Below are 70937 nucleotides of genomic sequence, written 5' to 3' on the forward strand. Positions count from 1 at the left end.
ATGGATCACTAACCAACCTATACTAAGCAGTTTAGGATAAGCAAGTAAGGTACAACAGCAGATACAAAAGCAGGCTATGCATCAGAATAGGAGCAAACAATAACAGTAGCAAAATCTAATGCAAGCATGACAGAATGGAATGGGCGATATCAGGATGATCAAAGGGGGGGCTTGCCTGGTTTCTCTGGCAAGGAGGGCTCATCGTCGACGTAGTCGATCATAGGGGCAGCATCGGTCTCGGGGTCTACCGGAGAGAAGAGGGGGAAGAAACAGTAAATATAAAGCAAACATAGCATCACAAAGCATAACATGGCAATATGCCGTGTCGGGTGTGACCTAACGTATGGCTACACGATATAGGTGAAGGGGGAATTCAACCGGGAAGGTATTCCCGGTTCCGGACTGGTGTCAGACAGATGACCGGAGGGGGAATGTTCCATGTTCAGATAGTTAGAGGCATCTGACAGGTAAACAGGCCGCGTTTTCGGATTCGTCTCGTCGTTCTGAGCAACTTTCATGTACAAAGTTTCTTCATCTGAGTTACAGATTATTTTATATGAGTTCCAAGGTTTTAATGTTTTCCAGAATTTATTATTATTTCAAAATAAATAGTTAAATTGGTAAGTGCACACAGTATATGTACACAACAAAGTGTATTAGAGGCTGAGAGGTGGGACAGTTGACCTGGTCAACCGCCCAGACAGCAGTCAACCATGACTGTTGACCGGTCCACTGACAAGTGGGGCCAACCTGTCATAGACAGAAACTTTCATTGAAATTAACTAATATTGTTTTAAGTTCACTAATGAGTCAGCGGGTCCCACATGTCATTGGTGGTAGTATTAAACAGATTTTTAATTTAGCAACGTTTAATTAGCGCGGTGGGGTTCGATTTCAGTGGGAGTTAGTGGCTGGATTAGTGCTTAACTAAACAATTAATGACCCAGGCCCGCGCGTCATAAGACAATGGCCGGGTTCTAACGCGTGTGCGTGCTGGTGCACGTCGGCGACCAGCAGAGGCAACAGCGGCCCACCGGAGACGCACTCCGGCGACCGAACGGGCGGTGGCCGCCACCACTAGTGCGAGCGGCTGGAGACGGGGGTGGTCGGAACAACGTCTCGGCGAGCGGAGGCAGTGGCAGTGCTGAGAGCCGGCCCAGGCGGCGGGCACAGAGGGGCGAGGAACGCCCTGGGCGCGCGCGGGTGTGCAGGAGCCGCGACGGGGCGCGGCCACGCAGAGGCGGGCGCGACGACGGGACGGCGTGCGGTGCAGCGTTCGGAGGGGGGATACTAATGGGGCCCGACGGGGAGCTCACCCCCGTTGACGAGAAGAGGGCGGCGAGGCGCGGGGAGGACCGGCGAAGGAGAGGCGGGGACGGGGTTGAGGAGGCAGTCCGGCGGGGTCCGACGACGGCGCGAGGCGGCGGCGACCTTTACGCCGTCTGGCCACGAGGGAGAGGGGACGGGGCCGCGAGGAGGACGGCGACGTCGGGGCGAATCGCCGGCGCACAGCGGCGGGGGCGAAGGGGTCGGGGCGACAAGCGGCTTCAGGTCAGGCGGCACCGCGCGCGAGGAGAGGGGGCGCAGGGTCGAGGTGGTGGCGAGGGGCAACGGTGATGGGTCGGGGCGGTTCGCCCGATCCCGATCCAGATTGGGTCAGGTTGGGGAGAGGGGCGAGGGGGGTCGAGGGGAGGGGAAGTGGGGTGGTAGCGGTTAGGGTTTGTGGTGTGAGGGGATTATACAGGGGCACCGGGTGGGCCGGCCTGAATGGTTTCGGCCAGCTGGGCCGAGGCCCAGTGGGGAAAGGGGGCTCTCTTTTTTTTGCCTTGTTTTTTTCTTTTTATTTTATTTTTATTCTGTTTGCGGGATCTGTTTGCAATATTTTCAGCTGCCAATTGAAAAAATGTGGAACTTGGCAACATAAATACATTACAATATTTGGCACTACCACAAAAAGTTTGGGAGGAGTTCGAATTGATTCAGGTTTTTCACAAATGGAAAAGTATAAGAAAAAGCTGATTTGGAACTGTTTTAATTTCCAAGGGAAATTAAATATCTCAAATGATGTTGAATCATTCATGACAATTAGTTAGCGAATATTTTCAACCGTCGGACATTTTTGCTTGACAATTGGAAGAAATAAGAATTTGACTTGTGTTTGAAACAAGTGAGGTTTAGCAAGAGTAACAGTGGTGACATGGCATCATTAACAAAGGATTACTGTAGCTAAATTATCCGGGCGTCATAGATGTTTACATTGCTTGTTGGTTTGTGCGGTGCAAAACAGAAACTTTGGTTGTAGTGCGCGTTTTACATTTTTTACTGGAACGTCAAACGGTTCTGAAACTATTTGCACTGTCTTTCTATACAAATTGTTTATTTTTCGTAATTTTTTCAGAATTTGTGGAGTACCAGAAGTATGATGAATGTTCAGATTACTAGACTGTACTGTTTAAGACAGATTCTGTTTTTGATGCATAGTTTGCTTGTTTTGATGAAACTATCGATTTCTATCAGTGGATTAAGCCATGTAAAATTTATATTACAGTAGCTACAATGCAAAATCAAAATATGAATTGGTTTGCAACAGTACTTAGAGTAGTGATTTGCTTTATTATACTAACGGATCTTACCGAACTTTCTGTTGAGTTTTGTGTGGATGAAGTGTTCGAAGACCGAGGATGTCTCGATATGAGGATAAGGAGGAGACGCAAGAGCTCAAGCTTGGGGATGCCCAAGGCACCCCAAGTAAATATTCAAGGAGACTCAAGCGTCTAATCTTGGGGATGCCCCGGAAGCCATCCTATCTTTCTTCAACAAGTATCGGTATGTTTTCGGATTCGTTTCATTCATGTGATATGTGCAAATCTTGGAGCGTCTTTTGCATTTAGTTTTCACTTTTCTTTTATGCACCATGCTGGTATGAGATAGTCCATGGTTGATTTATAGAATGCTCTTTGCACTTCACTTATATCTTTTGAGTATGGCTTTATAGAATGCTTCATGTGCTTCACTTATATCATTTGAAGTTTGGATTGCCTGTTTCTCTTCGCATAGAAAACCGCCATTTGTAGAATGATCTTTTGCTTAACTTATATTTGTTAGAGCGTGGGAATATCTTTTTTAGAAAGAATTAAACTCTCTTGCTTCACTTATATCTATTTAAAGAGTTGACAGGAATTGGTCATTCACATGGTTAGTCATAAAATCCTACATAAAACTTGTAGATCACTGAATATGATATGTTTGATTCCTTGCAATAGTTTTGCGATATAAAGATGGTGATATTAGAGTCATGCTAGTGGGTAGTTGTGGATTGTAGAAATACTTGTGTTGAAGTTTGTGATTCCCGTAGCATGCACGTATGGTGAACCGTTATGTAACGAAGTTGGAGCATGAGTATTTATTGATTGTCTTCCTTATGAGTGGCGGTCGGGGACGAGCGATGGTCTTTTCCTACCAATCTATCCCCTAAGAGCATGCGCGTTGTACTTTGTTTCGATGACTAATAGATTTTTGCAATAAGTATGTGAGTTCTTTACGACTAATGTTGAGTCCATAGATTATACGCACTCTCACCCTTCCATCATTGCTAGCCTCTTCGGTACCGTGCATTTCTCTTCCTCACCTCGAGAGTTGGTGCAAACTTCGCCGGTGCATACAAACCCCATGATACGATACGCTCTATCACACATAAGCTCCTTATATCTTCCTCAAAACAGCCACCATACCTACCTATTATGGCATTTCCATAGCCATTCCGAGATATATTGCCATGCAACTTCCATCACCATCATATACATGACTTGAGCATTTATTGTCATATTGCTTTGCATCATCGTAAGATAGCTAGCATGATGTTTTCATGGCTTGTCCGTTTTTTCATGTCATTGCTACGCTAGATCATTGCACATCCCGGTACACCGCCGGAGGCATTCATATAGAGTCATATCTTTGTTCTAGTATCGAGTTGTAATATTGAGTTGTAAGTAAATAAAAGTGTGATGATCATCCTTATTAGAACATTGTCCCATGTGAGGTTATCAAAATAAAAGTGGCCAAAGAAGCCCCCAAAAAAAGAGGCCAAAGAAGCCTAAAAAAAGAGGAGAAAAAAATAAAAAATGAGAGAAAAGAGAGAAGGGACAATGTTAGTATCCTTTTACCACACTTGTGCTTCAGAGTATTACCATGTTCTTCATATAGAGAGTCTCTTGAGTTATCACTTTCATATACTAGTGAGAATTTTCATTATAGAACTTGGCTTGTATATTCCAACGATGGGCTTCCTCAAATGCCCTAGGTCTTCATGAGCAAGCAAGTTGGATGCACATCCACTTAGTTTCAGTTTGAGCTTTCATACACTTATAGCTCTAGTGCATCTGTTGCATGGCAATCCCTACTCCTCGCATTGACATCAATTGATGGGCATCTCCATAGCCCGTTGATTAGCCATGTCGATGTGAGACTTTCTCCCTTTTTTGTCTTCTCCACACAACCACCATCATCGTATTCTATTCGACCTATAGTGCTATATCCATGGCTCACGCTCATGTATTGCGTGAAAGTTGAAATGGTTTGAGAACATCAAAAGTATGAAACAATTGCTTGGCTTGTCATCGGGGTTGTGCATGATTTGAATATTTTGTGTGGTGAAGATGGAGCATAGCCAGACCATATGATTTTGTAGGGATAACTTTCTTTGGCCATGTTATTTTGAAAAGACATGATTGCTTTATTAGTATGCTTGAAGTATTATTGTCTTAATGTCAAATGATAGACTATTGCTTTGAATCACTCGTGTCTTAATATTCATGCCATGATTAGATTACATGATCAAGATTATCCTAGGTAGCATTCCACATCAAAAATTATCTTTTTTATCATTTACCTACTCGAGGACGAGCAGGAATTAAGCTTGGGGATGCTGATACGTCTCCGTCGTATCTATAATTTTTTATTGTTCCATGCCAATATTCTATAACTTTTACATACTTTTGGCAACTTTTTATACTATTTTTGGGACTAACATATTGATCCAGTGCCCAGTTCCTGTTTGTTGCATGTTTCTTGTTTCGCAGAAAATCCATATCAAACGCAGTCCAAATGGGATAAAAACTGACGGAGATTGTTTTTGGAATATATGTGAATTTTGGAAAGTGGAATCAATGCGAGATGATGCCTGAGGGGCCCACGAGGGTGAGGGGCGCGCCCTAGGGGGTCAGGCACGCCCTGGGCCCTCGTGGCCACTCCATAAGGCGGTTGGTGCCCTTCTTTCGCCGCAAGAAAGCCAATATCTGGATAAAACTCGTGTCCAAATTTCAGCCCAATCGGAGTTACGGATCTCCGGGAATATAAGAAACGGTGAAAGGGTAGAATCAGGGAACGCAGAAACAGAGAGAGACAGAGTGACAGATCTAATCTCGGAGGGGCTCTCGCCCCTCCCATGCCATGGAAGCCAAGGACCAGAGGGGAAACCCTTCTCCCATCTAGGGAGAAGGTCAAGGAAGAAGAAGAAGAAGAAGAAGAAGAAGAAGAAGGGGGGCCCTCTCCCCCTCTCTTCCGGTGGCGCCGGAACGCCGCCGGGGCCATCATCATCACCGCAATCTACATCAACACCTCCGTCATCTTCACCAACATCTCCATCACCTTACCCCATCTATCTATAGCGGTCCACTCTCCCGCAACCCGCTGTACCCTCTACTTGAACATGGTGCTTTATGCTTCATATTATTATCCAATGATGTGTTGCCATCCTATGATGTCTGAGTAGATTTTCGTTGTCCTATCGGTAATTGGTGAATTGCTGTGATTGGTTTAATTTGCTTGTGATTATGTTGATGTCCTTTGGTGCCCATCATATGAGCGTGCGCGTGGATCACACCATAGGGTTAGTTGTATGTTTGATAGGACTATGTATTGGAGGGCAAGAGTGACAGAAGCTTCAACCTAGCATAGAAATTGATGCATACGGGATTAAAGGGGGACCAATATATCTTAATGCTATGGTTGGGTTTTACCTTAATGAACGTTAGTAGTTGCGGATGCTTGCTAATGGTTCCAATCATAAGTGCATAGAGTTCCAAGTCAGGGATGACATGCTAGCAGTGGCCTCTCCCACATAAAACTTGCTATCGGTCTAGTAAAGTAGTCAATTGCTTAGGGATAATTTCGCAACTCCTACCACCACTTTTCCACACTCGCTATACTAACTTTATTGCATCTTTACCTAAAACAGCCCTTAGTTTTTATTTACGTGCTCTTTATATTCTTGCAAACCTATCCCGTTACACCTACAAAGTACTTCTAGTTTCATACTTGTTCTAGGTAAAGCGAACGTCAAGCGTGCGTAGAGTTGTATCGGTGGTCGATAGAACTTGAGGGAATATTTGTTCTACCTTTAGCTCCTCGTCGGGTTCGACACTCTTACTTATCGAAAGAGGCTACAATTGATCCCCTATACTTGTGGGTTATCAGTGAGTCATGAACTACGATGCGGTTAACAGATGGAATCTGGTGGTGCAACAGCCCAATCTTCGTAGGCTGACACAGGTCTTCAGTTTCAATTACCAGCCCCTCGTCTGGTACGACACCATCAGTAAGCACACCAGTGGCGGAGCTTCACTAGAGCCTTAGGGGCTATGGCTCCCTACCCTAGAGAAATTATGTGAAATATCATTATTATCACCATCAGTAAGCACACCAGTGGCTGAGCTTCACTAGAGCCTAGGGGGGCTATGCCCCCCTACCCTAGAGAAATTATGTGAAATATCATTAGTTATTAAACTAAAATTTTAACAATTATCATGGTTTAAGCATAATTTGTCCTTTTGGCCCCCCTTAACCAACTAACTCTGCTTTGCCCCCTCAACAATCTCTGTCAAGCTCTGCCACTGAAGCACACAATCTTCGACAGGGTTAACTAGTAGTATAATACTATGAAGCAAGAGTGGGTAAGAATTGTGTGGTTTGTAGATGACTCAGGAATGTTCTGGGGGATCAAGAACTACAACGAGATACTACTAGAGGATGGGAACATGAAGACAGAGATGATACTGGAGAAAGACCCGGGCAATTTCACCTCCTTGGGTGGCTGGGCGTTCCTGAGGAGGGTCTACTTCGACGGGCACAAGTGCGTCATGCCACTGTCAGATCAGCCCTTCGCTGCCCAACGCGTACTGGGGTGTGTGTGTCTCGACCGTGCAAGTCTGGCTGGTCATCGGCTCTCGCCTGATATCGCTATATGTGCTCCTTCTCGTGTAAAGGATAATTGACTAACCCTGAGTAGATGGGGTTTGAGTCTCGGTTTAATTCTCTCCCTGTAGTACAACTATAACTCTTCTTTAAGCGGCAGTAGATTAACCATTGCTCAGCAACACATGGTCCTAGCAAAGGAAATCATAGAAAACTTCATATTAGGGAAGAATGTCTTCTTCCCAGCAATTACATTGTCCTTCAATGCTAGCACGAAGTGTAAGCTCGGAGATGGCTTCTTTGTTGTGGGATCATTGGTACGACAATCAAATATTCAAAGATGCTATCCTTGCTCTGTTTGACTTTGTGCTGGACAACTTCTACTCAGCCTAATCTCAATTCAGTCAAGCAATTGGTCGCTAGCACCAAAACATGTCCTACATGTAGCTGCATCGGCTGAACTGGTCAACCACCTCGACCTCCTATCAAGTTGTTAGCCACACAGTGAAGATGACTCTAGAGTAAGCTATGTGTCGGGTAAACCTACATGCTACTCAGCTTCGGAGGGGCCAATTGGATTGTTGCACCTTAAATATGACAGCCTAGCATTCCTAGAGCATCTCTGACAGATGAGAAAATAAAAGGACCTTAGCGATGAACCAACCATGGGGTTTTACAAACATAAACATTCAGCTTATGATCGTAAAATAGGATCGGATACCATCAACATCAAGACAACAGAAGAATGGAAAAAAGAAAAGCAACCAGGTGCAGTATGCTATAGTCAGTCGGTCCAAAACAACCTTTCCTCCAAGCCGTCACATACTAAGATAACACGACAAACATCTAATCCAGGCATCCAGCCAATCCTCCATGAAATGTCTAAGATCTCCTTGTACTCGCAACACTTCACTACTCTGAAGGCGTGCATACAAACCTCATGTAAGAGGGGAGCTAGATCAAATTCCATCCACATGATGTCGTGAACGTCCATATCCTTCTGATACGCCTTGAGGCGCGCCAGAGCCATCCGATCCCTCTCGCGTGCAGCCGATCGCTGTCGGCGAATCATGTAATCACAAAAGTTGTTGAGCCCGACGCAAAGGTAAAAGATACCCTCCTCAGGCTCAATCATCCCTCTATTGCTAGAAGGTATTAGCATTGCCATATGTTCGTACGCTAGCGCTACGAGTCTTACCAACCAGCTAACACGATCACCTGTACTGACGACGCGATCTACGTCAACGCTTTTGGCAAACAAGACCCTAGGGGCAGAGCGTGTTGTAGCGTTGGATTGCTAAAAATACGACAAAGCCTGCCTCCTTATCCAAGCATGGCAAGTAAACTAGAATCAAGTGACCGAAACAAGCAGTTAAATTATTTACTGATCCATGTAACTTAAGAAATACATTCACGTGCTATACGAGTGCATAAGTTAACTTGAAAATTTTATAACTAATGCATACATTTAATTTTACAGCGAACTATCAGTCATTCAAGTCTGCCAAAAATTTATGTAGTATATCTATAAATCAATTAAAGTTTCAGAAATTAAGTTCGTAATGTAATTATATTCCTGTATGTAATAATCATGTTAAATTTACTAAAAAAATCGCAAACTCAATTTTACATGCATATCTAAGTACATCTATTTTTATTTTCAATGTAATAATCCATATTCAATTTTTGTTGTTGTACAAATATTGAATAACCGCGTGATCCGCATTCTTCTAGAACTGCTCCCTCCCGCTAGGGTTTCCGACGCCGCCGGCCGCCGGCGCGCGCGCCCCGGCCCATCCCGCCCCTTCTTCCCCCTCCCCCCTCCCGTTCTCGCCCCTGCGTCGCCTCCCCAGGAGGTGGCCGGGGCGGCGCGCCCCCTCCCCTTCCTCTCGGCCTCTACCTCCGTTGGATCTCCCCCGCCGCCGCCGGCGGGTGCCCCCGGCGCTGGCCCGGGTGGTGCCGGCGGCGGCGGACCCTTCTGTCCCCGCGCGCTCGTCCCCTTCCCTGGCCAGGTGACGGCGGCGGACCCTTCTGTCCCCGCGCGCTCGTCCCCTTCCCTGGGCAGGTGACGGCGGCGGTGCTGCTCAGCTGGGCGGCGGCCCGGCGACCCGGCGGCGGTCACCGGCGGTGGGCGAGGTGGCGGTGCTGCCCTTGGCGGCAGGGCGGCGTGGTTACGTGCGGTGGCCGGTGGCGCGCCCCCGGCCCAGATCTGGGTCCTAGCGGGCTGGCCATTGGCGTGGCTTCGACGTCCTCTGCGTGGCGCGGAGGAGGAGCGGCTCGGACTCGAGGTGGTGGCGCCGATGGCATGCCTTCTGCAGCGTAAAGGCGGGAGCTTTACGGGCATCTGCGGACCCGGCCGGACTTGTGGGCCCATGGGACCGGTATGCTCCTGCTGTCACGTCCGGTCGGTTACCGTCGTTGACGGTGGAGCTTGGGCCCTCCCGCGTGCCAACGATGCTGCTGTCCCGAGTCCTGGCTCCTCTTCTTCGTTGAGCAGGCCCCTTTCGCGGTGCCGTGGTGAGACGGCGCGGAAGCTTCAAGACCGTTTTGGCGCAGAGTGGTGGTTTGTTTGGTGGCGTGCTCCGGATCGCCCGAGGTGAAGGTTGGGATGGGAGAAATCCCTGTCGGCCGAGCCGACTCCGATGCGGTGGTGCCTGAGGGTGCCACCGAACCTTCCTGGAGGGCGTCGGGGGTACCCTTCCTCTCCCCTCGTCGCGTATCGGGGGAAACCCTTGGCAGCATCGTTTTCATCGTCGCGTCCCTTCTTGAAGGTGTTGATTGGTACCGGCGCTCCAGAGTATAGGAGCTTAGTGGAGGATCCCGGTGGGCGCGGCGGTCGCGAAGCTTCTTCGTTTTTGTTGATCTGCCGGTGTCGGCATTTGTTTCTTTTCTTTTTCTCTTTTGTTTCTTTTGGGCGTGCCTGTGCTGCTTCCGCCCCAGCACCTATCTAGTTGTATCGGTGATGTTTGCTTTGTAATACAAAGCGGGGGGAAACCCTATTTCGTCATCCACATTCTTCTAAGGGCACCAGAGTATACATGTGCTGTAAGTTTCACTTTCTGTAATTATAACATAATATCCTAAGTTTCAGTGTCTGTAACTAACATACTTGCCCCAAAGTTTCTAAGTTTTAATTTTCGGTACTTACAATCACATCCTAGGTTTGTAAACTACATATGTACATCAGTATTTGTGTTCGAAGATCCGAGCCCAAAATTTTCCTTACTAACAAGATTCGATAAGCCAAAGATCCGAGTTTCTGAAATAGGAGAAACTAGTAGTAGAAGCACCTAAAAGAAAAAAAGATTGAATACCAGCAACCATATTCATAACTTGTGCGAAGACGAAACCCACAGAACATCAAAGATAGTAAGATACAACATCGACTAACCAGTTTAAGATAAGCTTCTGGAATACGTCTAGCATCTGCTCCGGGCCCGGATGGCCTCTCGGTCAAGTTCTTCCAGACCTTCTGGAATGTCATCAAACCGGAGGTGATGGCGCTTTTTGAGGAATTCTGCGTCGGCGCGATTTATCTGGCTCGGTTGAACTACGGGATCATCACTCTTATCCCTAAGGTGGCTGGGGCCTCGGACATTCACCAGTTCCGCCCTATAACAGTGATCAATGTGATCTTTCGTATCCTGGCTATGGGGATACGCCAATAGGGTGACCCAGTTAGTAGACCACATCACCCATCCGAACCAATCGGCCTTTGTCCAAGGTCGATACATTCTGGATGGGGTGTTCGTTCTTCATGAACTCCTTCATGAGGTTCTCGCTAGACATCAGAAGGCGGTCTTCCTAAAGATTGACTTCCATAAGGCCTATGACACTGTCCACTGGTCCTTCCTTCGGGAGGTCCTCCTCTGTAAGGGATTCGACAATAGATGGGTCACTCACGTGATGTAGATGGTGTCTTGCAGACGTACCGTGGTGAAAAATGGTGAGATCGGCCCCTTCTTCCCCATCCTATGTGGGGTGAGACAGGGCGATCCCTTCTCCCCATTCCTGTTTAACATGGTTGTCGATGCTCTTGTCGCCATCCTCGACAAGGCTAAGGCAGCGAGGCACATACACGGCCTTGTGCCTCACCTAGTTGGAGGGGGAGGGGTTTCCCTCATGCAGTACGCTGATGACACCATTATCATGGTGTCCCGGCTCCGCAGAGGACATCGCAAACTTGAAATTCCTCCTGCTGTGTTTCCAACAGATGTCGGGTCTCTCGATCAACTTTGACAAGACTGCAGTGATGGTGATGGGATACTTGCCTGCCGAGGCCCAGGATATTGCCGATCGACTCAATTGCCAATTGGGGTACCTTCCCCACGTCCTATTTGGGGATCCCCATTAGTGACTCGCACCTCTCTGTCGCCGACCTCCGCTTGACGGTGAGCAAGCTGTAAAGGCACGTCGAAGCCTGGCAGGGCCGGTGGCTGTCTAAGGCGGCGAGGACGATGCTCATTAACTCCTCCCTCTCTAGCCGCTCATGTTCATCATGAGCTTCTACAGCCTCCGCGAGACCCTCCATCATGAGATTGCCAAATATAAGGCGAGCTTCTACTGGACTGGGGAAGGAGATAAGCAGAAAAATTATATGGTGAGCTGGGCCGGCATTTGCAAGCCTAGAGACCAGGGCGGACTTGGGATCATGTTCTCCAAACGCATGAACATCGCCCTCCTGACCTGCAGGCTATGGCGAATTGCAAATGGGGAGGGCGGCCTATGGCTCGACATCATCCGGAACAAATATCTCCGCGGACAGCCGCATGCCTTTTGTCAGTGGTCTGGTGGCTCACAGGTCACGGTTATGGCAATCCATCATTCAGCTACTCCCATTCCTTCACATCGGGACCTCCATTACGATGGGGTCGGGCTCCTCGACCCTGTTCTGGTTCAACAGGTGGACAATGGATCACCCCTTCGCCGCCCGGTTCTCAGGGTTGTTCTCCATAGCAGTGTTCCTAATGTGTCCGTCCAGACGGCCCTTATTGACTTAGGACATCTTGCGTTCAGAAGGCTATTTGGTCCAACAGAGTTAGCCGAGTGGCAGGACCTTCTGGATTGCATCCCTCTCCACCCCCCGGAGGTGGATCAACCCCCCGACCATATCTCTTGGCGCTTAGATCCCTCCGGATGGTTCCCCACCAAGTCTGTTTATCAGGCCATTGCGCCCTCACCAGCACCCGCGGTCTTTACCCAGGTTTGGGAGAATATATTCTCCCTGTAAATTCAGATATTCCTGTGGCAGTGGATCTAGGGTCGTATTCCCTCTGGCGCGGAGGCAAGCGCAATGGCCCTGGAGACGGCTTATGCCCCCTATGTGGGACAGTCGAGGACTCGAATCACATCTTCTTCTTGTGTGTGTCGACTCAATTCCTGTGGAGCTACTTCCGCGATGTCGTGGGTGGGCATTGGTGCAACACCAACTTCCTCGACCTCCTCGAGGAAATCGAGGCAACTCCCCACCGCGCTCGCCACATTAGGTGGCTGGGCATCGGGGTCCTCTTGTGGACGCTCTGGACCGTCTGCAGTCATCTAGTCATCCAGCGTGTTCCCCTCTGTTGTGCCACTGACGCGATTTTCAAATTATGTGGTTACTTGCAGCTTTGAAGGCCGCTTATCCGCCCCAAGACCGAGACGCCATCAACATCATCATTGCAGATCTCCACGCGATGGCTCTTCACTTGGTGCCACCGCTTCCTCCACCACTCCCAGAGCCGGATTAGCCATTATTCGAGGCTTTGGCCACCACACTTGTTTCTTCTTCTTTAGGGCTTGTTGATTTGTTGTGCTTGAGCAGAACCCTCTTGTACTATGTGTTTGTGTGTCTGTACTGTGGTTGCGTGTGTGTGCGCGTGCGGTTTGAACATCGGTTGGACCTTGTGGGTGTGGTGGTTTCCTTTATTATCTATAAAGCGGGGTGAAAGCCTTTTTCGGTAATACGTCTTGTATTGTTATTCTGTCGTTGTCGTCTCTGAGTGACTCACAACAGAATAGCTTGGATCCTTCTTGTCTAGAACACTGCTAAGAAGAGAAGCAGATGGTACTTCAAGAGTTCTAAGAAGAGGAGCAGATGGTACTTCAAGAGTTTTAAGAAGAGATGCAGAAGGTACAACAAGAATAGACGGAGAGAAGAACACATTGAACGGTTTTAACACAAGGCTACCGTTTTACTAGACACTTGTTAAGTACATTCGAAAACGGTCCCACAGAAACAGGTATACTACTTTTAGTTTCAATTTACAATGCGAATACAGATATGTACGTACTAATATAGAAAGGCAAATACACGAAAACATACGGACAAAATTACAAATCATATATAGCGTAGATCAACGGCCCACAATCTGCGTGCCCCCGCACCCGCGTGCCACAAATCCCATCCCATACGATGAGACTTTCCTTTGTAGCCAATATCTCCGTTTCCAGCACATCATCCTTGAAAAACAAGTGCTGACATGAACTGAATATGATGCCCCCATCATGATCTCCAAGAACCATACCTGCTTCGGCTGAAACAAGTACTCCATCCGTTCACAAATACTGTAGAAGTTGTTCTTGTCAACAGAGGGAGTAGGATTTAACAAAGACAAGCTGGAAGAATATGTTGCTCTTTTTGCCAGGAGAATCGTGCGCCCTGCCGACTTCGCGAGCACGACAGATCACACACACAGCACGCGTAGTTCCAAGCTGGCAAATCATGGGGCCCAGCGAGCAGCCACCGAGCGGTGCAGTGAAGACGTGGCGCGCTTTTCTCCCCACCTCTTTATCACCACTCTCAACGAGCGCGCGCACACTGGAATCCACGGGCGAAACCAGCAGAGTGGAGAAGGTTCTTCCATCCCATGGCTTCCGCGGCCCTCGCGAGCGTGTGCCCCATCGCGTCCGTCTCCGGGCGCTCGTCGCCGGCGAGCTACCGGGCCGTGAGGTGCTGGAGCGCGAGGAGGGGGAGGCGGCGGAGGTCGGCGGGGCTGAGGGCGAGGTGCGCGGGCGGCCAGCCCTCCGCCGTGAAGCCCGGCCCGGAGAGCCCCGCGGACGACGGGTCGGTCGGGGACGAGGAGCAGCCGCACCCGCAGTTCGACCTCAACCTCGCCGTCGTGCTCGCCGGCTTCGCGTTCGAGGCCTACAGCACCCCACCCGTGAGCCCCTTGTCTCCCCTTCTACCCATCATCCTTCAACTGCACTAATCCTGTGTGTGTTCCCGGGAGCTGATGGAGGCAAGCGTTCTGTTCGTCCTGTTTGGCAGGCAGATGCGGGCTGGCGCGAGACGGACGCGGCCGAGTGTCAGACGGTGTTCCTGTCCGAGTAAGTTGTGGCCGTATCCTTCCCCCACGGAGACCGAATCATAATGTTTGGTTCCGAGTTTCGGACCAACTAGGGCAATGCAATTCTGAAAGCTGTCGTCACTCTAAATGCTGTGAATGGTGGGTGGATATTGCAGTGTGTTTCTCCGTGAAGTATACGATGGCCAACTAGTTGTGAGGCTCAAGAAAGGCAACAGTCTTCCTGCAATGGACCCATGGGTATGGTGATGAATATGCTAGTGAGTAGTCACTGTTTGTTTTTTCAGTAATATATATGCTGCATATGTATTTGTTCATGGCCCTTCAGTTATTTCATTGCAGAGAATATTGAATAATTGATGGGTATAGTAAAAATATACTGTCAGTTGCTGAACCTAGTTATCCAAGATATCTGGAACAATCTATGGATACTATTCTCAGTTTTAATATAAGTGGCCCAAGAAGTTTGAGAGCTTCCATATTTACTGAATGAATAAGTAGTTTACACATTTTAACTACCATTACATGAAGCTACATGAAGCTCTTTTCTTCTACTTCATCAACAACTTCCTTCTCCTTCCATTTCAGGGTACAAGTGATCCTTATGTAGTTCTACAACTTAACGGTCAAACTGCAAAGAGCCAAATTAAATGGGGGTGAGTAACTCTTTCTTTTTGAGTTGTAAATTTCCTCTTTATATTATGAAAATAATGTATGCGATATATATCACGCCTAATGGGAGTGGTTTCTTGATAAAATATTTGATACACTTGAGATCGCTATTTTTTTTCCATCGTCACTGGAGTTTCTGATTCCAGCAGTTGATTAATGTAGGACGAAGGAGCCAACCTGGAATCAAGATTTCACATTTAACATTAGGACTTCTCTAGAAAATCTACTCCAGGTATGAAGAAGTAATGTGAGCTCATAGTGATATTGGACTCACTTTAAGCTGTGTACTAGACAATATCTTTGTTGTTGTATAGTTCTGCATCTTGGAAGTCAGCGAATACTGTTCAGGTCTACGATAATCCCGAATCTGGTTCTTTAGAGTGAACCAGTGAGGTTTCCATGGTTGCTAAGTTTAATAACACACTAAAATACAAATCTCAGCTCTCTGTTGTGGGGTTAACTCAGAATCAGAGGTATCAGATGACTGGAGTACATGGTGCAAATTCGAAATTTCTTCTATTTAATCAACAAGTAGATGAGCAAACTATACATTACATTTTAGCAAGTGACATAGCCATATCAACCAATTGTATGCATCTTGTAATTTTCCTTCTAATCACCTACTTCATTATATTCTGGTATCACCGCAGATAATATTTGTGCCTTTCTTTTTTTGCATCTGGTGCCATTTTTTTCAATAGGTTGAGGCTTGGGATGCAAACCTTATCACCCCACACAAACGAATGGGAAATGCTGGGTTGTATCTTGAAACACTTTGTGATGGTAACTCTCTGTATTGACCCAAAAAATGACAGTTTGTTCTTTGATACTTCTTTTCGTGATTATAAGGTATTTCAATATGGGGCCATGGATGCTGTTTTACTCATTCTGAGTGGAACTTGTGTCGTGTGTACAGACCCCAATCCAAAATCGATACAGGAATTGAGCTGACCAATTTCCAATCTATGAAGAAATTTGAGACATACACAGTTTCCATCTGTTGTGTGTGTGTGTGCTTATGGAGTATTGACTCTTAATCGGATAGAAAAATGCTACATTTTGGAACCAGACCAACTTGGGTGCAGATTTTAGTAAACCTGTCTCAGTTGAAAAATCAGAGTAACTTACTAATTCCACCCATTTGAAAACGTCCAAGATGCAATCTACCAACTGTGTTAGAACTCCTTGTATCAGATACAGTTACTGTTATTGGACCTGTGGTGACGACTGCACATGTTGCTCAATTGCATTCAGTGTTGCTGATCTATACCACTGTATGGTTGTATGCAACTCCTAGAGGAACCATGTCACTCTAACTACTTTATCAGTTATAGCAGTTTGACCAAATGAAAATATGTATAGCTCTAGCATGGTAACTTCTTGCCGTGCTAGTTCATTTTTCACAGTGCAAGTGCATGTGATAACATTGCTTTTAGTGCAATCAGAGATTATGTTCTCCAATAATATTTAATATGATTATATGAATTCATTTGGAGACTTTTGGATAACCTTGTTCTTTTTAGGAAATAAACATGACATCACTGTCGAATTAGAAGGCCTTGGTGCTGATGGTGGTGGAACTATTGATTTGGAGGTAAGAATAAGATCTCTACAAGAAAAAAATTAGTCTGGTCGTCGCTGTACTCCCTTGGAATGTGTATGCCAGAGTGAACTGATCCTTGTTTCCCAGAGGGATACAAAGTACCTTCCTAAAGAAAAATCTCCCTTTTTTTCTTTTCATCCTTATAAAAGCAAAACCAGCAGAATGATTTTCACAGTTGGCTACTCATTGGTAAAATGGTCTTTCTAATGACGTATAGTCATATACCGAGGAGTACATAGGCAAAATTCGCTGGTAGTTTACTGCATTTTATATTTATCAGGGATCCCCATCTATTATGCATTGCTGCTGTTCTCCTAGCACAAACAGGTAAGATGGTATACGGACAGCCTACACGTTATCTTCTGTATATCAATAGTTCAGTCCTTAAACAATGCCATAGACTTGATTTCAGGTTTATCTTAATTCTTATTATTAACACATTAGGTCAAATACAAGAGTTATGATGACATTGAGCGTGATAAACAATGGTGGAGAACACCTTTTGTGTCTGACTTTCTCGAAAAGAGCAGCCTAGGATCTGCTCTTAGGACGGTCCTTGGATCTGAAACTGTAAATGCAAGCCAGTTCGTCCAATCTGCATTTGGGCAACTGAGTTCTTTAACTGACACAAACCTTCTAAAGCCATCGTCTTCTGATAGTGAAGCTGAGATTTCTGAAAGGCCTGAAGAATCCGTGGATAACTCTATTGGATCAGATGAACTGCAACAGCAGAAGATTGATTCGATAGCTTTTGGAGAAAACGCAGATTCCCAGAGTCAACCTGCAGACACTGCTGCCGTTGTTAATAGTGAGGGGAAAACATCAACCGATATGAAGGAACCTGATGAGTATTTCTGGAGTGCTTTCACCAAAACACTCAACCAAAATGTTCTTAAGAACTTTGGATATTCTCTTCCAGAGGCTAAGCAATTGGATGGATTTGACCTGTTAAGTTCACTTGGTTCGAAATCACGTGAAATGGCTGAACAGGTATATTTAGAATCTGGACTGGCGACAGCAGATTCATCAACCAGTGATGGCAGCGAAACAATTCCTGAAGTCAGTGTTGACAATGAAGATAGCAGAATGCCAACTAAAGAGGCAGTGCAGGCTTCCTTTCCAAATATTAATGAAATATCTCGGGATGTATTGTCTCAAACAGAGAATGTACTAGGAGCTTTAGTGATTCTTTCTAAGAACTTCTCATCTCAAGGCAAAGATTCAGTAACGATCAATGAAGCAAACCAGAAAGATAATTCAAATGGAGAAGAACAAGATGCTGCAGATTCTGTTGATAAGGATGGTGCTGCTGTTTCAACCACAGAAGTGTCCATAAATACACAGAAAACAGATGATACACGTCAACTGTTTGCAAGTGCCGAGACTGCTGTGGAGGCATGGGCTATGCTTGCCACTTCAATGGGGCGTTCCAGTTTTATAAAATCAGACTTTGAGAAGATATGTTTTCTGGATAATGTTTCAACGGACACACAGGTGAGTAACGTTAGCCATTGTGGTATCAGTGAGTTTTGCTGTCTCCTTGCCTTTGTGTTGTGTTGCATAAGTTAACAAACCAATGCAGGTTGCCATTTGGCGTGATTCTTCACGAAGAAGACTGGTTGTTGCCTTTCGAGGAACTGAGCAAGTATGCAATAATAACATGAAGCACCCACTTGTGTTCTCTGAATAAAATATGTACTAATTAATTTTTTCATCCACCATCTTATTTACTTTGGTTTCTGTATGTTCTCTCAGACAAGGTGGAAGGATTTGGTAACTGACTTAATGCTTGTCCCTGCTGGGTAAGAGTTAACACATCACAATTTTTTCCCCTCCATTAGTGTCTGCTTTTTCATTTTAAGAATTACTAGTATTAAAATGTGTTTTACTTTTTTGTATGTTTGCTTAACACAGCATATTTTGAAGTTGATTGCAGACTAAACCCTGAGAGGTTGGGTGGTGACTTCAAACAAGAAGTTCAAGTTAGTAATATATTCTCTGCATTCACTTGTTTATCTGTTTGCTGTCAGTGTAAGCTTACCAGCTTCATGTCATATTATGTTTTAGGTTCACAGTGGATTCTTAAGCGCGTATGACTCTGTTAGGAATAGGATCATGGCTCTTGTCAGACACGCCATCGGATATATGTGGGTATTTTGTAACAAAATAAGCATCTCTTCTACTGTAAACTAATGTAGCAGTTAGTCCAACATGATGCAGCAGGAAAAACTCAAGTTGTACCTTTTGTGCATATTCATATTATTCTCCTTATAGAAATGTTGGCTGCTATCATGCAAGAGAAACTATTGCGAGAAACAATTGTCCAGGCTGGAAGCTTAAATACTTGTGCCTTCGGTGTATATCAATCCCTTTTTTCAATTAGTTCTCGCTAACCTTATTCATGGAGCATCTCATTTCTCCACTGTAGGGATGAAGAAGATGCAGAAACCATACCTAGGTGGCACGTCTACGTAACTGGACATAGTTTAGGTGGAGCACTGGCAACCCTTCTCGCTCTTGAACTTTCATCAAGTCAAATGGCCAAGTAAGCTTGACTTGATCTTGATCCATAACCTTGTTGTTTCATATAGGCAATATGATACCATCCAGTCCAGGGTTTATGTGAAAAGAAGTGTCAGTCAAACATCTAACACATGAGATAATCTTAGTTAAGTGATAGCAGATACTTAGTTAAAATGCTTTGACGAAGTTTTAACTGTCCTTTCCTAGCACTATTAGCCCATGTAACAAAGAAAGAGAGCATCGTCAGGATGCTCTTTCATTTTGTTTTAAGTTTTGCTAAATGCGTAGTGCTTAATAGAATTGACAGTCACACAGTGCACAACTAACACTTGGCTCCAACTTATTTTTGCTTGTGTTATAAAGGTGTCAACATAGTACACCAAATATATGTATGTATGCTAGTTACCTCTTGTCCGGCAGTTTCCAAAATTTATATTCGGTGGATGCTCATATTTTTTTCATGTCGCCTTGTATAGGAATGGTGTTATATTCGTGACTGTGTACAATTTTGGCTCTCCTAGAGTCGGAAATAGAAGGTTTGCTGATGTCTACAATGCGGTAACTGAATTTCAACACACAAGAACTCTCAAACTCTATTCATAGACTATTTACTAAATAGAAACAGGCTAAAATTCAACTGTTAATCATATGTAAATGTACCATTATATGAATTAAGTTGGCAATGCAGATTGTGATCACAGCCTGTTTTTGAATTTGAACTTCTTTTGGATAATATATGCAGAAAGTAAAAGATAGCTGGAGAGTTGTCAATCACCGAGATATCATTCCAACAGTGCCACGACTTATGGGCTATTGCCATGTGGAAACACCAGTTTATCTTAAATGTGGAGATCTAACAGATGCATTGGTAAAAATTGTTTTGTATAACTTTTTAGTTCCAATCCTCTTTTGTTCTGATAGTATAGTCGGTTAAGTATTGTCAACATTCCCTGCTTTTATCCTTCAGATCTTTAAGTTCTCACACGAACTTAGAACTGCATCTGTATTCTGACACAGGCGAAGGAAATTTTGGATGAAGACCAAGGTGATGAGATAGGCGAGTACACTCCTGACGTGCTTGTTAGTGAATTTGTGAGTCTTCTTCTCCTCACCATAGTGACATTGCTTGCAGATTACCGACTACAAGTTGATATGTTTACCTGTATAGGAAATGCCACAAGAAGAATCGAATTCTAGTTTTTAGCAATATTATAAAGAGTCATGTTATTTTAAGCATGAAACATTGGGAAAGGAAAAAAAATGCATAGCTAAACGAAATTGATGTTGCTCAAATTGTATTTGACTAGTTGGGCACATTAAACTCTTTCCAGATGAAAGGAGAGACGCAGCTTGTGGAAAAACTACTCCAGACGGAGATAAATCTACTCCGCTCAATCAGGGATGGCTCAGCCCTTATGCAGCACATGGAAGACTTTTACTACGTCACACTTCTAGAGGTTTCTTGCATCGTTTAGTTTGCCTTCTGCTTAAGAACTATTTCTGCTATTTTTACTCCACAACTTATGCCAAAAGCTTCTCCAAGAGAACATAATAACAAAAACAATTGAATTGATGCAGACTGTGAGATCAAGGTACCAATTGGTTGATGATGCAAGCCAAGAATAGCTCCAAATTGACCGTGTTATCTTAAAGTTGTGTGCTGGAACTTCCCAGACCTGATTCGCACAGGAAGGAACAGGATATTAAGGTACCCTTGAATCAAAGCATGCACATATTGCACATTTTCGAGTGCATGTATTGCGCTTTAATCATTCATATTCAGACTAGTCTTCGGTTTTTTGTTCCCTTCATTTTCCCCGCAACAAAAATGTATTTGTTCTCACTATGTTGTCTGATCCTGCACTTGTGCTTGCAGGGTTACTAAGTGTTCAGCTTCGTTCGACGGCTATGTTTATTTTTAATGCAGCATTCGCAACCAAAGGTAATCTGATCTGGAAGACAAAATCTGGTCGGCATATTGTTGCCTGCCTAATCCATGTCAACATATTTCTGGCTGGTGAGTGTAACCAATTGGGGATGTCTGCTCTGAAGACGTGCATTCGCCATTTACAAGGCACAAGGTGCATCTATAACAAAGCCTCGACTAAGCTGGACAGCTATCAGATGGATCTGGTCTACATATTATGAATGTGAATGTGCTTGGCCAATCCTTATCGGCGTTCATGCTTCTCAGCTGTGATTTGTCTGCTCGAACATTCATGTGAAAAGCCATGTAAATAATGCCCTTTTGCTCCCAAGTGCTTTGAATCATGACAATAGAAGCTCAAAATTCTCGGTTAAGGGACCCCCGATGTATCTTTCAGAAGTACTCCCTCCGTTCGGAATTACTCGTCCAAGAAATGGATGTATCTAGATGTATTTTTGTTGTAGATACATTCATTTTTTTGACAAGTAATTCCGAACGGAGGGAGTAGTTATGATGAAAACCGGTCGGATAACAGACCTCTAGTATCCTGACTGAATTGTTTATCTTGGATATGAAGTTGGGATACAAATATGGATGTGCGGTAAATACTAACTTCAGAGTATCCAGAACACGAGCAAGAGAAGAATACTGATAAGATACACCCTTTTGCGTGCAATACAAGTGAAGCTACGTGGCATAGAGGCTCAAAAAAGGACCCTGATAAGCCAAACACTAACAGTCTCTGGGACGCTTAAGCAATGTAACTAGCGCCTAGATCGCAGCAGCAAACTCCCACAGCTATATTAACTAGAGCTGCCTCACACTACCATTTTGTCACGTGAAACTAAATTCATGCGACCAATATGCTTTGCTGCTTCAGGTAAGAAAATATGCTTCACTTGTTATCTGGGAGGCACAGTCCTAGGCCCTGGATTCAAGATCCAACGATCTGATGTTCTTTCATGTACCTACTTAAGGGTCGAGCGGGAAATCCATCATCTCTGCAGACCCAGTATTTGCCCATGAGATTCAACAGACCGGTACAGCATGCTGCGAAATACTCCCTCCGTCCACTAGTGTCAAAAAACGTCTTACATTATTGGGACGGAGGGAGTATTTAACAAAGATTCAAGCAGGATGAAACAGAAAAAACCCGAAGGTGTAGACCATTCTGGGAAGACTATCTTTCACGATAAAACGAGTGATGACGCTTCCCACCAAGTCACCAACTCAACGTGTGTTGTTGCCTTCTAGCCTTTCCAGTACTGGGTGTGAAAATGTGTACTCAGGTGATAAAAGAAAGAACTGGAGGAGAATACAGAAACATCTCCAACAGACCTAAAAGGCAAATCATAGGACCTAAAACGATGAGTATTCTGGTAGCAAGTTGGAGCCTCGACCAGAATTAACCTTGTTTAGTTTCAAGGACATGTTGAAGCCTCCGACTAATCCTGAGACCAAAATATATTTATGTCTCTGTTTCAACCCTAAAAACCAAAATTTGCAGTTGTGATCATCAGAGAGTTTAAATTAGTCAATGAATATCAACGTACAAAAAAAAAACTGCTGTCTTCGTTCCCATGGTTGTAAGGAAAGTCAAACTACAACAAACAAATGGACAAAAATATACATTCCCACGTACATCAACAGTTCAGATAGTATTATGGTATTGTCTACAACCACTGCTGATTGCATAATTGCTGCTACACCAAATAGGATAGATGGTGTGTAAGGGTGCAGAACCTCAAACTCAGGTAGCAAATCATGCTTCACGATTTATCTGGGAGAAACTAGAGAGGATGGCTGATCTTGCATTTGCTAACTCCACAATTAGTTCAAGTGCTACATAAACAAAAATATCAGTTAGATCAACATAAAGATTAAAGCATAGTTTGTTCTTTGTTAGAAACAGAACCTGTTTCAAAAGAAACTTGGGCCGTTCGTAGTTTTGGAGACACCAATGCTCCAAAGACTGATAATGCTTTTGATCTCGCCTTTTGAACCTTAGGTACAAAGCAGAAGAAGAATCAATAGAAGTTCAGAATTTAGGAATGTAGCTGTGTTGTGCGGCTCAGTTTCTGGTGCCTGACTGAATCTGTTGTTTTTCATCGTTTCAGATACGTGCCAAATTCTAAGTTTACTAGCACAAATGTCAAATTTAGGTAGAGTTCTCACAAGCCAACGTTCGTACCCCTTTGACCCCAACTAACGCGCCCTGATCGGTGGGAGACCCAAACCAATGTGGTGTAGGTCCCCTGATGGCCAGGGCCATATATATAGGGGTGACAGCCGGCCACGCACGATCTAACCTGTTCACGTTCGGGGGAGCATTGTGCGACATTAAGACCTCCAACATCTGCTCCGGAATCAGGGCAATGTCGCTGGCGCATGGAGGGATGCCGCTATCCGCTGCGATCGACTACACCGAGCCTGCATTATGCCTACATCAAGCAGGCACGGGACATCGCATTGTCAACATCAATGGCTGCTCCCATTGGTGGTACGATCCTAGGCTTACGATCCTATAATGCATGCCTAATGGATTATATCCAACAATGGTGTCAGAGCTACTTATGCCTAGATTAGATCCCTAATGATGGTATTTAATGTTAATAATCATGACAAAATATTAATGATTATTGTTCAAGTCTAATGGTTAATGCCTATTGATTAACGCCCTATGTTAAAGTAACAGACCAATTCTGGCCATGGGCTGAGAACCAGGTTGTGTTGACCCGGCAGGATTGTTTTTTTCTTTTAAGAATTTTCCTGCTGGGCCGAATATATAATGGGCAATAATGGGTTATTGGTCCTAAATTGATGTTCCATGCGATTTTCTCTTTATTTATTAATTTTGTATTATGATTTTTCTCAAAATGTTTTTGCACTGTCATAAATTGAAAATAGCCAGAAAATATGTCGTAAACTATGATTTAGTATTCTCAATAGAATGGAACCAAAAAGAATATGCAATTAATGTCTATGTCAATGTTTATCAGGTCTCTTGTAATATCAAAAAATGATGTATTAATAATGTGGAAAATTGATATTAGACTTGAGATTAATGTGATCATCACTGTAATTCCGACCGACATTGTTTTGCAATTTTGAATCACCCTCCATTAATTTCTGCCCAACAGTGATATAATTGGATTTAATTTTGAATACAAATTGATCAAAGCAACATAGGGTTAATTTCGTGCAATTTTATTCAATTAAGTTATTTTCCTTTACTTATGAATATTTTGAAATTATGAAAACTTCTGATCCTTGCAGTTTCAAGAACATCGAGCCACTTACTGGAAACAATTTCCAGACATGGAAAGACTCTCTGTTGTTGCACTTCGGCTGGCATGAAGTGGACCTCGCTTTGAGGGAAAGTAAACCATGGGAACATAAAAAGGACGCCACTGGGTATGTTGACCTTCAAAAGGCTTGTGATATTGAAGTTGAGAAATGGGACTCCTCGTTATGAATTATTTTCCCTCAAGGAGTCCATTTCTCAACTTAACATCATAAGCCTTTTGAAGGTCAGCATACCCAGTGGCATCCTTTTTAGTTCCCATTGTTTACTTTCCCTCAAAGTGAGGTCCACTTCATGCTAGCCGAAGTGCAACAACAGTGAGTCTTTCCATGTCTGGACATTGTTTCTAGTAAGTGGCTCGATGTTCTTGAAACCATGAGGTTCGGAAGTTGTCATAATTTCAAAATATTCATAAGTAAAGGTAAAAACATAACAGAATAAAATTGCACGAAAATTAACCCTACGTTGGTTTGATCATGCATGCAAAATTAATTCCAATATATCACCGTTGAGCAGAAATAAGTAAGGAATTAATGGAGGGTGATTCAAAATTGCAAAACAACGTTGGTCGGAATTACAATGATGATCACATTAATCTCAAGTGCAATATCAATTTTTCAACATTATTAACACATCATTTATTGATATTACCAAGAGACATCACAATTATGCCATAAAATGACAGACATTGATGGCATAAATTTGTTTGAAAATGGAACTATATTGCACACTATTCAATGCCTGGTGAACCTCAGCAAAATAGAGTAGCCGAGCATCGCAACCGCACCCTTATGCATATGGTGCGGAGCATGCTTATTAATGCAAGTTTTCCAGTAAGTCTATGGATGGAGGCATTGAAAACAGCTGCACATCTTGAATCTTGCTCCAACCAAGTCAGCACCGAGCACACCTTATGAGAGGTGGGCGGGAAAGAAACCGAGCTTAGATTACTAATATGTGGGGGACTGCCCTGCTGAAGTTGAAGTATTCAATCCACAAATTAAGTTGGACCCAAAGAGAGTTAATTATTTTTCATTGGGTACCCTCATAGAGGAAAAGGATACCGTCTTTATTGCCTAGGTCATACCACCAAGTTTGTGGAGACCAGACAAGCGGTGTTTTTTTTAGGGTAATGAAGTCACTGACGTTAGGGGAATTGATCTTGCGGACAAACAGGTGTATGTTCCAGCCATCATCATCGTCGTCATCATCATCATTATTATTATTATTTACTTTTAGATTTGGATAGTTTCTGCAACTATTATATCTACTGCACAAATACCTCGACACTTTCCAATCGTTAATACATAAAGCCCGATAAGCATGTCTTGGGTTGGTACGCAAATATGATCCCCAATAGCGTGAGATAATATGCATGAGACACCTACCTGATGTGGATCCTCGGCATAATGAGGATTCTCAATCTAATGACGATCCACAACCCGGTGTTAATCCTTGCCCTTCCCGTGCAAGAAGAATTGTACAAATTAATGAGCATGTGAGAAGATCACACAATGGGAAAGAAAAGGAACCATCCCGAGCGACTTTGTCGCTTACATGAGTGAGGATGTAAGCGACATGGGGAAGGTAGAAGATCCGACCTCATATAGGGAAGCCACTAAAAGTGGAAAATCATCCAGATGGCTGCCCGCCATGGAAGACGAATGGAAGTCCATGAGCTCAATGATGTTTCGGACTTAGTAGAAGTTCCTGATGGAGCCAAAAGGGTAGGTTGCAAGTGGGTCTAAAAGTGGGTTTACAAAACCAAATATGGTTCCAAAGAGAACGTCGAAAGGTTCGGGCGAGACTTGTAGTAAAAGGTTTCACACAGAGGGAAGGGGTCAATTATAATGGGACCTTGTCTGTGTCGACAAAGCATTCTTTCAGAATCATCATGGCTCTAGTAGCTCATTATGATTTAGAGCTACATCAAATTGACGTTAAGATGACATTCTTGAATGGCAACTTTAACGCAGATGTTTACATGACTCAACCGAAAGGTTTTGTCGTGAAAGAAAAAGAACATATGCCATGTTGTTTAAAGAAAACCATATATGGCTTGAAGCAAGCTTCAAGGCAATGGTACCTCAAGTTCGATAAGGTTATAGAAACATTTGGTTTAGAAAAATGAAATGAACGACTGCATATATGGTAAATTTAAAGGTATAGTAGGCTCACAATCTTAGTCCTATATGTGGATGACATTATGTTGGCTTGCAGCGATAAGGATATGCTGCATGAAACCAAGAGGTTTATGTCTTCAAATTTTGATATGAAGGATCTCGGTGAAGTCTCGTATGTCCTTGGCATTGAGATTCATCAAGGTAGGTCCAAAGGAACATTGGGACTATCTCAAAAGGCATAGTTTGAGAGAGTGCTAAAGAAAAACAATATGCATAAGTGCTCTTCCTTGCATGCCCCTATATTCAAGGGTGATAGGTTTGGGATATTCCAATGTCCAAGGAACCAGAATGAAACTGATCAGATGAAGTCGGATCCTTATGCTTAAGCTGTCGAAAGCATCATGTATGCTCAAGTATGTGCACGCCCGGACCTAGCTTTCGTAACCGGGATGCTTGGTAGATTCCATCCAATCTAATCCAGGACTGGACCATTGGAAGGCCGCAAAGAAAGTCTGGCAATTACATGCAAGGCACTAAGAATTTCATGCTTACATATAAAGTCTGATAACCTGTAAGTTGTTGGTTATTCAGACTCTGATCTTGCCATGTGTGTGGATAGTAAGAAATCCATGTCAAATTATATGTTTACACTCACTCGAGGAACCATATTGTGGAAAAGCTCCAAGCAAACGATAAATGCCTCATCTACAAACTACGATGCAGGCGGAATTTATAGCATGTTATGAGGCCACCAGACAAGCTATATGGCTGAAGAATTTCATTCATGGACTTAAAGTGGTACACAACATTTTCAAACCACTAACATTGTATTGTGATAATGAACTCGTGGTTTTCTAGGTGAGTAACAAGAAGTCAAGTGTTGCTGCCAAGCACATTGACGTAAAGTATCATGTTGTGAAAGATAGAATCCAAGATCAAACTATTAATGTTAAGCATATCAGTACGACAAATATGCTTGCAGATCCGCTTACTAAAGGCTTACCACCCAGTATTTTTCGAGCATGTGGTCGGCATGGGTTTACTGGAAGTCTTTGGATCCTGGAATTATGGGACAACTAATATGAACCACTCCCTATTAAGTAATATGTTTTCCATTCCAAAATAGGATGTGTGCTATAAGTATTGCGGTTTGATTGCATTTCATTGGTTTGTTGCAACACCTTACTTAGCTATATTATTCCTATGGATAATGGGCCAAAAGTTGAGCCTAACGATCAAGGGGGAGAATGTTGGTATTGATCTAGGCCCAATGGGCCGAAGGGTAACTTAACATTAAGGCGAGGTGGTCACGAACCAACGTTTGTACCCCTTTGAGCCTAACTAATGCGCCCTGGTTGGGGACGACCCAAACCAATTGTGGTGTGGGTTCCTTGATGGTAGGGGACGACCCAAACCAATTGTGGTGTAGGTCCCTTGATTGTCGGCACCATATATAAAGAGAGGTAGCAACCGGCCACGCACGATCTGACTTGTTCACGTGCGTCTACTCTGCCCCCTACAATCTCAAAACCCCTAATCTGATCTATAGGAGCGTTTTGCGACAGGAATACCTCCTTCGACCTCTGTTCCGATGCGAGGGCAGTGCCGCTGGCGCCCGAAGGGACGCCGCTATCCACTGCGATCAAGTACGCCAAGCTTGCATCAAGCAGGCACGGGTCATCACATCGTCAACGCCAATGGCTGCTCCCATTCATGGTAAGATCCTAAACCACCCTCTGCGCATTGTGCAATTAGGTGATCTAATGCCAGGCTTACGATCCTACAATGTCATGCCTAATGAATTATATCCAACCAGACTAACTTCAGAAAAAACATCTCAGACCTGTCCACTTTTATACTACAATATTTTCATGCCTTGAGACTTCATTTTGATGTGCCAACAGGTCAGGCCTATGGCATATCGGGGTGAGGCTTGACCAAATTAACCGCTCAAAGACATAAAACCTGGTTTCATTGACTTACACCGATTCATCATAACTGGTGCTCTATTTATGTTGCTTTTAAGCAGTCTCACCAGAAATTTCTCTCTTATATTTACCTAGACTTGGCGCATTCACTTTGATAAAACAACACTAGTCTAATTTATACGAGTTGCATATGTTGCCTTTGCCTGCCATATTTTCAAAAGATAACAGGCATTTATATTTCACTTTACCTGATTGTTAACGTCGACACCAGTAGAAGACTCTGCAGTTCTAGCATCTGATCCATTGCTACTATCTATCTAACCAAAAAAGATTCGAAGGTGAGCAAGGGAAATTAATTAACACATATGAACACTATAAAAGTAGAAATAGTGCACCTGGCGTCACAGCTGATCCTCTGTACCTTAGTTTTGCTGTAGCGCTATCCTGCGCACTGACAATATCACTGGAGTTTGATTCTTCTTGCAAACACCACTTTGATAGAGAAAAATGTGGGTTTGATTCTGAAACGTGATTAAAGAACAGCTCGTGACTTGCACATGGAACTATCACTCTAGTAGTTTGGAGAGGATACAAAGATTAGACTCCATGAGAAAACAAGGATGATTGTCATAGCAGCTCTGAGTTGTCGATAACGATTGTCAGCTGAAATAATACCTGATGCTTGCAAGTCTGCAGGATAAACTACTTGCAGCTTAGTGGCTGCAGATTGCTCTTTATGATCAAACAGCGTACTTGAAACACGCGATGCACCCATCGAGTGGCGGGCACTTGCCAGATCAAGCCAACCCTAGAAAATAAAGAATAACATTCACGTTTATTTCTGAATCGCAACAGTACAGTACTGCATTAGGCAAACAGCTCTCCAGTAACATTCTTACAAAAGCACTCTCACATATCAACTTTCTAACTAGATGCAAAAAAACCTAGATCCGGATGCTAGGTACCAATACAACATGGATTAAATCATCAGAGCAAACTACTACTGCTCAGCCACTGCTTCTTTCTACTCTGAAGATTGAAATTGCATCACAGTTTTTTCGTACCTGGCGAAGAGCGGAGGAGAGCGAATCCATCAGGAGGAGGTAGCCGTCCGCCGAGTCCATGAATCGCAGGATCTCTTCGTCGTCTCCCCCGAGTTCCTCCGCCGCCGCCGCATTATTGGTCTCTTCCACTCGAGGGACCGGTCCCATGTGCTGCAGCACCTCCTCTGCCGCCGCCGTCGCCGCGGCCATCGATCCAATCCTGACACGCCCAACCCCTTTGCTGCGGTGAGAAAAAATGATCGGTTTGGGGATCTGCCAGCGAATTGGCCGAGGTGACTTCCAAGGAGACTCGGTGTTGCTTCAAGATCCGTGCCAAGACGGTGATATTGACCGTACCTATAGCACGACCTCAAAATTCAAGGTTTTTCCCCCTTACAATAACAATCCTCTATTCCTAAATAAATACTCGCAACTTCGTGCTTTTCTTCTGTGATCTCCAAATATATTCCTCGGCAATTTAATATTTTCGTTCTACTCTAGAATCCGAAAGACTATTTGTATATGTTGCTTGATTAATAAAGTTTCGACGTTCTCTCAGAAAAATGTTACCTCACTCCAAGGGCATTCCCGAGGAGACATCAAGTTTTGTTCACGACTTGCCGAATGCCGTACCTTTCAGCGCTTGAAAAAATATATATATTAAGACTTCCTGAAGATAAATTTAGCTTGATAAGCTTAACTACTGGATTCTTGAATTTTATTTGAATTTTGTTAGCTTTCATTTTCTACAATATCTTTGTTACGTGGTTAATTATTTCCCACATCATTTCATGCATTTCTGTTATCCATTATTTATTTTTATCTTTTTTGAAAAAGCACGTAATTCATGATCTTTTGGGTTTTTTGTAATGCTGACTTTGCAATTTTTGTCCATGTGGTCATGATGGTAGCAAAAATACAACATAAATAGGTAGCCCTGAGTTTTGTAACCGGTCCAAGGTCGTTAAGTGCGTATTTCTCCAAAAGGATTTGCAAAAACAATACAAAAAACTCACATAATAGCAAAAAAAAAACAAATGATTTAACAAGAATTGCTCAATGTAGCATTTTAATCAGTTCATCAAAATGCACACCCTTTCACATGCTTAGCTTGGACACCAACGTCTTGTCACTGCTGGTTGTTTATTCATTGTTGCGGTTTGATTTGGCTTCTGCCTTGTCGCTAGCTTTATTGTCATCTTACAAATCAGCAGAGCATGAATGAACCGAATAACTATAAAGTCCTATCACCCATACGCCATACATGGGCTGTACATTTATCAACACATCCTATCGTAACACCACAACATAAGTACATGGTTGTATTGTACTACTCTGGTAACGGGGGCCATGGAATCCAGAGATGTTTCTACACACGAACTTCATCTTTGGGTAGGTACCCATGTTGCCTGAGATACCACAGAGCCCCCTGCGCGGCATGCTCTTGTGCGGCCTTCTTCTGTAGTTGAGCATCGCTGTAGCACTCCAAGAGTGTCTCCGAGGGTCCCCTGATCTGAACTGTAACCTTGTACGTGAATCTGTGTCATTTCACGCATGAAGTTAGCGGAGCATGTACACACCTTGATAGTAAAATAATTGGTATCCACAACATTTTGTAACAAATAGTACAACACACTATGTGACTAGACAGCAACACATTTATCACCTCATATACTTACGTTGCATTTTATATTCACGCCTGAATTGGATATAATGCATATCACGAAGAAGCATTATCACGTAACCAAATAAAATGACAGTGAAACATGTATTAAGATTTTAAATTTATGTGTTCACTATAGTCTGAACTTGATTTTTTTTATATCATACCCACTGAAATCATAGTATTTGACTAGTAGCAAATGCTTAGCTCTGAAGCAGTACACCACAGTGAACTTGTATGACAAATACCAGAATACCACTACAAAGTAGATAACACCTTTCCAGACTTGCTGACAATTTTCCTAAACAAGTCAGATATTGACAAATATTCTTGAGACCTTTCCATAAAAAAGTACACTGCTCTCAAACTGTTAAAGCAACTGCTTAATAATGACGGTCCTTGCCAGCTTAAGCTACCCGAAACTACCGCTTATGCAAAGCTTGAGGTTAAGAATAGTGTCTGTGCTTAGATTCTGCTTAATCCTCCTTTTTAGAGCACTATTTAACCTAGAATTGACATGCCACTCTCCTTCCAGGATAAACACCAAAAATAAGGAACTTAGAAATGGACATATATTATGATGGATAAGAAACATATTTTTTATTTTCTACACTGAAGAAACCACAAACTCTGTAAGAAAAGGAACCGTACAAGGAGGCTATAATTCATTGTAATTTGTAATGCAGGCAACTTGATGTATGTTCTCCTTCAAGCAAGCTTACCTTCGGAGGTGGCTTGGCCCTTCTTCTTTGCACAATTCAAATTCAGGGGGTTTCCAATAACTTACGGCACATACTTCAAAAAGGAAAGACTTTGCTGTTTTATTTACCATATCACCTGCAAAGGTGATTAAAAGCGTTAAGGCGCTTCCTTTAAAATTAGAACGAAATTTGAAGTGTGAATAATAAAACATAGTTGTATATCCTGCAAATTTAGCAAACTCAATTAAAACATTAACTCGATATATCTGGGTCTATTTGTTATCTCCCACTCAATAGATGAAGTTGTTTTGACACAATCAAGTTGAATGCACAATAAACAGTCAGATGGAATGTGTAATTGCTCCTTTCCATTCCATGTAGAATGTTTCAACACCAAATTTACACCACAAATACTGCAAACTTGGTGCTTGAGAAGTACCACCGACATTTCGTATCTTCATAAGAATATATATATCATGGATAAAAGACAAAACAAATGGCTAATTAATCCAAAATTTAAGTGCTGTTCACAGTGCGACCAGGTAAGTGAGGTCAAAGTCGACAGTGTGCATATTTTTTTTAACTTTCTAATGGAGAGCATTACGGTGCATAAAAAAAGTATTAGATTTAGCATTACCATGATACTCCTTTCTAATATTTTTCTGAGTTGTTCCCTTCGGCAGACAGGCATTCTGCTTTGCAACCTTGAGCTGATTATTCCTTTCAATACTGACATCATCCTTGGAAAACATGGTATTCCCTGCTGTTCTTTGGCTAGAGGTTCTAAGAGTCCCACGAATAGAAATTTCCGTATTTTGGAAAGAGATGTTTGCATCCCTTTCTTTACCTATCTTCAGATTATTCATTTCTGCAGATATGTCAGCCTCGACTTTGATTGGTTCTTCATTATAACCTAGTAGTTCTGGTTCTTTCTTCCTAGCATCTCGCAAAATCTCTTCCAGTGACTTGTTTTTATGTGTGTATCCATAATTCTGCATGAGTGCACAAGGATTCACAAAAGCAGTAAGTTCGCTTTAGCCTTTTAAGTAACAGAATCATTCAACAATACTGAAAATTATCATGTTACAGTAATTTGCCTGACCCCACCATAGAAATAATAATCAAAATAAATATTCAATTGGTCAGAAAAAAACATGTAACATAGCAAGTGAACTTACATGGTTAAATTATAATATAATAACCATTTTCACAAGACATGAATCACATAATGACCATAAATGTGCGGGGGGGGATGACAAGGCACTAGTTTGTGAGCCGGGCAATGTTCCTCAAGTAGGATGTCTCAGAAAACAATCAGGAGACATATCTGTTGGAGAATTAGTATTAGGATATATTAAAAGTATTCTGATTCCAGTCTATAAAAGTCCAATTGTATCCACCCTTTGTTGGTTTTTTACTTCCAGACCTTTTCCAGGGTTCTTCTAATAAACAATGGCAAACATTTTGATGCATGTTCAAGGAAAAGTCTGAAATGCATGTTCAAGACGAACTAAAAAGAGACTGGTTGCAGTGGCCAGGCCATGTTATGACTGCATAGTCAATTGACTACACAGGTTTTGAGCAAAACCTTTACATACAAATTACATGTGCAAATACAAGAAATAATATAAGATTCAGAGAGAAATATGTTTGACATCACATGTTTGTAGTCCTGGCACCACCACTGGCTGGTTGAATACATATTAAAGTCTGGTCGGGATTGTAATCCACACACATAATTATTTCCTCTAATTCCTACATGGTATAGAGCTTCATTTCCCGCCTAACCCTAATCACACCATCGTTGTTCCTGATCACCAGCCTCTTCTACCTTGTCAATGTCGTGAGGTTGTCATGGTGATACCCAGACACAAAAAGGGGGAAAAAGGATTGGCATTTGATGTATTTATGTCTTTCAAGCACATAATTTGGGGATGAAAAATGTAGTTCTCGATATGGCGGCAAGCTTCGATGCGTTGCGGCGATCGTGGTAGATATGTGCAGCATAGTTTGGTGATTAGGTGTGCAATTTATCTGCGGTCATGAACATATAAAGTGTTTAGTTCAAGGAACCGGAAAATGAATGAGGCGCACTTGTTTGGTTTGAATTTAGGAATGGAATGTGTTGGTCCATTGCCACCTCATCCCTCGTAAGCACAATGCTAGTTACATACATTGGAAGTGTCATCCCATCAAAATCATGGTATCATCCCATGATGGACCAGAATATTTAAACCAAATACCATAATGCATGTTGACAGTTCATAAAAAACAAATGAAACCATTGAGATTATCGTATTTCATGGTAATTGCAAAACAAAAGTCAAAGGCACCAAAGGCAGATCTTCAGTTTAGAAATTGCTTTTTGTTCACCCAACTGCAATGGCTCAAACGTCACAATTCTGTGGCAAGTCCAAAAATAGAAGGCCAAGTAACCAAAATATACCTTCAGTTTAGAAAGTGTTTCTTGTGCAGCAAACTTCCTAGCAACTTTTGAATTCCGATTTGCAGCGGCAGAACTTATCACCTGGCTGTTTATGTTAACTTCCACTTTGACGTGGTACTCTCCATCGGCTTTCATAGGTTCGGGAAGGCCCAACTCAAGTTCATGACATTGACAAAGTTCCCGAATTTCTCTCATGGGATTCATGTGCATGTCAGAGAAGCTCAACACTGGCTCTAGAAGCATAAGCACTAGCGTCCAAACGTAGTTCAGGTTGAATCCTGAATCTAAAAGAACTGCAGCAACACAAGATTCGACAATATCACCAAGAACCTGCAAGCAAGATTACAGTAAAAGGATATAAGTGTTTGCCATAAAAATGTTATGCCATATAAAGTATGTGATTGCTAAAGAAATCCTACAAGTCAAACAGAAATCAAATATATCAAATGCAGCAACTAGTTACTCAAGAAAATCATATAACCATAGTACAAAAAAATGTATGATTCCTATCAAATGCAACAACTAGTTCTCAAGAAAATCATATAACCATAGTACTAAAAAATGTATGATTCCTATACAATTATTGATAATGATAATACTTGTTTTGTGTTTTAAGTCCGCTGACCCCTACTATCCCATCTTATATCGAAAACTTTAATAATCACTATATTTTAGCAGTAACTGTGCACGCTAAAAATGGGTTATCTAAAGAGGCGTAGCAGTTACAAGGATATAACAATACCTTTGGGCATGCTGGTTCTTCTACCAAGTCTTTTTCTGAATTGGGAAGTCTAATATAATTCTCAAACTTATTCACTGCTGTTGAAAGATAATTTGAATCCTTTATAAGATACTTATGGATACCTTTCTGGACTGCCACATATGCAAGCGAATTATTACTGACAGCTAACGATTTTAAATCGGTTATTTGACCAGGCTTTAGATCAGGATAAGCTGAGTAGAGGTATGAGGTTATCAAATATTCCAAAACAGCATCTCCAAGGAACTCCAATTTCTGATCAAATACGAAAAGAAAATAGTCAGCCGAGTAAATCATTGATTACTACATCAGTTCACCAATGACAATGCAAGAAAAAAGAAGCTCTGACCTGGTAGCATCCTCCAGAATGTTTATTGAATGAAGGATGCACAAATGCTTCGAGAATTAGACCCTTATGTTTGAAATTGTAACCGATTAATTCCTCAAGCTCATCGACGTCGGTGTGGTTCGTGAGAGATAAATTGATGGAGCTTGCATCTAATACTCTATATAGAGATGAATCTTTGAAATCAACATCTATTCCCACCCAGTGAAGGAATGCAAATGCAGCTTTGAATCCACCTTCAACAAGAAATGCTCCGACAAGCGATTCAACAGCATCCGCTATAGTCTTCCTATGCAACCAATGATGCGACTTTGTACACCTCAAGTTACAGTTTTCTCGGCTATCTGTGTGTATATTCACTTCTGTGTCAGCACTGCAAACAACTTTACAAGGCCTTCCCAGTGCAATGAACTGTGTCGGTTCAAAGTGTTGATCCCGTATGTACACCTAAGTTTACATACAGACATGCAAAAAAAAAAAAGATGTTCAGTTATGCTACAGAATCCATGGCAGGTATTTGACAGGGAAAATAACTCATTATCTTGTGTAATGATTTTTTTTTGCAACAGAAACAAGGATCATGGACCTCTACTAAAATGTTACAAGGCAGCAAACCATGTTTTAAGTAAGAGGATGTACTTAAATTAGATCATAAGGATAACCAGAATGTTTGGCAACCGTCGTAGATAATTATGGTCAGTCCAAGATAATACAGAGCTCATCAAGGTTATAATGTCACAATCAGCAATTATTCCTAAGTAAGGAGGATAACGATTATATGGCTATCATGTGCACTGTTGACAAAAAAGTGTGGCTTCAAGTTCAGTTCCGATAGTCACATGGTGAGTCCATCCAGAAAAGGCCTTATCTGGCAGATTGTGGCTTAATCTTGCTTTTCTTGTGGTGATTGTAGTTCACTTTATCAGCTGTAGATAATTATGGTCAGGCAGGATAATACAGAGCTCATAAAGGCTATAATGTCACTATCAGTAACTATTCCCAAGTAAGGCTATCGTTCAGTTACGCTAACGAGTATATGCCTGGCTATCGTTCGCAACATTGACAGAAACATGCAGCTTTAAGTTCAGTTCCGATAGTCACATGGTGAGTCTGTCTAGAAAAGGCCTTCTCTGGCAGATTGTGAACTAATCTTTCTTTTCTTGTGATGATTGTAGTTACACTTTACCAGCTGTCATAGACGGCGGCTTAGAGCAATGGTTCATCCTTTCCGGGGTGGAAACCCTTGATCGCGCCTTCACTGGTTGGATCTGGCAACAGCGGTCTTCTTCACTGTCTTCATGTTTGAGACCAGGCCTTCACTGATTGGATCCGACAACGAGGGTACAGCGGTCTTGTTCAGTGGTACCTACTATCTGGATAGCAGACTCTCAATCTGCCAAGCAATGGTTCGATCCCGCAACATCATCATACATGTGTCATCTCCTTGCAGGATTTGTCTAGGAAGATGGTGATGTGATCTCCAGGGTGAATGCCTTTCGTCTGTACACTGGTTGGACCAGCTTCAGTCCTTGGTTGTTGTAGTTTTGGATTTTAATTTCATCGCTTGAATGGTTGGCTCCGCAGAAGCTGGACACATTCTGACAATTATGTTTGTCACTTTATTTTCCCTTTCTAAGCTGATTTGTTCTGCATTGGCGCCTTTTGAAACATTTTGAAAAAAAAAAACTGAAGGCTGTGGAATCGATCCAGATGCAGGAAAACCCTCTCCATTTTTAACCTTAAAAACCTGTTGTGTTAGGCATAGGGTACCAATGGTGAACCCACATGGGAGCCACGTGCCACCAGTTCTGTCGCCCCAGGACCGGCCCTCAAGAGGCAGAGCTAATCCTGCATCACTCCGTTTTACGTTGTATTAGACTCAGCTAGTCAAGCCGAGCTGGTGACCTAGGTCTGGTTAGACACTAATCCAGTTGAGATTAACCCCTTTTATTTAAATGAGATGTACTAGGTCAGAAACCCTGGCGATAGGGGTTGTATCCAGTCAAGAATCTGAAGTGATTGAGTAGGGTGTTATATAAACGCATAGGGTGTAATCAATCGACAACAAATTAAAATGATTATCTCTTCTCTTTGTCCATGGTCTCTCTTGACGACCCTGATCTAGCCCTTCCCTACATGTTCTGGTCATGATCAGAGAAATCAAAGCATAACATGGGCAGAAGATGAGCCTACTGGACTTGGTCTACATTTGAAACAAAGATAACACAACCCATAGGTCACACAAAACTTGGAAGGGAAACAGATATTAGGTTCACTGAAAACATTATCTAACCTGCAAATTTCTTTTGATTGATAACTCATATAAATGTGAATTATTCACTATAGCAGAACGTCTGCTGGTCAATTGCCCTTCATCAAGTCCTTCATATGTAAGAAAGTTGTGACGTCCAACCACATACTTCAAAAAAGCATCACCTAAGACTTCAAAGCGCTCCAAAGAAATCCTCTCCAAACACCTTTCGGTGGTAAGTGCTTCAAGGATCTGAAATAGATCAATATCATTTGCAGCATAGATAGGTAATTCAAACTAGAAGTTCAGCATGAAGGGTGCGAAAATTGCATGACTTACACCAGAAGCACTAATTTGAGAAGCCTCTGAGAATGAAGACAACATGACATCCTTCAACTCAATAGCTACCAGCAAATTCTCCAACCGACACATCAACGATGGTAACAAAGACAGGGAGCTACACATATCCTTTGAAAACCCAATTATCTTCAAAGAGCATAGCTCTGGAGGCAACTCCACAAAGTGCTCCATCAATTCACGACCTCCTTCTAAATACAAATAACAAAATCAGAAAAGGTAACACCATCAGAAATACTATACCTAGATAGGGTCCATTTAAGGAATCATAGTAGAGCAGTATATTCAGAATACAATTCACAAATGGCTTGAATCAACAGTGCTCAAAAGCTTAAAGCAGAGAAGCAAGAACTAGGAAAAATACTAGGTCCAATGCATCCACAAGTAGTTCCAGAATGTTGAAAGCAATTCACAAGCGGTTCAAGAAAATTTGACAGCAAGAATTTACATAGAGCAATATTGGCTCACTACCATCACAGGGTGCAAGTGGCGTTAAGAGAAGATCGACACGTGTGGCAAAAATTGTACACTCCTGCAGAGATGATCGGCCCATGGTCACCTGGAAATACAAGTTGCATATTTCCTAACATTGTACTTATGTTTTGCTTCTCCTCTTAATGAAAAGATGCATGCCCTCTAAAAAAACTGCAAACAGCCATCACAAATATTTCTTCACTTTACGGCAAGTTGAACACTTAGAAGTATTTTAATTCTAAGCAAAATAGTGATGTTTGGATAAAGAAGAGTCCAAAACAGGAAACAGTTTATAAAGGTACTAGTTCTGAAAGGACAAAAAGTGTAACCTGTGGTCTCCCGTAATCGGTCATGAAGCAAATTATGCAGATTGAAGAGCTGCTTAGCGTGCAGAAGTGGCTGCTCGGGATGTGATAGTTTGATACCAAACCTGATTTGAAAAGTACATCAGTTCATTAGAACATCAATAAAGCACTTAAGCAGAAATATCGCAACATTTCTTTTAAACTGCTTATTAACAAAAGTTGGTTAGTTACCGGGAAAAGGCTACCAGGGATGACTAGGATCAGTTCAGTGGACCTATCATACGACCATCACATAGACTACTTGTAAAGCCGTGACAGAAGCAGCATATTTGCTAACATGTTTCCCAAAACTAAAGCTTCTTATGGGGATTTGTACTGGGGTGGTCCCATGATATTATATCTTTGACTTGCATGGCCTACTTTTCGTAACATGAAGTAGATACACATTATCATACTAAAAATAAATTCGTATATTCTTAAATGGTACAGATAGCTCGCAATCTTAAGGTTGGTTATGTAGCTATACATGACCTAGTGAGTGCACAATGACGGTAGCATGAGAACTGAAAGCGAATCAGGGGGATGCAAATAATCGTTCAGTTTGTTACCTTTCCTTGTAATGATCTTCATAAGTAGCACCATCGTATTCACTTCTAGCATTTAGTTCGTTCAGAATGACATGAATGACGAAAAATGTCTTAATATGGGGAGCAAAGATTAGACTGCCAACGACATCAGTTTTACTGTACATATTATCAAGAAGCCTTAAAGACTCATCTGGCAAATATGATCCATGCGCAGACACACCAGTTGGATCTTTAAAAACCGGTGATGATAAACAGCGCTTAACTGTTGGCCAGTCAATCATAAATATATCACCATACAATTCCTGCTTGATTGGAAGCAGCAGGTAAAAGGTTGAATTAAACTGTAGTGTTTCACTGTTGCCCAACAACATAACATGAGATACAGTGAACTCAGATCTGTCCAGGAGAACCTTCAGAAACATTTCTTGGAAATTGCGTGCAAGCATCATCTGACAAGAAAAAACAATGTTAACATTTTATACGCCATTCAATAAAAGATCACATGTTAACATATGAAAAAATGAGCAAGACGGTGCCTGTTCTTCGTCAAATGATATCGTTCCTAAATGTTTCATTCCTGCTTTCACAATCCTGCCACGAGCCAGATGCAAATCAACCTCCAACTTTTCAGCTTCCATAGGAAGGGGGTTGATCACAAAAAGACCAAATATCCGATAATGTCTGTCTGCTGGTATGGGAAAGAATTGAATATAGTAGAAATGCAAGTTCAATGGACAGTCCAGTTTGCATGTTGAAGGTTTGAGAATTGTGGGAATTAACATCTCATGAAGCTCTTCTCTTAGACTTTCATCTGAAATATGCAAACAATAGCTGAGGCGAATCACCAGTATTATGACAATGTGAGAACAAGCGAGTGACCATACCATCATGACTGTTGCTTGCTGAACCGTTTGTTGTTGATGCCTTGTTCTTTCTTGAACCTGAACCAGGCAGAAGAAAATCTGTCAAAGCACCCAATTCATACAATTTCACCAATGCCTCTAAGCATGCATCCCTCTTAGCCTCGTCATTTGATTGGCATGGTTGGCCATCCACTTGACGAAAAGCAGCATTTGGTGGAAGAATTACTCTGCAGATTATCCCCTCAGTGTCATCAATGTAGATGAATGCCGGGGAAGGATTAAAGAACCTTCAAGAAGTTTAGTTATGTTAGCCCAACAAAGAACTAATGAATAAAAGCATGTGCAATCATAACACATTGACGTACACAGCAGTCCTTACATGTCCTTGGGAAGGTTGTAGCAGTAGCGATGTAGTAGAGATACACTACATGCGGTGCTAATGGAAGCACCCGTTTTTTCCACTTGATAACTTTTCTCCTCGAGGTGATCAAACACATCATTTGAAGTTCTCAAGTCTATCTCTCCATTCATAATGCCTTCACCATCAATATAGTCATTAAGCAACTTTTCTTCAGAATGATTTCCCCTGGTATGTGTATCAGAATGAATAAGGACCAAAATCAAGGACTAAAGTACAATCGAACCTATAATATTAACACCAATTGTCTATCTATTTAATGGAAAAATCACCTCTCCAGGAGAACAACATATTTAGAATTTGTCATCCGAGCACGTCCCCTGGACTGGATAAAACTGGCAACAGTTTCTGGAAGATCAAACCGCACAACAAGGCAACAAGTCTGAATGTCCAGACCCTCTTCACCTACACTGGTAGCAATCAAAAGATTCACCTGCAAACAGCGAATGCAAAGGAACTGTGATGCAAGAAGCATAGTAGATATACGGGTATAAAGCCAAAGTTAGATTTTGGGGCGTGTGTCGCAAGTAATTTACAACATGCATTACCAACTCAAAAATAATACAAATGTAGGCCTAAAGCCCTAAGCCCCACGAGTCCGATCCAGGATAGAACCCTGCTTGAGTCAAAAAGACCTACTAAAATCTGATGCTTTTATTATTAGTATAAACAAAACTTTACAAGCCAAGAACCAATCCTTCAGTCTGTCCCATGTCAATCCTTGTACATTGTAAGTGGCCTACTTAAACCGTTATAACATTGGAACTCACTAACGACCATCAGAAACGATTAGCCCATGGCCTAGTTAAACCGAATTTGGCTTATACTTGACTAAAACTGCCGACTCACTGACTCAACTGGTGGATCTCAGAGTCTGTGTATGCTGCCCCCAATGTTGTATGCCAACCAGTTATATTCATAGTTAGGTGTGCGCCAATTGGAAAGAAAAAATCCACCTCGACAACAACCAAGATCAGTACGAGCCACCTAGTTATGATTATGCTCCCAGGTGTGCTCAATTACATATTTACATCACAAAAAATGTTAACTTACTCTTGAAGAAAGAGCAGGCCAAGCATAAATGCAGGATGTGACATATTCAAAATAGTTATCCAAAGAACACTTTTTATTGTCTTCGGAAGAATTCATGTAGAAGGTATGAATGCCTAATTATACCAATTATTATACCTCGCCAGAAGAGAAATTTTCAACAATAGCATCCATCTTCTGCCTTGACATATTCTTTGGTCCCGAGTGGCGTCCCACAAGGAACTCACATTTCCAAAGATCAAGGCCTTTCAAATTTTGGAGGATATGTGCTATTGCTCTTGCAACAGTTATTCTTTTCACGAAAACTATGCACTTCATGTTTTCCTCTAGCCTGCTTATTGCAGAAACCAGAGCAAAATAAGCAGGATGATGAGAACAGATAGATGTTGAAATTTTCTCAAGTGGTTATAATTATAATGTTTGAATAGTGGTTTCCAGCTGGATTCTTCTTTCATTTTTACACTTTCATGTGGAAAATGTAAGCCAGTGGAAAGGAATTACTACTGCCCAATCAGTAACAAGATTTCGTTACACCCTAAATTAACTACAGATACTCCAGTACCATAATGTGTCCGTGTAAATACAAAGCATAAAGGGATGTTACGATAAAAGATAGTAGCACTGACGAGTACGCTCACCTGTATCTCGAGAGAATATTAATAAGAACCATAATTTTATTTGAGAAGAAAGGTTCTACCATCTCCAGATTAAATGAATCATCATGGGTACCTAGAAAGGATGTCTTGTCAGATTCATGAAGGGCTAATCAGGAAAAAAAATGCATTTAAGATGGCAACTATTTCCAATAAAAAACCGTATCAAAAGCTACATATCCTCAACGATTCCAGTACTTATTATTATTAATGAAACAGAAAATTCAAGCATGCTTTTGCACATAAAAAACAATGCATTCAGAGATCGAACATGTTTATGGACAAGCCTACTGATAGGCCTATTACACCCACAAGGCCACAACACAGGTCCCACCCATAAGCACTAAGCTTGGAAGGAAATGTCGTAAGCAATCTGTCGCCCCCCTGCCTTAGCCCACAGTCCTGCCTCTGCATGGGTAGTGTCCAGCAGCGTAGCTGTGCCAGGCCTTGCACCGTTGAGACACCAGGGTTTCGCTACTTCCAAATCCACCACGCTGCAAGCATTCAATGACGATAACCCTTTATTTGCAAAGATGAAATGGATGTGACAGCTTATCGCCTCCAGTCTATGAACCTCAATTCGATGGAGGTTGCTTTTGCAAATTTTAGTTTGAAGTTTTTCCCCAAATATTGATCTTTGGTGCTAGAAACGGCCAAGATGCAATGATGGTAGGCAACAGGAAATTTGAACAGGTGAAGGCCTGGCGTCGACTACTCCAGTGTGATGCTTAAAAAAGCTACTCCAGTATGTTTCCCAAATTTTTCGCCTTGTGAGATCTTTTCACGGAAAGTTTTGTAAGATATATTGTTAATTTAGGAAGATGAATGAGTTCATATTTCTCTTCCATACTTTGGAAATTTTGAATTCCAGTTCTGAAATTCAAGTAGTGAACAGCATTACAGGCAGGATATCAGGACAATTAGTTTTTCAAGAACTTTAAAAAAATCCACTGCCAGATTTTATAGGGAAGGTGGACCAGATAGATCTAGGAACCAACGTAGGGGTAAAAAAGGAGCACAATTAGGTGAGAACTTGCATAACAACTCACCGTCTAATATGTTGCTACTCAGAACAGAAATTGCTTTGTTTAGGTAGTGATGCTTAAATCTGGTAGAATTGTCGTTCATGTCAGACTCCTTTCTGTCCAAAACATCACCATCAAATGAAAGGAGGAAAGCCTTTGCAGCCTGCGCTAAAATCAAACAAAATAGGAATAACACATCTGATGCTATCTTAAAAGGAGGCAACAAAAAACGTAAAAAAATACACTCATATCAGAAAGGAGAAAACAGCCAAGAACACTACAACTAAATAGCAAATAAAAGCATAAGCAATGATTAAAGGAAGAAATATAGAATCCATGACAAACAAGATCGCACACGCCTGCGTACACGTTATGCTCCCAACTTCAAAAGGTTAGACACTCAAACAGCAGCCAAGGAGAGGAGGAAAATCTTTGACTTAGCAGTGATCTTCCTCATTTGGTCCGTTTGGCATGAACCGAGGTTTACACCCTGGCCATTAGGAAGCAATGAACAGTGCTTTGCCGTCTCAGGGCAGTCCACGACATTCAGGATGACCTAGGAACCAGAGGGATGTGGCAGCAACTCTGTCTGTCCAACATAAAACCTTAGGTACCTTAGTGGAACGCTTAGCTAATTACCACGCGTTGATATAGATCAACAAATCAGATTACCTTGTTGTCATCTTGCTCCATGCGACACCCTCAGCCTCGTCTCAGATGAGCTTCGCCTTGGGTAGAATTCATAGTCCGTTAGTGGCGAATCAGCACCTTAGGCGGATTTGAATTTTTGAATTTGGAGTCGGTAGGTGAGAAGGGCAGGTACTGGGGTCTTCCAAAAGGTGCACATTTTGTAATCCCCCATGTCGGGGGAGGAGGGGGGGGGGGGGGGGGGGGCACTGCCACCACCGAAGAACTAACAAAAACCTTCTTGCAAGCTATGGAAACACCATGTATGAACCACTTGTACAACCATAGGATCGTAGTACCATAAAATCGACTCAGAAAATTTGTTACGAGCTAAGTGAACATCGCATATGAACAATATAAACTTTCACCCAAAAATAGCGCCATTTCTAATTCTGAACAAATTCTCAAGAACGATTCTTTATTAAACACAATCTATTACTTATCTTGTATTTACGAAGTTCCCAAAATGGACGCTTTCCCATAAAAGCGAGGAGCATCCCATAACAGCTCCCAAGCAACACCCAAAAGAAAAAGAAATTTTTTTGAACCAACTAACTGAAGAAAAAGGCTGTTCCAAATTAGAGTGAATCCGACAAAAGGCTTAAGGATATTTCATTATCAACGTATCTGACAAAACAGTGTCAACTTACTTGCAGAGCTCCAAACGAACCAAGTTCTTGCAAACAGAATACTAAATTTCCATGCAACCTCCCCAGGGACTTTAGTTTCTTCTGAGAATCCTTGAAATCGTATAGGCTCTCGCGTAGTATGCGTTCACTCTGTTTCAAAATTATATATAACAAAAAGGAGATGAAAAAGAACAGAAAACATAAGCTTGTGTACTTGAAATTTGAAATAATAATAATCCACTGTATAGCAGAACAAAACTTTACCTCAAGCTTTGAGCGATCAAGTTCTTTGTTGTAAGTTACAGTAAGATTAGACTGACTAAGCGGGACATACGTGTGTACCTCCATATCAGGAAAAGCAAGCACACTTTCCAGTTCTGCATTATCAACCGAACAGACCTACCCAACATGAGAGAAGTTTTGCAAAGCCAAATGTCAATAAGTAATATCCCTAAACCCAGCAGAATTCTTGGGGAACACTAGTACTCCCTCCGTCCCAAAATTCTTGTCTTAGATTTGTCTAAATACGGATGTATCAAGTCACGTTTTAGTATTAGATACATCCGTATCTAGACAAATCTAAGAGAAGAATTTTGGGACGGAGGGAGTAGTATGTACCTTGGCATGCAATAATTCTTCAAGGCTATTGATACATTTGGTGTAATTAAGCTTGTTAGACCCGCCTGTCAAATAAAATATAAGAATAGTTGCATGACCACAAATGGTAAAGAAAATCTTACATTGCAGGGAAGATAGAACAACTATAGCCGAATCTGATAGTACAACAGTAGAGTAAGCAACACTAGAGACCAACCTAATATTTCAAGTTAGTGCAATGCTAGTCCAACAACTAATTTGTAAGATCCCTGGTAACAGTTGTAGCATTTTATATTAATCTAAAAAGATGTACCAAGGCTGCCATTGCTGAGGTGATTGCTGGGGTTTCCCTCAACCAATCCTTTTCAATCTTGCCTCACCTGTCACCACAGCGGCTGATGCGGAGCTCACCCAATTGAGCTGTCCACCCAACTTGTGGATGGCAAAGCCGACAAGCATGTCATGGGCAGCGACCTACCCCATTCTTTGTCGCTCCAGTATAGGCCTAGATCTTGGCAAACAATAACTGGGACCATTTCGCTCTGAAGAAAGTGTAGATCTTGTTCCGGCTCGCTTGCCATGGCAACATACGCATACACAGCTTCCTATTCTGACGGTGGTGGATTGGTTCAGCCTGCAGCCCTTTCTACACGGTGCCAGACAAGGATCTCGTCCACGTCTTATTTAATTTGTTGCTGGCTTCGCATCTCAGCAGACAATCGGTCCTAGCCCAGCCCGGTGTGCTCTTTCACCGGTTCTGCATCTTTTATGCGCAGTCCATAGCACACCTGCACCATTCCATCCGCCACACCTTGGTCCTCCTTGCGCTCGGTACTTCTGAAAAGCCAGAACCGATTGGTCTTCGATGGTGAGCATCTCACGCCACTTGCTGTTTTGGGGATGATCCTGGAGCACGTCGCCCTCTCGGATTTTTACTTCTCATATCGTCTCAGCAGTGGTGCTCCCGTGTGTCTGGCATAAGTTCTCTTAGCTTGCTGCGTCGTAGATCTCCTTATAATAATCGAGTTTTTGTTCAATAAAATTTTCACTTCAGGTAAGGGGTTCCCCTACCATTGCTCACTAAAAAGAGTCCCAACAAACCAACAGCGTATGACAAGTGTCATGTGCCTTTAGGCAATAGACATTGTAACAAGCAGGTAGAGGAACATGAGAAGAGGCTTGCAGAGCAGAAAGATGGAGACATATCAGCAAAAGGCATCAGGGAGTGGTACAGGTGTGGTAAATATGCAGAAAATCTCTTATACAGTATATAACAGGGAATATGTGGCTAATATATGGAAAAACATATACAGCTCTAAAACCCACCACCCTCAAACTTGTGGTGGATCAACACCACCGAATTTGGACAGGTAAAAGCTGTGTTGTGCTCAAGGTTTTCGAGTCGACGAGTCGTGCCTTGCCGATTGACTAGTCTCAACTAGATGAGGTGTTTGAGTCGACTTCCAGTTACGACTCATCGACTAGTCGACGACTAGTCGCGACTAGTCGTTCGACTCGAAAACAGTGGTTGTGCTCTAGTTAGGGTCTTCAAGAAGATATCCATCAACTGAAACTGGGAAAACACACACTAAGAGCCCAATCAATTGATCCTGCACAGGACTGCATGAAGCGTCAGCACCAATATGCTGGGTAAGCTCACGCGCAATGTTGATAACACATGTATTGTTAGACAAAAGAGAAGTCGTTGTAGTTACAGAAACACCAAAATCCTCGAGCAACCACTGCAGCCAAGTCACTACTACTGTCAAGAGAACCATAGCTCGCAATTTGCCTCTACACTCGAACAGGAAACTACAGTATGTTTCTTTGTCTTCCAGACAATGAGCAAGCAAAATGCGATTGGTGGCCCTTCGGATAGCTAACCTAAGTAGCATTTGAATAGCATGAAGCTTCAGTGAACTGCAGCATTGAAAGAAAAGATGCAAGCGGTAGTACCATGAAGATCTCGCAAAAGTAAAAGGAGGTGACTATAGTGAACCTGAAGGGGGCTGTTGACTCTGAATGTGAACTGGATATGATATATCCGGATGAATGACGACTAGATAGGCAAGATTGTCAACATGATGATGAGAACGAGTCGGATTAGGAAAGGCTCACCTTAGAACGAGCTTGGAGGTGGACATTGAGCTCCATCGGTCTCAACAGTCAACGATACACTCATCAGTAAGAGCAGCAAAAGGTTCACCAATAGAAGCTTGGGAGGTGGACACTGAGCTCCATCGGAGTCTCAACCATTAACGTACACTCATTAGTAAGAAAAGCAAGAGGGTCTTGGATGTACTTCTCTTGGAATACGAAGAAGCCATCGGAGGTAGAAGAAACCTCAATCCAAGGAGGTGGCGAAGAGGACCAAGATCAAACATAAGAAACTTATCACGAAGACGAACCTTTGTTTTCTCTTGGGATATGAAGAAGCCATTGGAGGTAGAAAAGACCTCAATCCAAGGAGGTAACAACGAGGACCAAGATCAGACACAAGAAACTGCCTACTAAGACGAGCCTTCTTTTCGCTTGGGATATGAAGCCATCGGAGGTAGAAGAAACCTCAATCCAAGGAGGTAGTGAAGAACGGTCCAAGACCAGATAAAAGAAACTGCTCACTAAGGCGAGCCTTCTGTTCTCTTGGATATGAAGAAGTCATCGTAGGTAGAAGAAACCTCAACCCAAGGAGGCAGCGAAGAGAACCAAGATCAGACATAAGAAACTGCTCACCAAGAGCCTTCTTTTCTCTTGGGATATGGAGAAGCCAACGGAGGTAGATGAACCTTCAAGCCAAGAAGGTAGCGAAGAGAACCAAAATCAGACATAATAAAGTGCTCGCCAAGACGAGCTTTCAAAAAGGCAATGCACTCAAATTCATCTCCAAAGATGATCATGTCATCAACATATAGAAGACTGACCTCAGGACAAAAGGTAGACAAAAAGCGCAAGACTATTAATTAGGATTACGCTAATTAAAACAATAATTATCCTATGCCAACATGACGGCACACTATTAAGTCCTAAGGTGCACAAAAAATGCTATTGAAGTGAAACAGGATGTGCATTTTTGTTCAAGGAGTTCCGCATAACTATGGGCGAGCGACACGGACCGAGACGAAGGAAAACGCCCCCGCGTCGCTCCCGTGCGAGCGACACGGGCGGGCGTCGTAGCCTTAGCCGCCGCCGCCAGTATCCCAGCCACCCCTCTCTGCCGCCGCTGGAGGACGCCGCAAGGCAAAGCCTCGCGGCCGACGGTGGCGGCGGGGGACCCTGCTCGTGGTGCTGGGGGACTCTCGGGCACGGCGGGTCGTCTCCTATTTGTCTGCGCGTCGCCATGGCGCTGGAGCCTGGTCCGTCTCTGGCTGCCTGGTCCGTCTCTAGCAACGTGCTGCTCGGCGTGCGGGCACGGAGCTGCGAGCTGGAGGTCGTCACGGTGCTCGCGGATCCCCTCTTCCTCATGTCCTTGAAGGCCGCGCTCCTGCCAGCTCCATACAATTCGGCGGCGCGCACTACAGTGGGCAAAGAGGAGGCTCCTCCACGCCTCCCCTTCGACGGCCGGCTGGCTCGGAGCTCGCCTTGTTGGGGCGGCGGTCGTCCTTCACGACCGAGGTGGTGGCTGCGAGGCGCGGGAGGTGGTGCGCCACTCTCCAGATGCGGCGGTGCTGCTGCCATGGCCGTGCTGGGGGCGTGTTCTGGCCGCCGGCTCGGGCTTTGCACGGATCTGGTTGGGAGTGGCGTCGGTTGGCCGGATCCGACCGGATCTGGCCTGCAGCGGCCCAGTGTTGGCCATGGGCGGTGGGGAGCTGCCATGGTCCGTTGTGGTGGTGCAGGTCTGCAATCCGCCTTGATCTGTCGTTGCATTGGAGAGGAGGTCTGCCCACTTGGGCGAAAGCTCTGCTCGAACCGGAGCTGACGGCGGTGACGCCTCTGGGCGCCGCTAACCTCCTTCGAGGCGTCGTCGTCATTAGTGACTTCATCCTCTTCGAGACTCCGGGGGAAACCCATGTTTCAGCTGCGTCTGGAACAGATGATGGTGACGCTTCCGCGTCGCACCCCTTCTTGATGGCATCATCTTGGTGTCAACTCGGTCGATTGTGTGGTGGCTGCTTGCTGCAGGTTTGACGGTGGTGGTGGTGCGGCCGGTGGATGGGGCCGAGAGTGGTATGTGTTTCTGGTGCCTGGCAACGGCAATTGGTGCTTTGTGCTGCCAATTGCTTCATGTGTCTTCGCCTTCGGTTGTGTTCTTCGGTGTCGCTCCTATTGCTATGCATGCTCAAGACCCTCCCATGGTTGTTGTTGTGTTGCGGTGAGCTTCGTGCTCTTGGTGTTGTCTCGATTCATCTTTGCTCAATGATAATGCAAGATGCCTCCCCAACTTGCTAATCATTCCGATGTCTCATGGCGGAGCTTCCACTCAAGGTTCGTGGCTATGTCACTCGTTGTTTGTGGACGCTCCTGTGTTGCGCCTGAGGTTCGGTACGCACGCCGGTGAGGTGCATTAGGTTTTTGCAAACTCTTGGTATTGTGATCCCTTGACGACACCCCACATCTACTTTGTCTCTCGTGGTGTTGGTCCCTATGTCTGTTAGCTAGGTGTGCCTTGTTTTGGGTGTCCACTTTTTCTCATCTCGTTTACCCTTATTACTTGTATGGTTTTCGGCCCGCTTTTCCTCATAAACAGGGTCACTTTGTTCAGGTTTTCGATCTGGTTTCCCTTATAAACTGGATCATTCTCTTGGCATTATGGCCACTTTGAGGGGCAATATATTCAGGTGGGGAAGCTCTCCCCCTCGGTGACCGTTCAAAAAGAAAATTTGGCCACATTTACAATGCAATAAAGAATTCCTAAAGGAAAAAATTATGGCTCCAAACTTAATTGCATAAAAGAGAGCAATACTATGGCCTAACTCTCAGGTAACACAAAAGGTGAGATCAAATTACATGATTTCAGAGAATGTGGTTGGCCACCAAAGGTAATTAAAAAACCATAACCATGAAATGTTTCCTGATAGAACTGACATTAGATTACAATTACCTTTTCCCATTACTGGTGAAGCAGTCATGCCAAAAATGCGAGGGGGCTTCACCATGTCATTATTGTAGAATTCCTGAAACAATGCTACAAATGTTTTTCAGACTGAACAGAGTTATTATGTACTCCATCCCAAAATAAGTCTCGCTGATTTAGTACAGCTTTGTACTAAATTTGAACTAAACCAGCGACACTTATTTTGGGACAAAGGAAGTAGAATTCATAAAACAATGTTTCAGGTATATGATTTCCTGAAATAACGTTATTAATGTAGAATTTCTGAAACATCTTTTTCAGATTGCAAGTTCTGTCGTTCACTGAATTTGTTAAACAATACTCCTTGAAAGGTGTCACTTTAGACATAGTATATTCACAATAAAAAATATTTGGAACAGATACTTGAAAACCATATGCCTACAACTGTCTCAAAAAGTATCTACAGAATATATAATTTTGCTAGGTTCAAGGGAAATATTGCAATGCAAATTAGTGGTGCGAGTTGTGATTTAGATGGTGCAAATGTAAAGCCATATTGCAATGCAGAAGTGACATCTTCTAGGAAATAAAAGGGATAGTATTCAACACATATTAGCAGTCATTCAATTTCTGCATTAATTAACTGCTTATAGCAATTAAAGATCAACTAGTTGTTCCAACTTCCAACTAGCAACGTGGTAAGACTGAATATCTGCATGATACTGATACTGTTTGATGATGAGATGACGACAAAGAAGCCCGTTGTCTTCTGTCGATGGTGGGCGAATAGCGAGGGCTCCCGGAGTTCAGAGCTCTTTCTCAAGACTTGCGCTGAGGCGAGGCCTCGGGCTTAACTCCATCTGCGGGGCTCGTCTGAGCTGGTGCAGCCCCAACGGTGCTGTAGCATGGGGGTTCCTTGGAAGTCGCGGCTTCGCAGACTGAGGCCTGACGTCAAGCCTTCCATGAATGGGAAGCCAGCCACATCCTCTATCTCATATCAGGAAGGACCGTTGAGGCACCCATTGGTTTCGCATCGAAATGATGATGGTGCCTGGATCCCCACGCCCACGTCTGCGGATGGGAAAACAGCAGAGGACATGGGACACATGTCACGCCGCAAAACCCGTCAATTCGGCTCACTACGGCGATTAAAGGGGAAAAGAGGGTAATTTCCTCCTCCACTTCCAATCTCACCCTTCTGCCTTCCTGCCTTCTCCTCCATTGCTACACATCCACAGCTCAAGCCCTCCGCCCCTTTATTCGAACCCAAAGAGATGGCCAAAAGCGGGTCCGGTAGCGATCGAACACGTGCTAAGAGTGCGGCCCAGGCGGTCCCATGGAGCTCCGGTCGCGGTCAAACACGCGCTCAGAGCGCACTATTGAGACTCACATGGAGCTCAGTGTTCACCTCCATGCTACTGATAATGACCCCTTGTCTAATCCGACGTGTTATCGTCATCTTGTTGGGAGTCTTATCTATGTAGTTGTCACTCGTCCGGATATCTCTTATCTAGTCCATATTTTAAGTCGGTTTGTCTCTGCTCCCACTTCGGTTCACTGTAGTCACCTCCTTCATGTTCTTTGATATCTTCGTGGCACGATCTCTCATCGTCTGTTCTTTCCCCGCTTTGGTTCATTACAGCTTCAGGCCTATTCGGATGCTACATGAGCTAGTGATCCCTCGGATCACCGTTCACTTTCTGCTTACTGTGTTTTTCTTGGTGGTTCCCTCGTTGTCGGGAAGACGAAGAAACAAACTGCAGTTCCCCGTTCGAGTGCAAAGGCTGAGTTGCGAGTTATGGCTCTTTTGATAGCAAAGGTGAATCGGGCACGGTGGTTACTTCAAGAGTTTGGGGTTTATGTCACTAAACCTACTCTGGTTTTCTCTGACAATATAGATGCTATTAGCATTGCGGGCGACCCTATGAAGCATGAGCACACCAAGCATACTGGTGTCAATGCTTTTTTTGTGCGCACTTGTGTGCCGGATTAGGTTATTGATCTTCAATATGTGCCTTCCAAGTTACAGTTGACAGATTTCTTTACGAAGGCCTGGACTAGAGCATAGCATGGCTTCTATCTCTCCAAATTCAGTGTCGTAGATCCACCATGAGTTTGAGGAGGGGTGTTAGAGTTATATATTTAGCCATGTACCCCATTGTATTTTCCCTGTTCTAGAAGGTTTTTTTGCTTATTGTACCACACCTGTACATGTGTGCTGGCCTAGGGCCACCTAGAAATACAAGTTGCATATTTCCTAACAACGACAAGTGTAGAGCCACCTTGTAGTTCATAAACCTTTTGATAGTAAACAACGACAACATCATCAGCAACCTTGGCAACAACAATTTCAGGCTGAGTGGCACCAGGGACAAGAGTTGATAGTGTAGGCTCGACAAGAGCAACATGGCACAACCGACAGGAGACCTCATCGAAGAGAACGCCCAGGAGACAAAGACCATGCAAGTGAATGCACATGCGGGCAACAAACTCTATGGTAGTTAACACTTCGAAAGTCATAGAACAATGAGGGGTGGAAACGAATCCCTACGACGAAGACATTGCATTTTTTTCCCTAGAATAGAGTGAAGTTGGCTCGACTCGATCTCAGAACGAAGACACATGTAGTGGGGGTTGCTTGACCATGGGAGAAGTCAAGCGCGTGGGAAGGGAGGACAACAATGGTTGCTGAGGCTGCAACGGGCACGACGACCTGGTGGATAGGCATAGACGAAACAACAATTGCGACGACCGTGCGAGGGCATAGACGAAACAACAATTGCGACGACCGTGCGAGGGCGAGCGGAGTCAGTGGCACAGGCCAGGTCAAGGAGGGTATCGAGGGCTTCGAGACGATGGCATCCGCTGGTCCGAAGGCGGGAGCGGCCTGGAAGTGACAATGATGGCGCGACCTAAGGTAGGAGTCCTGCTCTGCGGCACGCCCCAGGATGCAAGCAGATGACGGGAGGCTTGATCTGGATAAGGCGCAAGCTAGGCAAGGTGATAGCGGTGATGCCTTTATCTACAACTAGGATGGCCCCTTCATGGAGCGGTATGGAAAGCAATGATGACCAGGTGGAGATCAACGAAATGGATAAGAGAACAGAAAAAAACAGGCCAAAATTAATCAAACTACGAGTTGCCTGGGAAATATGCAATGTATATTCCCATGAGACCATAGGCTATATATACACGTATATGCATGGTACAATATGCACAAAACTCCTTATATAACGGGATATTACATGGCTAATATATACAAGTCTAATAGGTATAACTTACTACACATACTCTCGCTTGTTACATGAATGTTGGTGCTTCTTTGAGTGGAGGAATCTTTCTAAGAACTTTGGAGGATTTCAATCCATAGGAACTTCATATGGATTGCATCCCTATGCCCCAATTTTATAGGATTTCGAGCAAAAGGATATATTTGATTAAAAATTTCCTTTGTATCTTGCATGCGCCTTCTCTCAATATTCTCACAAGATACCTATGGAACATTCAAAGAGTACGTTCCAAATTCCTATGCTTCGATTTCCTATAGGATTCAAAAGTCGTGACACTCTAATCCTATGTTTTTCCTATACTTGTCTTTTGAGAATCATGCGATCCAAAGAGGAACATTCCTTTATTATGTATGTGTTATGTGTGCATTGTTGGAGATATATGCAATAGGCAATCATAATGATGATTATAATTTTGTGAGTTCATGATTCAATGCACAACATGTTCCTTGAACAATGGGTAGTCGTTCTACTGTATTCATGTACTGTATATGCCATATACATGCCTAGGTATATGCAGGCCCTAGGGGCCCATGGAGATCACCAACCTAGTTGGGATATGTTCCTAGTTCCTAGAAGGAGGCCTTGCGGGTACTTGAAAAGAGATCACGAGTCCTACTCGTGAATGGTCTAGAATCCTACTTGTGCACAGAGGGGGTGCCTACTCGAAGGAGATGAGGCCACCGCCATACCATAGGTATATAAAGGAGGCGAAGACCACGAAAGAGCGGCAACTTGATCATCTCCACAACAGACAGAAACCCTAGAGATCTAGAGTGCATTACCTAGTTCGTCCATAGTAGTCATCAAGTTGCGTATCAACTCGACAGATTCCCTCATTGTAACAACAATTGTACTACCATCTCGAGATATAATCCAAGCAAAGCAAGAGGTAGGACCATTAATTGTCTCGAAAACGGCTGAACATAGGCAAATCGTTGTCTAGCGATCCCAGGTGGCCCGAGCGTAACTCCATGGCCAAACAAATCATGCAAAAACATCGTATCGTTGTGAGGCATCAACATAATTATCGTTGAAAAGTACGGATGACAAGTATTCGACTTGTTTGTGTTATCTTAATGATGATAGTTTTAAAGTGATCCTTAGTTCGTAAACATACAAGGACACATATGTCGACCAACATAAGTATTGGTTAATGACCAAATGTATGGAGATATCAAACCAATAGCATAGACATGTTATTTTGATTTAATTCTCCATTTATTAGAAACTTGACCTACAAGCATGAATTCTCCCATCAGCATGCACCAAACATTTAAACTCCGATAATGTTTTATTAGCAATGGTGGCATGTGGATGTAGTTTTATTGAGACGAGTTCAAGTGCAAAGAAAATTCAATGATGCACTGCTACCATTAGGTGGCCAAGGAATGACAAACCTAATTATTCCATCATATGAAGATAGTCTGTGCATTGCAAATTGTACTGCATGAAGAAGATCTTGACACTACCTTCATAATTTGTGCATATGGGTGCCGCTTATGCACTTGTGCGTGATGGCATTCATCGAATATCAGAAGTGCAATTGAGTCCATCTTGATGAAACAATGCTGCAAACTATGCAACAAAATCTGGGGAGTCATTACAAGAACCTGCAGTGACATAGAAAGTGATACAAATTAGGTGCAAAACTATGCACGGAGTAGAACAAAACTCTATCATGCTTTGACAAAAATGGATGTGCAGATTATTGGACTAATGGATCTGTTGTTTACATGTGCGCAGAATTAGACCTCTAATTCAGAAGAAATTACACAGGTGTGTTCATTAATCTCTGGGTGAAAGTTTGCTATGAAGTACTCAGGTGTCATAACTAATTCATGATAAGGCAAATAGCTCCCGACAACATTTTCCAAGCTGGAATGTCATTGTGATTGACCTGCAAGGAGAATGTCAAGTAAACCTTACCTCAGATTCCGCCATCTCTGTCTCCCAGTTCTCATGATCTCTTGGGGTTTTACCATCCCCGTAGTAACTTTGAACTCTGAAATTGGTGGAATTTGCAATCACCGTCGCTTGCTGTAAAAAAGGAGAGCGGTTTTGTTTACAGAGAAGAAGAGCACTAATTAAACATGCACAGTTGTGGTCAGTCTGGAAAATGCAGTTATAACCTCGACAGAAATTATGCACTCGCGTGCCAAACTACATATACTAAAAATGTGATGTGTGCAAAGCTGGATAGTAATCTACCTGGAGAACAAGGGGAACTGTTGGGGCGAGGAAGATGCAGACATCACGTCTGGGTTTGCGAATGAGATGGCCAAGTTCGTATATGAGCAACACGGCTATATGGGTCTTCCCGCATCCTGTGCCTAGGTACACTATGATGTTCTCCTCGAGAGCCCTCTTGCAGAGATCCAACTGATACCTAAAGCACAAGATATGATGTTTGTTATCCAAAATCTGTATAATGAAACAGAGTAAGATATAATGTTGTTATCCGACTTGGGTATAGCTTAGTGACACAGTGTAATCATTGACCAACAAAAGCTTTGCAGCACACCGCCAATTGTTTGTCTAGTGACACTGACAAATAAAGGCGGAGTAGCAGAAAGTACAGCACTGGGGATTCTATCAAAGAAAAGGATGTCGCCAGACTAGGGATGCGAGGTACTGCAGAGACACCACGAAATCTCCGTCAATTATTAGTCCATTTATTCATCGGCATGTTCTTTTAGCAGGCGTCCTGCCTTGTCAAGGTGTAACTGCGACAGGTTTGATATGCCCCACCTACCGCTATCATAGAAACTGAAGAGCGACCACTGGGAAGATTGGCAGAGCTTTCCCAAAGCAAGTCTGCGACAGGATCGAATCGTAGAGATTAAGAATTGGGATCGCTTTGCGAACAACTATTCCACGGAGCATTAAGTTGTGCAAATAGATAGCAATTAAACTGGAAGTAATTTGGAATTAATCACAACTAATGGGTCATTTAATTTAATCAGATAAATCGACACGAAATGGGGAAGAAATCGAAACAGTGGACTGCAGAGCATGAACTGCTAAATCTAACATTATCTATAATCAACAGCCAAAAACAACAAGCACATCACGAAGCATTTGAAACCCATCTAAAACCTCCAAGAGCTCCCAAATCAGCAACGGAGGCATGAACCAACCCCCAGAGGCGGAAATCTTCGTGAAACAAACAGGGGCGACTGACTCTGGTTCCGCTCGGAAGCTCCGCTGCTTGGCCCCAAAACAAATCCGCAGCACACGAGACACCGCAGAATCGCAGGAAACGAGGTGGGGAACGTAAGGAGGATGCGGGGGTGCGGTCGGGATAGGGCGCTTACTTGCGCGCGATCGTCCTCGGGTCCTTGGGCTGGGGCTCGCGCTCCCCCGCGCTCGCCGCCGCGGTCGAGATGTCGCCCATGGCGGAAGCTTCGCGCGGAAGAGAGGCTCCCTCTCCCTCTCCTCTTTCTCTCTCTTGTGTGCCCCGGGGCGCAACTGCAACTGCTGGGCGCCGCGGAGGAGGCTGCAAAGCGGGGGGGAGAAGGACTGCTCGGGGAGGACGAGGAGTCAGTCGGCGAGACGGAGATGCGAAGAGCACACATGGTGATGAAGGCAAGGGGGCCGAGCGGGTCGTGTCGAGTCCAAAGGGAAAAGGGTACTCGCGGAGCACGAGAGGGCGCAGCGGAGGCGTGGGACCCACGGGTCGAATCCGTGCTCGCTGACGGCTGGGGCCACAGGCACGATGGGACACAGGCAGGACGGAGACGGGACTGTCATTGGGCTCTCCTCGTCCTCGCAGGGCGTGTGCGTGCGACACACACGCAGTCAGGATCTAGCCCGTGGGCCGTGCGGGGGCGAGGAGTCATCTGGGCCCAGGTGATCAGCGTCATGCGTGCGGAGCCGCGGTAGAACAGTACAAGTCCAGCAGTTGGATGTTGCTGGCTTGAATGCGAGCAATTTTTTTAAGGAAACTTGAATGCGAGTAGATGGTTCTGTGACCTCTGTCAGTGATAAAGCATCTCCGATGCTCCGTACTGGGCAACCGCTGCAGCAGTTTACTGCTTCCTCTACCAGAGGGGATGTCAAAATTAAAGTCAAATCATTCAAATGCTAAAGGGCACATATGTGTGTATGCCCACATTGCTAAGAAAACGCAATCATTTACTGATGGTATTTCTAACAGATTCTATAAACTTAACTCCAGAAAACACTTACTAGGAGTTTCCTACAAAATGTAGGCATCGAGAAGTTGTCAAGAGTCAATTACACCAGTGGTGTCACAACTTGGCACGAAAAACCAGTTTAGTGCTAAAACTTGCGGCATAGATTGAACTGATGCCACAACTTGTCTTTGACGTGCATATACGGTGCAAATCACATTACTATATAAAAAGGTATTGATTAGAAACGCCAATGTGGCATGGGGCCTCCTGTCAGGGACTGGACGGCAAAGTGAACGCGTGGTCTGTGGCCTGCTATTTTGTAAAGAAAAACCTCAGAATTTTCCTCACAAAAAAGACTATACCACGGTTGCAAGGGTCAACTTGTCAGCGTCCCATAAATAATTAAAAAATTGGTGCGTGCGCGGGGACTTGAGCCGACTCTGACCTACAGCTAGAGGCAGCGCAAGGCCAACCACCAGACACTTGAGATTTAAAAGTAATAATTGGATGCTGCTTCGATATGTTCTTTGACTACTAAGTGGGTTGCGGCCCCTACAACCCATTTTGCGTTTTTTTCAGAAATTTATAGAATATATGTAAATTATAATGTTGTGTTATACATAAATGAAATAAAATGAATTATAAAATAATCACATACTGATTTAGCATTTGTACATATAATAATTTATGAATTAAAAAACTGTTCATCTAATAATTTGCATATTGAATAAAACTTATATTCAATAAATACTTATTTAAGTTTAAAATTGTACACAGATTAATAAAATATTAATGTAAAATATAGAAGTATTCAGCCTTTAAGTAAGTATTTGTGTTTTTATATATTTTAATAAATGCTTATATAAGTTTAAAAAAGTTCATATTTTAAACAAATATTCATGTAGTGTATAAAGTGTTCCTGCTTTAAGAAAGTCTTTAATTTACTATATATTTTCATAAATTCTTAAATAAATTTTAAAGTATTCACAGTTTTAACAAAATATTCATGTGGTATATAAAAGTATTCATGCTTTAAAACAACATATATTCATATAATGTAAAAATAGTTGGTTGGGATTAGAAGCAGCGACATGTCGTTATCATGTGCGAGTGGCGGACACACCACCTAGCAGTGTTACTTTTTAGAAGGAATTTATAAAATATATATGTGCATTATATTTTTATTTTTTAAATAATAATAATATTACATTTTAAAATATTCAAGTGTTGTTTCATATAATTAAATTGCAAATTACAAAAAAATAGGTAATAATTTGCCTATTCAATAACAAATAAATATATATTTCCAATAAAGGCTAATATAAGTTTACAATGTTCAAGATTTTAATCAATAAATATGTAGTATATTAAAGTGTTCACTGTTATTTTAAGTTTATTTTATTTTAACACACGGTTACAGTTTACATGTATTTTACAGAAATAACAGTGCAAAAAGGGGTGCTGGGACTCCAGCCCAATTAAGTCAGAATGCATGGTTATATGTGTTTCGTATCCTTAATCACAAGGAACGTTGTCTGATGTATTGGTTTGGCCGGAGCTGCGACAATTTTTGCACAATACTATGGGTTGCTGATAGAAGGACTGTACGCGCCTCCATCTATAAGAAAAATATGGATTGCTACCAAGGCCTTTCTATGAGAAAAAAATCCTGAGGTTTTTTCGCAAAATAGCAGGCACACATTGTCCAGTCGCTGATAGCGGACCCCATGCCATGTTGGCGTACCTAATCAGCATTGTGTTCGTATAGAAGCGTGATTTGTACTGTATATGCACGCCAAAGTCAAGTTGTGGCACCCATTCAATGTATGCCGCAAGTTTTAGCACTAAACTGACTTTTCACGCCAAGTTGTGGCACCAGTGATGTAATTGACTCAAAAGAAAATGATTATATGGCCTTTCTGCCAATCACCTTGTGTGTGTCGCCAGTCGAAGAGCACGATGGTTGTGCGTCTCTCCTCCCTTTGTCTCTCCTCCAAGGAAAGGCGCTAGGGTTTCTGCCTACCGCCGGCGGCACCGCCGATCTGCCATGTTTCTTGTGGCTTGAGGGCCATGGGCGCGCAGTGGATCCTGGCTCTTGCCAGTGGGAGGGCTTCGTTTTTAGATGCTTCTTTAAGTTTTGTTAGGGTTTTTGTCGTGCTTAGGAAGACGAGACGGGTGGCGGCTTCTTGAAGACGGAATAAGGTTCTCCCCGCCCGGCCCCATCCCGGTGGTGCATCCAGTATCGTCGGAGGGCGTGTAGAGGTGTGTCTCCGGCGGATCTTGCGGAATTCGGTCGGTGGTTGTCGTTGGTGGATCCGCTCAGATCCGTTTTTTGTTCATCTTTGTGCATGTGTCTTCAGGTTGGATCCTTCCGATCTAAACTTTTCTTCATCGGCGGCGGTTGCTTTTCTGCTGCGTCGGTCCTATGGAGCCTTAGCACAACGGCTTCTCGACTGTCTACTACAATAAGTTTTGTCCGGCTCCGGCGAGGGAGGAGTGATGACGGCGACGCACCTTCGGCTCATTTCAATGCTTGTAGTTGTCGCTAGATGGTCTACGAATCTGGATGTAATTTTTTTTCTTGTGTTCAGTGTACTGTCATGATTGAAGATGAATAGATCAAAAGTTTCCTGCAAAAAAGAGCACAATGGCCGATAAGATATCACAGCGAATGCTCTGGTGGCTGGAGGAAGGTGTAGGGAAGCAAAGAGGTGTCAAGTGATGATTCTCTCGCTCGCCGACGCTCGAAGCTTTGGCAAGGAATTCATCGCTGCTTGGCACGGAGGCGGCGGTGGGCAGCGCGGAGTGGACTCGGGAGGAGATTAGGAGCCCCGGGTGCGCGAGGCGTGATACGTCTCCGACGTATCTATATTTTTTGATTGTTTTATGCTATTATTTTATCAATCTTACATACTTTATATCCAATTTTATATTATTTTTAGGAACTAACCTATGCCCAGTGCCAGATCCTGTTTTCCCCTATTTTATTATTTCACAGAAAAACAATACCAACGAAGTCCAAGGACAATCAAACTTTACAGTAATTTTTTCTGGACCAGAAGGGACCCTAGAAGCTTCGGGGGAAGGGCAGAAGATATACGAGAGGGCCACAAGCTCACACAACACGCCCCCAGTGGGGGCACCATCTGAGCTTGTGGGTCCCTCATAGCTCCTTCTGACCCAATTCCACTTCTATAAATTCCCTAAAATCCCAAATCCACCAGAGTGAGACCCAAAAACAATTATTCTGCCGCCGCAAGCCTCCGTTCTTTCGTGATCCCATCTAGAGGCCTCCGCTGGTACTCTGCCGGGGGGGGGCTTCTACATCAACCTTGCTGCCCTTTTTGATGATGTGTGAGTAGTTCCTACATGACATATGGGTCCATAGTGATTAGCTAGATGGCTCTCTATCTCTTTGATCTTCAATATAATGTTCTCTTCGGAGATCGATATGATGTAATACTTTTATGCAGTGCATTTGTTGGGATATGATGAATTGTGGGCTTATGATCAGATTATTCATTGAAACTAATTGGGTCATATTCTGAATTTTATTATGTGTGATTGTCATAGCTATGTAATGCTTTTTGATATATGAGTTTTCTTTGGCCAAGTTGATGATTAGGTCTTCGGTGGAAGTGGTGCATAGTAGTAGGTTTAATCTTGCGGTGTCCTCACTCTATGACAGGAGGAGTAGCGAGGCACGTATTTGTATTGTTGCTACTAAGGATAAAATGACAGGGTTAAGTCATATTGCTTGATTTTATTCTGTCTACATTATGTCATCATACTTCATGCATTACTTTGTTTGTTATGAACTTAATATGTAGAGAGGCAAGCATAAAAGCCCTCGCGAAGTGGAGTAATAGTAGTAGATGCAGGCAGGAGTCGGTCTACTTGTCGATGGACGTAATGCCTATATACATGATCATTGCCATGAATAACGTCATAACTATGTGCTTTTCTATCAATGGCTCAACGGTAATTTGTCTACTCGCCGTATGTCATGCTCATGAGAGAGATGCCTCTAGTGAAAATTATGGCCCCAGGTCTATTTTAATCATATACTAAAACCCTAACTACCTTGCTACATTTTATTTACTTTTATTTTACTTTGCAATTTATCTATCTACACCTATCAGATTTGATCCTTGCAATTAACGAGTATAAGGAAATTGACAACCCTCTTGCCCGTGTTGGGTGCAAGTATTTGCTCTTGTGTGTGTAGGTGTTGTCGATAGTTGTTTGCATGAATCTCCTATTGGTTCGATAACCTTGGTTCTCTACTGAGGGAAATACTATCCGCTACTATATTGTTTCTTCCTTCCACTCTGGGGAAAATCCCAACGCAACTCACAAGTAGTAGGGTGCTGGAGTATCACGAGGCAGCAGTGGATACTTTGAAAGAACACTATTACTCAAAATCGCTGGCTCATGTGTTGTGCAATGGGATTGTTGGTTTATTTTGAGTAATAGTGTTCTTTCAATGTGTTGTGCAATGGTTTTGTCCCTTGTACCTCTACCTAGTCGTAAGGCCTTGCAGGTACCCGGGACACCAAGGATCGATCAAGGAGAGGTTAAGTGCAAACAGGAGTGGAAGGCCATGCCAAACTTTGTTGTCAATAAGATTTGTATGGTAGTTGAAAACTATTCTCTCGATGTACATACGATGCAGTCATTAAACACCCGATGTGTTGGTCCAGTCATTAAAGGCAACAAGAAGTGGAAAGCCAATTGATGGTGCTAAGAAACTTCTAGATGACATGCAAGAAAACCATGCGAGTGGCATGCTGTAAGATCCGCTACATGAAAGGTAAATTCAGTCACCAAAGAAAAGAATGAAGAGCTTATGGTGAAGGTTGATGAACTTACATGTATGATCAAAGGTAAAGAAGAAATTTCTATAAACGTTATTTAATGTTGAGACTGGCGATGTTAATTTTATTGCTCATGACAATTACAATCTTGGTTGGAAGAGCCAGAATTATGCTTCTAATTTTCCTAGAACACTATATCCTAGTAGTCAAGGAGGATCAAACAATTATAATGGAGCGAGCAACAATAATCGTCTAACTCTTGAACACACCCTCAAAACCTTTATGTCTGCTCACACCGAGCAAAATAATACCTTATGACGGTCTCCCGGCTAAGGGGCTTCTCATGTCGACTCCCGGCCTGGTGGGTTGGGCTGAGGTTGATAAACCTAATGATGCTATCCATCTAGCTTACCGATAAAGGTTGTTGCCCAAAGGCATATCATTGTCTACTCTGCAAGTGGTAAGCAAGAAAGGACATACTCATACAACGTAACACCAGCTCAGTTATCTAGTATATTTTGATATCCATACCTCTTCAGCTTTAGCCAAAGTTTCTCTATGTACGTTGTCAAAGTTAAGTGATTAAGTAATTATTTCCTTTTTCTTTTTTAACAAGCTTTAACAAGGGTTGTTGTCAAAATCAAGAAATAGATTTTTTTTAGTACTAATGTCCTCAAGTCAAGGCTCTCAAATGCTAGCTTTTCTTGTAGCGCATCTAGAATAGGTATGTTGAGCTCTCAAGATTATGCCAAGAAGTGATATTTGTTAATTTAGATTTGTAGTGTGCGAATGATCATTGGTCGGAGGAATATTCATCTTTCTGAAAGGAAATATATTTCTTTGAGGAAGCTAAAAATTTAACCGTAAAATTTTTCTGATATAGGCGTTAACTAACTTAATAGCTAGACCCCTATGTTGGAGATTCTTAACTTGCTATAGCCTCAGCTCATATCAACATGGGTGATTCTGCTCTGTTCTGGACAGACTCTTGGCACATTGGGGGCTCTGCTGGACCCCTATGTTGGAGATTGCCAAGGTTGTTTTCTTTTGTCAATAATGACAGGATCTCTGTGCGGGAATTTCTTCACTCCCCGGATCTGTACTCTATGTTTTATTTGCCTCTTTCTCATGAGGCTGCTGCTGAGTTACACATGCTGGAAGGTTGGATCATGCAGTTAGACAGAGACCCCACTATACCTGATGTTTGGATATGGCCTGGTCAATCAGGAGGATACACTGCCAAAAGTTTTTACATGATCATGCACTCACACCTACCTACAATACAACCTTGCAAATGGCTATGGCAGAGTAAGTGCACCATGAAGATCAAGGTGTTCGGCTGGCTATTATTCTTTGACAGACTTAACACCAAGGATATGCTAGTTAGGAGACACTGGCGCTCAAATCAGGATGACAATCTATGCCTCATTTGCAGTGAGCTGGCGTATGAGGATAGAATCCATCTGTTTTTTAACTGCACCTTCAGCTGTAGAGTCTGGAGCTACTTGGGCATTGATTGGTCTGGAGGCTCAGATATTCTGCAATGTATCCTGCATGCTAGGTCCAGCTTCACGCACCCTTTCTTCGTTGAAGTTATGCTCACAGCAGCATGGAATATTTGGATTTTGAGAAATAGCAGAACCTTCAGAGCTGAGAGAGCTACTTTCAGTGCTTGGAAGTGTAAATTCATCCATGATATCTCTTTGCTTGCTCATAGGGTGAAGGATTGTACAAAACCAAAACTCTTGGCTTGGGTTGCTTCTTTGTTGTAAAGCAGGTAGAGTTGTTTAGCCATAGGTAGACTCTTTTCCTTTTTCCTTCCTTGTATAGTCTGTAATTTGTTTGTACAGTTTTGCTTTCTTTAATAAAGGGCTGTGGGGCTTTGCCTCACAGTAAATATTCAAAAAAAAAAACTTAATAGCTGAAATTTGAGCCGAAGGTCAGGTAGATCATTCGTAGGCCACCAGAGTTGTCAGTATTCCTTCCTTTTTGCGAGATGTTGTCAGCATTCCTTGCAGAGGTGACAATGGTTCATAAGACACACGTAAAGCAATATCTTGTAAGTTTTCATGATAAATTTTGGTATAATCAAAACAATTGACATAGACATTTTCTGTACGTTATGAACATTTATGAAAAATTGCGCGAACACATTTTTACATTTCATTAACATTTTTTAAAGATGCTATGAACATTCTTTAAAATGTGTGGACATCTTTTAACTATCATGATTTTTTTAGTGGTATGAACATTTTTTTTAAATTACACGACCAAAGTTTACATCTTCATGAACATTTTTAAGCGTGTGAACATTTTATATTATAAATGACACAGACGTCTTTTTTTTGGAATTTTCAAGATATTTTTAATGTACGTTGCTAAAAAATGTATTAAATTTATTTTTGAAATAAATAAATAAATATAATCGGATTATATAAAAGAAAAGAAATTAGGAAAAAGAGAAACGAAAAAAGAAGACCCGTATAGCCCATTTACGGGGGCCCTCTGAGGTGAGGCTCTCGGAGGAATCAGTCTTCCTGATATATATCTTCGCCTGATCCGTGCGCCAGGTACCGGATAGAAAAGTTTTTCGGAATCAATCAAACCGCAGATGGCGAGTTCGTCGGAGAAGGCGCCTTCCCCTGCAGCGGCGGATCTGCCGGAGCGAGGTAAGATTACGGTGGCCGGCGGCAAACCAAAGGGGAAAACGAGGAGGATGACGCAGGAGGAGATCGACAGCTACATCCGGCACAAGGGCGTGCGCATCCCCGTCGACTCCGTCCGCAGGGCGAGCAAGCTGAGGCTGGCCCTCACCAACCTCGACGACCTCGGCAGCCTCCCGGTGTCCCCGGACGACCTGGACGACTACGTCACCAACATGATCCGGGAGGTGAACGCGATCGAGGATGACTTCCAGAAAGAGAGAGACGAGATCGCCAAGGAGTACTACGCAAAGGGCTACGTCGAGCGCGAGGTCAGCGACGACGACGAAGCAGGAGCCAGCAACGCCCGTGTGGAGATGGGCTCGCCCTCGCCCAGGACCGGAAGCACCGTAACCGTAAGGAAGCTCAACTGAACGAGCACATTATCAGACTGTCCCTGATCTCGATCGGCAGTGCTTTCGAATAAATCGTCAGTCTGGTAAACGATGGATTCAATAGTATGAGCGCTACTATAGCGCAATAAAAAAAAATCACTATATCGGCAGCAATCATTTTTTCTTCATCATCCTTTTTGAATCATTGGTCTAGAGTAGTTGATTTGTTTGATTCAGCTTGTATTAAATGGTTGTGCTATGTATTCCGTTTTGTCTGATGGTCACTTGATCTAATTTTAAACATATAAGGACCGCACGGTGAGTACATTTACATTTTCTGCTGTAAATACTAAGTTCATTTAGTTGCACTAGGATATTGTTTTTACCATCTGGTACCTTCACTTTCTATGGTCGAGGAGCTCGTGTCATGGATGGTTGATTTCATGGTGGAGCTCTGGTTTGCACCATCAATCTCTAGAAGACGTCAATACTGCAAAGGATGGGTGATCCGAATCCAGCGGTGCTCTAGCGAGCCAGACTGATCACCAACAAGCTCTAACTTGTGGGAGGTAATGCTTCCAATGTTGACGATCATTGAGATAATGGTCGCCATTGAGCTAAAATCCAAAATCCACGAGCGCTAATGCGTCCAATGTTGGAGGTGCGAGATAAGCGGATTTATGTTTTTTATTTATGGTGTGTGCCCCATCTCAGGGAGGGGGGGGGGGGGGGGGGGGGTATGGTGTTCTTTGTGAATGCATGGGGTTTATGTTGCTATGTTTTCTCATTGCGTTTCGAGAGGGCTGTTTCTATGTTGTATGTTTATTTCATTGCTGCATATACCATTTCTAAATGTTGCTTACGTTGATTTCCTGGTTGCATCTATTGATACCTTCTATGTCTCAATTTTTTGTTGCAATGAAATGAGGATTTACTGCATACCTCGAATGTTTTGTCGTGTGTACATGTCTAAAATGTTGCAAATTTTTTGCATGTCTTTCAGATCGCTACTGAAAATATTACAATGATGATGCATAGGGAGTTTAAAAAAAATATTGCACGCAACACGTGTATCCAGGGCCAAGACAACATTCGTTTATCAACAGACTAAACTTAGGAATTGAATATATTTGGGAAAAAAGGAGACTCATTGGAGAAGGACTGGAATGACCCTGCCCAGCGCGCGACAGGCCACAGGCCACATGACACAACCTCGCTTTTTCTGTTTCTTTTCACGTACTTTGCTTTCTTTTTTACTTTTGCTTGTACTTCCAAATATTCTAAATATATATCTTATAAAAAACACTTTAACTAAAATATTTTTGAAATTCTTAATCAAGCATTTGAGAAATGCTAAATGTGTATGGAAAAATGTTTCTCATGTATATGAAAATTATACACAAAAAACATACAATGTGTATGAACAAGTTGTTCATGTATTTAAAAACTATTAATCAAGCATTTGAAAAACAATTAGTCAAGTACTTGAAAAACGTTAATCAAGTATTTGAATTTTCTTAAATGTGTATAGAAAAATATTTTGAATGCATACACAAAATGTACAAATGCTTATGAAAAAAATAGAAATAAAAAATATATATGAGAAATGTTAATCATGTACCTAAAAATTGTTAACAGTGTATAAAAAAAGTTCATAAACATGTATAAGAAAATATTCCTGATGTATAAAAAAAGTACAATATATGTTTAAAAGTGTAGACATAAAACTGAATAGAGAAAAATGTCAATCCTATACTGGCAAACTGTAAACTTGTACAAACAAAATGCTTATGTGCACAAAAAATGTACAATCCGAATGAAAAATAGTAGACATCAAAAAAAATTCTGAAAAAGGTTAATCATGTACTTGAAAAATGTTGAACCTGAATAAGAAAAACAAATCTCAAGTATATGTAAAATATACAATATGTATGAAAAAAAGTAGACTCCAAAACATATATCTGAAAAAATGTTAATTATGTTTTTGAAAAATGTCACAATGAGTATAAAAACTGTTCCTACAATATGTATGAAAGAAAAGTAGACCTAAACACATATTTGTTTTAATCTATCATGTATTTTAAAATTGATGAAGATGTATAAAAAAATATTTCCTTGCATATATATATTTTTAGATTGTGTAAGAAAAGACGTAAAAATCAAGGCTAATAGGAAAGAAACAAAGCAAACCAAAGAGGAAAAAAGAACAAGAGAAAGAAAAAAAATAGAAAAAAAGAAGAAACCAATCGAAAGAAGTGCAACATAGTGAAAAATGAAACCCTGAAGAAAACCAAGAAAGAAGCAAATACTACCGAAGCGAGAAAGAGGATGAAAAAAAAAACAAAGAAGCCAATGCAAAATAGTGAAATAATGTGAAAATTGAGAAACCCAATAAAATGAAACGGAAACAAAAGAAAACCAAAAAAGCCAAAGCAAAAAAGAAAAACACGAATAAAAAAGAACCCGAAAAAAATAAAGCAAAACAGTGAACGCAGTGAAAGAATGGTTCTATAGTACTGGGTTGGCCCTATTTTTGGCTACCAGAAAGTCCTTTAGGCGAGAGAAGCATATATCTCGCAGCAAGCGAGATGGTAGATCCTATTTGGCACGACAGTCGCTGCTTAACGACCGCGCGCACCCGCCGCTGGACACTGCACGTTTTATTTTTTTTTTTGAGAACGCTGGACACTGCACGTGGGAGTGAGGGTGTGCGCGCTGCACCCTTTTCCCAGCGCTCAGCACGCATAATAGGAGCTCCCAAGCGAGATATAGCTCTTGCGCTCAGGCCGGGCCGCCACACATTACAATCAGCCGGGCACCGAGCACAGCCCACTCACACTTCAAAAAAAAAAAAGTTGTGTCCGCCAAGGCTCCAGCTCAATAATCGCTCAAGCCAAGTCAGAGTTATACATGCAGCTTCATCACAAAAATCCTTGAGAGGTAACTCTAACAGTTCATCCCAGCATGAAAGCGTGAGCATCAACGACTCGGAGGGAAGACTGCAGCGGCTTTCCCTCTGAGCTGTGACTAAACATAAATATCGCTCCCGCACCTAGCCCCTCCCCCACCCCGCGCCGGCGGCCACTCTGGCCCCCGGCGGCCACCCCAGCCCAGCGCAGGCCACTCCGGCCCCGCCGACCACCCACAGCCATGTCCTCCCCCCTCCGTCGACGTGGGTCGCTCGCGCGAGACCCGCTGGTTGGAGTCCAGCCCCTCCTCCGACGGCTCGGCCGGCTCCCTGCCCGCCAGCTACCGCGAGGCCCTCTGCCGGTCCCCGGCGCCCTCTCTGGTTGCCTCCCCGGCCAGCTTCGGCCCCTCTCCGTCCCCCGCCGCGTCCTCATCTCCGCCCGCACGACCCGCCATCCGCTCCGAGATCTGCCGCTCGGCGGACGAGCTCCCTGCCCAGCAGCCGGCCTGGCAGGTTGCTCGCGGGCGGAAGCGGCCCCGCCAACGTGCGCCCCGCCGCCTGCGGCGTGGGCTCGGCGACGGCCCTCGCCAGCGTCCCTCCTGGCTCCGCGACGGGGAGTGCCCCGGTGCTTCAGCACCGCCCACCCACGCTCCGAGTGCCGCCGTGAGATCTACTGTGCGCGCTGCTGCTTCTTCGGCCATAAGGCCAAGCAGTGCACTGCCAGGCTCTCCGCCTCGTCGGACAGCTCGTCCCCGCCTCCTCTGCGTCGCCGTGTTCGTTCGCCGGTTGGCGCCCTTGGCGCGCACTCCTTTGCCTCCACTCGCTCCACCCCCGACCTCCCGACGCCTGGGTCCTCTGGATTCGCGGCCTCCACTCGCTCAGCCACTGGTTCGCCGACGCCCGTGTCTGTCGGGCTGGCAACTGATGTGTTTCGGGCGAGCTCCAGCCCCGCCGCGCCAGTGTCCTCCAGGCCGGCGACCTCCTCGCGCTCCGTGTCTCCAACAGGCTCGGCCTTCTCGCACGCTGCTACCTCTTGAGCACTGCGTTGGTTTTCCCTTAAAGAGGAAAGGGTGATGCAGTAAAGTAGCGTAAGTATTTCCCTTAGTTTGAGAACCAAGGTATCAATCCAGTAGGAGACCACGCTCAAGTCCCACGCACCTATACAAACAAATAAGAACCTCGCAACCAACGCGATAAAGGGGTTGTCAATCCCTTCACGGTCACTTACGAGAGTGAGATCTGATAGAGATGATAAGATAATATTTTTGGTATTTTTATGATAAAGAGTAAAAGTAAAGATTGCAAGGTAAACGGTAATAGAAATAACGGGAGATTAATATGATGGAAAATAGACCCGGGGGCCATAGGTTTCACTAGTGGCTTCTCTCAAGAGCATAAGTATTACGGTGGGTAAACGAATTACTGTCGAGCAATTGATATAATTGAGCATAGTTATGAGAATATCTAGGTATGATCATGTATATAGGCATCACGTCCGTGACAAGTAGACCGACTCCTGCCTGCATCTACTACGATTACTCCACACATCGACCGCTATCCAGCATGCATCTAGAGTATTAACTTCATAAGAACGGAGTAACGCTTCAAGCAAGATGACATGATGTAGAGGGATAAACTCATGCAATATGATATAAATCCCATCTTTTTATCCTCGATGGCAACAATACAATACGTGTCGTTTCCCCTACTGTCACTGGGATCGAGCACCGCAAGATTGAACCCAAAGCTAAGCACTTCTCCCATTGCAAGAAAGATCAATCTAGTAGGCCAAACCAAACTGATAATTCGAAGAGACTTGCAAAGATAACCAATCATACATAAAAGAATTCAGAGGAGATTCAAATATTGTTTATAGATAAACTTGATCATAAACCCACAATTCATCGGATCTCGACAAACACACTGCAAAAGAAGATTACATCGAATAGATCTCCAAGAGAATTAAGGAGAACTTTGTATTGAGATCCAAAGAGAGAGAAGAAGTCATCTAGCTAATAACTATGGACCCGAAGGTCTGAAGTAAACTACTCACACATCATCGGAGAGGCTATGTTGTTGATGTAGAAGTCCTCCGTGATCGATGCCCCCTCCGGCGGAGCGCCGGAAAAGGCCCCAAGATGGGATCTCACGGGTACAGAAGGTTGCGGCGGTGGAAATAGGGTTTTTGCTCCGTATCTGATGTTTCCAGGGTATATGAGTATATATAGGCGAAAGAGGTCGGTCAGGAGAGCTACGAGGGCCCACGAGGGTGGGGGCGCGCCCAGGGGGGCAGGTGCGCCTCCCCGCCTCGTGGCCTCCTCGTTCG

At 43.2% G+C, this 70937-nt stretch overlaps 5 protein-coding genes across 10 annotated transcripts; 3 read left to right on the forward strand and 2 right to left on the reverse strand.

Annotated features, from left to right (window-relative positions):
- Nucleotides 1-11680: 11680 nt before the first annotated feature.
- LOC109749363 (uncharacterized) lies at nt 11681-12421 on the forward strand. Its single transcript, XM_020308323.1, has one exon. It carries the CDS (start codon nt 11681-11683, stop codon nt 12419-12421), a length of 741 nt encoding a protein of 246 aa, XP_020163912.1.
- A 1547-nt stretch (nt 12422-13968) lies between these two features.
- LOC109749374 (uncharacterized) lies at nt 13969-21576 on the forward strand. Of its 2 annotated transcripts, none has more exons than XM_020308336.4 (19): nt 13969-14333; nt 14441-14499; nt 14636-14717; nt 15066-15133; nt 15312-15381; nt 15851-15932; nt 16673-16743; nt 17197-18246; nt 18335-18397; nt 18508-18554; nt 18689-18734; nt 18820-18899; nt 19181-19297; nt 19752-19833; nt 20018-20143; nt 20293-20367; nt 20607-20732; nt 20854-20983; nt 21152-21576. In XM_020308336.4, the coding sequence occupies exons 1-18, from the start codon at nt 14040-14042 to the stop codon at nt 20899-20901; spliced, it is 2586 nt and encodes an 861-aa protein (XP_020163925.1). In that variant the 5' UTR covers nt 13969-14039; the 3' UTR covers nt 20902-20983; nt 21152-21576. The 2 variants fall into 2 exon arrangements, with proteins under 2 accessions (XP_020163925.1, XP_045089107.1); XM_045233172.2 differs by having other exon boundaries at nt 14000-14333; nt 14636-14737.
- A 1072-nt stretch (nt 21577-22648) lies between these two features.
- Nucleotides 22649-29931, reverse strand: LOC109749373 (uncharacterized). The gene is made up of 6 exons (XM_020308335.4): nt 29622-29931; nt 29233-29365; nt 28953-29078; nt 28806-28870; nt 23118-23205; nt 22649-23044 (listed from the first exon to the last, which is right to left on the reverse strand). Exons 1-6 carry the CDS (start codon nt 29808-29810, stop codon nt 22965-22967), a joined length of 681 nt encoding a protein of 226 aa, XP_020163924.1. The 5' UTR covers nt 29811-29931; the 3' UTR covers nt 22649-22964.
- Nucleotides 29932-30641: 710 nt separating this feature from the next.
- Nucleotides 30642-57329, reverse strand: LOC109749372 (endoribonuclease Dicer homolog 4). 5 transcript variants are annotated; one of them, XM_045233174.2, is made up of 25 exons: nt 57028-57329; nt 55922-56099; nt 55640-55750; nt 55183-55323; nt 50451-50534; nt 45434-45498; nt 45080-45214; nt 44837-44965; nt 43524-43662; nt 42460-42550; nt 41960-42152; nt 41044-41204; nt 40733-40939; nt 40375-40640; nt 40027-40301; nt 39512-39939; nt 38928-39028; nt 38107-38315; nt 37810-38019; nt 35520-35963; nt 35153-35425; nt 34411-34740; nt 32602-32956; nt 31986-32100; nt 30642-31138 (listed from the first exon to the last, which is right to left on the reverse strand). In XM_045233174.2, exons 5-25 carry the CDS (start codon nt 50503-50505, stop codon nt 30970-30972), a joined length of 4350 nt encoding a protein of 1449 aa, XP_045089109.1. In that variant the 5' UTR covers nt 50506-50534; nt 55183-55323; nt 55640-55750; nt 55922-56099; nt 57028-57329; the 3' UTR covers nt 30642-30969. The 5 variants fall into 5 exon arrangements, with proteins under 5 accessions (XP_045089109.1, XP_020163920.1, XP_020163923.1 ...); XM_020308331.4 differs by having other exon boundaries at nt 50451-50523; nt 57028-57312; XM_020308334.4 differs by having other exon boundaries at nt 45080-45192; nt 50451-50523; nt 57028-57294.
- A 7941-nt stretch (nt 57330-65270) lies between these two features.
- Nucleotides 65271-66059, forward strand: LOC109749362 (uncharacterized). The gene has a single exon (XM_040400492.2). The coding sequence runs from the start codon at nt 65278-65280 to the stop codon at nt 65740-65742; it is 465 nt and encodes a 154-aa protein (XP_040256426.2). The 5' UTR covers nt 65271-65277; the 3' UTR covers nt 65743-66059.
- The last annotated feature ends 4878 nt before the right edge of the window (nt 66060-70937 follow it).

This window comes from Aegilops tauschii, chromosome 2 (genome assembly GCF_002575655.3).
Source record: "Aegilops tauschii subsp. strangulata cultivar AL8/78 chromosome 2, Aet v6.0, whole genome shotgun sequence".
NCBI lineage: Eukaryota > Viridiplantae > Streptophyta > Magnoliopsida > Poales > Poaceae > Aegilops > Aegilops tauschii.

Excerpts from the sequence above, each read along its gene's own strand:
- LOC109749363 (XM_020308323.1), top strand. The coding sequence starts at position 11,681 with ATGTTCATCATGAGCTTCTACAGCCTCCGCGAGACCCTCCATCATGAG.
- LOC109749374 (XM_020308336.4), top strand. The coding sequence starts at position 14,040 with ATGGCTTCCGCGGCCCTCGCGAGCGTGTGCCCCATCGCGTCCGTCTCC. Across the intron at positions 15,933-16,672 it reads TCTTGAAACACTTTGTGATG|GAAATAAACATGACATCACT; the intron begins GTAACTCTCTGT and ends TGTTCTTTTTAG. Across the intron at positions 16,744-17,196 it reads GTGGAACTATTGATTTGGAG|GTCAAATACAAGAGTTATGA; the intron begins GTAAGAATAAGA and ends TTAACACATTAG.
- LOC109749373 (XM_020308335.4), bottom strand. The coding sequence starts at position 29,810 with ATGGCCGCGGCGACGGCGGCGGCAGAGGAGGTGCTGCAGCACATGGGA. Across the intron at positions 29,366-29,621 it reads TCTCCTCCGCTCTTCGCCAG|GGTTGGCTTGATCTGGCAAG; the intron begins GTACGAAAAAAC and ends TTTATTTTCTAG. Across the intron at positions 28,871-28,952 it reads AGGATCAGCTGTGACGCCAG|ATAGTAGCAATGGATCAGAT; the intron begins GTGCACTATTTC and ends TTGGTTAGATAG.
- LOC109749372 (XM_020308331.4), bottom strand. The coding sequence starts at position 57,107 with ATGGGCGACATCTCGACCGCGGCGGCGAGCGCGGGGGAGCGCGAGCCC. Across the intron at positions 44,966-45,079 it reads TTGATCGCTCAAAGCTTGAG|AGTGAACGCATACTACGCGA; the intron begins GTAAAGTTTTGT and ends ATTTTGAAACAG. Across the intron at positions 35,964-37,809 it reads CAATCAAAAGAAATTTGCAG|GTGTACATACGGGATCAACA; the intron begins GTTAGATAATGT and ends ATGTAAACTTAG.
- LOC109749362 (XM_040400492.2), top strand. The coding sequence starts at position 65,278 with ATGGCGAGTTCGTCGGAGAAGGCGCCTTCCCCTGCAGCGGCGGATCTG.